The following is a 68269-nucleotide window of genomic DNA, read 5'->3' as shown; positions in this document are numbered from 1 at the left end:
TGTACTTTTCTCGCCGTTCCTCATACCTCGCCCAGACTGCAGCCTGCAAAGGACTGGTAGGCAGAGAGGAGGTCTTTCTGCCTGGATTAATTCAGGATTTGGTGAAAGATCAAAGGGTCGATTTTAAGTGCATAAACTATAGTGTTTTATCTTATGTATTGGGGGACGGCTACGAGGGGTTGAACTCGGGGGCACTAGACCACTGAGCCACATTCCCAGGCCTATTTTGTATTTTATTTCGAGATAGGGTCTCACTGAGTTGCTTACTGCCTTGGCATTGTTGAGACTGGCTTTGAACTCGCGGTCCTCCTGCCACACCGCGCCTGGCAACTATAGTGTTTTTAGACAATGCTTTCTTGTTGTCAATGTCCTTACTTCTTCAGTCATGAGAAATTTTCAGGGGTTTGATGCAATGCCACTGAAATGTGGTCACTTCTATGGGAAAGGTTTAGTCTCTAGGATCATCCTCTCTGCTGAGAATAGAGCCTTTGCTGGTCACTTAATGAGCAACAAAAGGAGGAAGAAAAACTGTACCTTCTCAGGAAAGCTACAGTCCAAAATTCTAAGAGAAGGGGCAGAAGCCACATTTCTGATGGGGACCCTTTGGGGATTAATCCAGGAAAGCTTCCTGGAGGATTTGAGCGAACTCATTGGGAGCATTGTGCCCATGGGTGTGCCCAGCACTTCATGCTGTGCTGTGATAGAATATGGAGGAAATGGCAGTGAAGGGACTTCAAAAATCAAAAACAAAAAACTTGCATAGCATAGAAATGCATGTCTGTAATCCCAGCTACTTGTGCGGCTGAGGCAGGAGAATCAAAAGCTTGAACCAACCTGGGAAATGGAAAAAAAAAAAAAAAAGGACTGGGATGCTGGGGTGTAGCTCCAGGGTTAGAACACCCTTAGGTTCAATCTCCAGTACTGAAAAATTAAACTAGTAAAATTAAATTAAAGGTTGTCTAAATATTATTTGAAAGTGAAAACCCATTTGATCTGCAGCACATGCAGAAAGAAATCCTATGTTAATTTCCCTTATCTAAATAAAGCACCTGTCACAAACCCTCTATGGAGGGAGCGTCTCTCTCAAGGAGTTTTTCTCCTTGTACATTCTTAAAAAATTCTGTCAACAGCCTCATAAGAACCTCCCATCCTTTGAAGCCCTAAAACACCCCCTTCCCTATAAAGCTGGTATGTAAGCCTTTATCCCCAGCTGTTTGGGGAGTTACTTACTATATGCATATGATGTTGTCAGCATTTGAACCTAGGTTGGTAACCTAAGCTCCTCCGAGCCAAAGAAACTGCCCCTTTACCTGCTTATTTGCAAGAGCAGGAGGCTATAGGTAAAGGTGTAGCTTAGCCCCATGGATACCAGAAGTCTGTGACAAGAAGCTTACATGGAGTGTAAATGAACAGAAAAGTGAACAGAGAAGTGGAGTGAACAGAGAAGCCCAAGGTGGAATCAGCAGCCCATCTGCTGCTCCCAGAAACCTCTCTGCCACATAGTCCTCTTCCCTCTACCCTGCAGGTGGCCCAAGCTGTACTGCCCCTCCCCCTCTCCAGAGCCCTAAGGGCCCAGGTGACCACCATCAACTGGTCCCCCAGCAGATGCTTCCCTAAGACAAACAGTCCTAACTCTGTTCCCCTCCCCCACCCCACCTTTTTCTCTCCCCAGTGTCCTACCAATCTGCTCCACCAGGCTGACGCTTCGGTTTCTTGTCCCTCAGGAGTGATATTGTGATGGAAATGAGGGAGAGGATGCAGAAGGGAGCAGCAAAGATTTACAGCTTCCAGAGGGTTTCCATTAAAATCCCTGACAACTGGTTATTTATGAGAGACGGTTGGCTGCAGCGGGAGCTAATAGGCCAGATCCTGGCACCGCTGTCCTTTCAGGGGTAATGACAGGAGCCAACAGGGTAAATGGTAGAGCGGCCCCAATATGTAGGCCAAAGCAGGCTTCCACGGTCAGGCACACTCTCCAGGGCCAGAATGAAGCCAGGAAATCAAAGAACATCAGTGATTTGTACCAGGCAGACCCAAATCAGAAAACCCCACGTGGCAAACACTGAGGGACTTTCTGGACTGGGCATGAAAGGTGGAAGGTCTTCCCAGATGTCAAAGAGTGTTGACTGCGGGGAGGGTCTTCCCAGATGTCAAAGAGTGTTGACTGCGGGGTTGTGGCTCCGTGGTACAGCACTTAATACCTCGCAGGTATGATGCACTGGGCTTGAGCCTCAGCACCACATAAAAAATAAATTAATAAACAAAGATATTGTGTGTCCATTTACAACTAAAAAAAATTTTTTTAAACAAAAGTGTTGACTGCATCCCCTTCTCTGAATTCCAACTCAGAGAAAAGCAAGGTGGGATTGGGGGGTGGGGGGAGTAAAAACAAGCCTGAGATGTTATTTTCACTGTTTTGTCCCTAAAGCACCCAAGTGACTTGATAAATAAAGGGTAAAACAATAATGAAACCCTCAGAAGATTGTTTGCTCTACAGTTGACACACAGAATTTTCTCAGCATGGGATTCTTCTTTCATGAAATTAATTACAGAGAGATCCTGCCTCCCGCTTCCTGAACCCAGGTCCCTCCTGAAAGCCTTTTCTTCCAGTGCCAGTCCTGCGGAAGGAAAGTCTAGATATATGTTCCAGGGATGGGTTAAGGATAGGGAGTGGGAATGAGGCAAGGACGGTAAGGTGAACTTTTGCATACCCCAGATTTTTTTTTTTCTTCAAGTCTACAGTGCATGAGGGAATGGGTAGAAATATGTACACAACACTTACAGACCCCTCCTCCCCTCCAGCATTTCTCTTTCTTTCGGATAAAGAAACCAAGGCCTAGAGAAGTGAGTTGGCCTGTCCAAGGCCTTGTAGTGGGTTCATAGAGCCCACTGTTCCCTTCTCTACACTCTTACTAGTGATATTACTGACATAAAAATAGAAATTACAAGCTAGTCACAGTATAGCACATCTGTAATCCCAGCTACTCCAGAGACAAAGGCAGAAGAGTTGCAAGTTCAAGGCCAGCTTGGGCAATTTAGTGAGATCTTGTTTCAAAAGAAAAAATAAAAAGGGGACGAGGGATGTAGGTCAGTATTAGAGTGCCACTATATTCAATTCCCAGTGTATGTATGTATGTGTGTGTATATATATATATATATACACACACAGCCAGTGGAGCAGGCTTGTAATCCCAGGAATTTGGGAAGCTAAAGCAGGAAGATCACAAGTTTGAGTCCAGCCTTGGCAATTTAGCAAGATCCTATCTCAAGATAAAAAATAAAAAAAAAAGCTGTGATGTAGCTCAGTGGTAGTGCACCCCTGGGGTTAATCCCCAGTACCAAAAGAAGAAAAAGAAAAAAAGAAGAGAAATAGAAATTGCTGCCCAACACTGTTTTTGAGCTCTCCACACTTTGATGCATAGCTGTATCTGATGGGAAATAGGGCTAGAAATAGGACTGTCTCTGGAAATAGGGCTGTTCAGCCATAAGCATGGAAATTTCAGATTTCTGTCTTTCTCTTGCCTGTCTTCTTCTTCTTCTTCCTCCTTCACCTTCTAGGGAAACAGCTTTTCCTAAGAGTAGGTAGCTGTTTATGGCTATTTTAATGCATCCTTTTCTTGGTATGGGGGCACCTAGGAACAAATGCCAGAGAAGTGCCTCCACTGCAAGGGGAATAACAAGCACATTCCTTAAGACTGTCCTATGTGCTAAAGGAGACACAAACTCAGTACTAACACACTACATGGAAGAAAAGGAAGTGGTGCAGTGGCACACACCTGTAATCCCAGGGACTCAGGAGGCTGAGGCAAGAGGATCAAAAGTTTAAGGTTAACCTTGGCAAATTAGTGAGACCAGGTCTCAAAAAATAAAAAAGGACTGGGGATGTAGCTCAGCATACAATTCTCCTGGGTTCAATTCTCAGTACCACAAAAATAATAAATAATTTAAAAATATATTTTATTAGTTGTTGGTGGACCTTTATTTTTATGTGGTGCTTAGAATTGAACCCATGCTAGACAAATGCTCTACCACTGAGCCACAACCCCCAAATAAACAATTTTTAAAAATAAGCAAAACAGTGGCTCAAGTGGTAATGCACTTGCCTGGCATGTGCGGGGTGCTGGGTTTGATCCTCAGCACCACATAGAAATGGAATAAAGATGTTGTGTCCACGAAAAATGAAAAATAAATATTAAAAATTTCTCTCTTCTCTCTCTCTTTAAAAAAAAATAAACAAAACAAAAGGGCCCTCTGCAAAACCGTCCTTTCATTTTTCTTCAGAGGGCTTGGGACATCCATTTCCCAGTAACACTTATTTTTGGTAGCCACACAATGCACATGCATGTCATGGGTATGTAATATGTAGCATGATACACTGATAACATTTCATCTGATAATACCAGTAATATGTAGTCAAATCCAGACTTACAAAGCAGTTAAGTACCTTCAGAATCTTTACTGTTTAATGATCCTGGGTTCAATCACCAGCATCATCAATAATAGCTATTATTATTATTTTATTGTTGTTTAATGAGCAATTTAATATGTAATGGTTAGAGAATGGTGAAGTAAATCATGGTAGAGTCACTTGTAACAAAATAGAAACCAGTAAAAATTAGGTTTTATGTGAAAAAGTTTTTTAGCTAATAATGTGAAAAAAGGTTACGATTATGTCAAACACAGACTTATATGCAAAAAAAAAAAAAAAAAATAGAAGAAATGCTAAGAGAGAATTTTCCAAAAAGGGGGGTGGATGGGGAGAGAGAGAAAGAGAGAACCACAATTCTCTCATACAGATTTTTAAAAATGAATGTGTGTTAGGGCTGGGGATATGGCTCAAGCGGTAGCGCACTCACCTGGCATGCGTGCGGCCTGGGTTCCATCCTCAGCACCACATACAAACAAAGATGTTGTGACCGCTGAAAACTGAAAAATAAATATTAAAAATTCTCTCTCTTAAAAAAAAATTTAAAAAAATGAATGTGTGTTAGATATTTTATTTGACACATTCAAATGAGGAAAGCATTCAGATGGTTAGATGGTTCCAAAAAGAAGTCAAGAAGCACAAAATTTGAGAAAAAGAATATTGAAAGGAATTGCAAATGGAGGCAAAATGCCGCAGTCTGGCTGGGCACAAAATCAGGAGCCACCACACAGCTTGTAGATTCAAAACGCAACTCTTTATTCCCGAACTCACACCAGCCGTCTACAATCACGTTCTGGGGAAATCCACGTTCTCTGCCCAAATCCACCCCCACTGGGCTTCTCTCCCCAAAAATACTGTCTGAATCCCGTGAGAACTCAAGGGGAACTCAGGCAGCAGGATACGCCCTATTCCCAGCAGGAATAACCTAAAACCTGGAACCACCCTAAACCCGGATAGTCCTAAACCAGGAACGCCCTAAACCCGGATCCGCCCTGGTCCTTGAGCAAGGTCACCTTAGATGCAATGTCACTGCAAAATGTCCTATTTCCACGAGTCCTTCCACTAAGCAACATGGGGTACGCTGGCAAGGAAATTGTCATACCTACTTGGCTAATGGCTCCCAGCAGCAAAATTTTTTGTTTTTTTTTCCCCCAGAAGGGAAAGAAGACAATTAAGTTTCTATCAGACCAGACAGAATTTACTTCTCTGTTAATTATCTCCAATTTACAGAGTTATAAAATGCCGCAGTCCGGCTGGCTGGGCAAAATAACCGAGGGGGGGGGGTGACGAACAACTTGTGTAGATTGATACAGCAGGAGTGGGAGCTGTTTATTGTAGGACAGGAGCGGTATTTATACATTCCACACAGCTTATCTAATTAACATAAACTAGATACATCAGTCAACCAATAAGAAATCTCCACACTTAATGGCTTGCTTTTGTTACTTCTCAAACCGCTCCCTCTGGCATTTTGCCAGGCACCATCCAGACTTGTTTATGAACTCTAACATTCCCCTGGCAAAATGCCAGGTGTTATTTTGACTTGTTTACATACTCTAACAATAAAATAACCCTCATAGAATCAACTAATTCAAGGAAGGCCGTCATATAGACTAATTTTCTCAGTTTTATCAGAAATCTTAACTAATAAAGTCAAGGGACTTAAGATATTGGTGAGATTATGGAGTTTTTTTATACCAGTTTATTATTTGGTATAATTTTTGAAAAAACAAAACAATGCCAATTTGTAAAAGGGACCATTGCAAAGTGCCTTTAAATGTTAGCACTTTGGGCTGGGAAAAGTCTGTAAATATTAGCAATTTCTGAAATGTTTAATAGGTGATTTGGGTTGCCCACATATATTTTTTTTTTAAAGAGAGAGAGTGAGAGAGAGAGAATTTTTTTTTTTTTTTTTAAATTTTTTTTTTAATGTTTATTTTTTAGTTATTGGTGGACACAACATCTTTCTTTGTATGTGGTGCTGAGGATCAAACCCAGGCCACACGCATGCCAGGCAAGCACGCTACCGCTTGAGCCACATCCCCAGCCCGAGAGAGAGAATTTTTAATATTTATTTTTTAGTTATCGGCGGACACAACATCTTCGTTTGTATGTGGTGCTGAGGATCGAACCCGGGCTGCACGCATGCCAGTCAAGCACGCTACCGCCTGAGCCATATCCCCAGCCCTGCCTACATATTTTAGAGACAAGTGGTTAATGTGAGGTACACCTGAACCCTGTTTTTCCTGAAGTTTATAAAACACTATACTTGACCTGCATATAGTAAAAGTTCTGTCATATCTCAGCCTAGTAGTCCTCTTCTTTCTCAAATTTAGGCACTGAAACAATCTGCACTTTGGAAGGATTAGGTGGTTACAGAGACAACAAGATTCAAGAAGGAAATCCCTTTCACCCTCTTTTACATGCAATTGAAAGTTCAAATGCCAATGTCATTGCCCCTCCACAGGGCTGGGCAGGGCTCATGCTGCAAGTAAAGGTGCAAGTAGAAGTTGCTGCTTGGGCACTTTCTTCTCCACTTGCTTCCTGCTCTTTCTCCTTCCCAGGATCCATGCCTGTGTCACCAGATACTGCAGAGGACACTAGTCCACAGCTATTTCAATTTGTTCTATGAAAATTCAGTTCCTCAGTCTCATTAGCCACATTTCAAATGCTCAATAGCCACATATGAATAGTGGCTACTGGATCTGGTAGTGCAGATATCAAACATTTCCATTGCAGCAGAGAATTCTCCCAGACAGCACTGCTGTGCATAACCACTCATTCCCTTTGTCTTTAATTTTCTCTCATCCATCCCTTTTTCTGCTTGCCAAGCTTCTTCTTCAAGTAAATCCATTGTCAAATCTTCTAACGAAGACTCTCTCTTCCATCAAGTTTTAGCTAGGCTCCTCTAAGCCCTCTTTGCAATTTGGCCTTGACTGTTTTTCTTGTTTTTTTTTTTTTTTTAAATATTTTTTAGGTCTAGATGGACACAACACAATGCCTTTATTTTTATGTGGTGCTGAGGATCGAACCCCGTCCCGCCCATGCTAGGCGAGTGCTCTACCTCTAAGCCACAATCCCAGCCCCTCCTCCTTGTCTGTTCTTGGGAGTTCAGTTTTAGCAGGAATCTTAAGGTAGTTAAAGAGAACCCCTTACACTTGATATCTGATTATTCTCAATATCTGATGAAATTCTTCCTCTTCTACTCTCAATATCATTCTCTGGCCTGGCCTCCCTTCAGCAAGAATCCTATTGTTAGTTTAGTAAGAATTTCCCTATTCTTTCTGTTTGTTTGTTATATTGGGGATTGAACCCAGGGGTGCTTTACCACCAAGCTACATCCCAAGCCCTTTTCATTTTTTTATTTTGAGACAAGGTTTGGCTAAATTGCTAAAGCTGGCCTTGAACTTGCAATCCTCTTGCTTCAGCTTCTCAAATTGCTGGGATTACAGAGTGCACACCACAGCTTCCCTACTCTTGATATCTCCCCTTGGTAATTTTGTGAGTGTGTGTGTGCTGGGATGGAACCCAGGGCCTCACATATTCTAGGCTAGTGTTGGTCACTGATCTACACTCCCAACCTCTTTAGTACTTTTCTGTACACTGACTCCTATCATCACTTTGTTCCTATTGCAATACTCCTAAATAAAGTTTTCCTTTTTTTTTTTTTACCAAACTGGGGATTGAATACAATAAAGATAAGTGGGAATTTATAGTCAACAAGCAGAGTGAGGGGGCAATGGGTGCAAAATTTCTAAGAGGCAACATCATGGTAGGGAGATTCTTGCTAAACCCAAGTTAACAAGATTCCAGTTGAAGAAAGGCCAGGGAGATCACATTTCAAGGATGATATTCATGCTCACATAAGGAGCTTATTGCTGAGTTTATTTATTATGGTACTGGGGAACTGAACACAGGGCCTCATGCATACTAAGCAAGGGGGCTACCACTGAGCTACATCCTCAGTCCTGCTAAGTTTGTTCTTAATTAAAGAAAGAGCACTACCTTAAAGAATTATCTCTAAAGAATAATTTGTTCATAGAAAGGAATGATAAAACACAAAGAGGGGCTGGGCTTGTAACTCAGTTGGTAGAGTACTTGCTTTGCATGCACAAGGCCCTGGGTTCCATCCCCAGCACCACATGATTTAAAAAAAAAAACACAAAGAGACTCGGGAATATTGCATGATAAACGCCAGAGTCTCATCTATAGGACTCTTAGTATTCTGTGGCAAGAGGAAAAAGGAAAATGAAAACGACTCTCAATGAACCTCTAAAGGCATGGAGATTTCTCAGTCAAAATTGAAAAAAAAAAAAGTTAAAAAATACATATATAAAAAACATATGTGTAAAATAGTTCCTTCGAGGGGATAAAATAGATCCCTTGTCACTACTCCTGACCAGGAAAACCTGAGGGGCATTCCTAACAACTACAACTCCCAGCCAGCCGTGCGGCGGGGCGGGGCTTGCTGACCGTTATGACGCCGCGGGCGGGGCCGGGCTGGATCGGTGATCCCTGGGGCTTTTAGTCCCGCCCCTGCCCCTTTCCCTGCTCTGTTGCTGTTGCGCGGCTGCCGGCTGCTGCCCTGGTGAGTCCCTGAAGTGAAAGGGGGCCGCTGGGCCCTCAGGTTCCCCAGACTCAGACTTCCAGCGCCGAGAAAGGACTTGGACGGTAGAGGTGCGGCCTATTTCAGCTTTCACCTCACGGCCACCTCCTAAGGTGATCTTCAGTGGGAGTTAGACCCCGGAGGCCCCGGCGCTCCTTCCGAGGCCTTGGAGGGTTCAGGGACAGTTTTCTCCTGAGGAGGGCCGGGGCGCAGTGCTTTTGGTCGCTGACCGGGGAGAGGGTCGTGACGCAGCAGCCTCCCTACGTGTCCTTGGCGTCATGCCCCCTCCCACCGCCACCTGGGGATTCGTAATCCGCCTCGCCTGGACGTCGCGCGGACTGCTGCCCCGCGTGGGCGGGGCCGCGTCACTCCGGAGAAGTTACTTTTCCTTAGGCCTCAGTTTCCCGCTCTGCGAGTAGGCTTCATACCTGAAGCCCCCTCCCATTTTATTCAGTGCAGCCTAGAAGAAAAAGGCTTAGTGCCGACCTACTTCACCGTTGCTTTTCCCTTGCCCCTCCCCACTGGCATTAGCCCGATTTAGTTTGGGGGCTAATGTTCCCATTCACATTTGATTTCAGCCCCACCCGGACAGGTTAACTTTTTTCCTGTCGCTTGGATTCTTTGCTGCAGATGCCGGCCAACAAGTGGCCATGGTTGGAGTCGAGTAGAATAATATGGAAGATATATTATAACTCATCTCTTAGGGTTTGCCCAATCCATATGAAACAATGGAACGTGATGCAGTAGGTCTTTGTCGCTTGTGTCGAACCACATGATTTACGAATAACTGGATGGCTCATTTGCCCAGATAATTTCAGGGGGCTTTGAAACTCTACCCTTTGGCAGACTTGACAGCTGTGGAGTGGAAAGAACCTTTAAAAGGGTAGTCAGTAATCCTGAGTTAATTGGAACTAACAAGTTGTATGGTTCAAATCACATTGTACATTTAGGCTCTGTGAAAAATGTGCCTGTACTTGCTGACACAGTGTCATGCTCCTGATTTTCTTAGAAAAGAAAGTTAAAATGAACACTTTCACTTTCTTTTTCTTTCACTTAGGATTATCATTGTAGCCGTAAATGTCCTTAGAGATTTTCTAACATGATCCATGCATTTTACTGATGAGGTAACAGAAACCTAAATGTAGATAGTGTGACTTGGCCAAGATCTCCGGCTAGTTTGTATAAGAACTAAGACAGAAACCCATGTCCCTTGACTGGTGCCTACTCCCCTTTCCAATACTCTTCAAACACTGCATCTGCGCATATCACTATGACATGACATAGGAAAGTCATCCATTTCAAGAAAAAAGTGTGGGTAGACCAAGATTTTCACAGAGTTTCTGGTTGCTTGCGTCCCAGAACTGTTTTCCTATGCTTTCCCTAGTACTGCTGGCACTATGGTTGATGTGATATGTGGAATAAGGGCTTGCTTAGAATAAGCTGAGCAGCCAGTTCAAACAGTTGTCAATGAGTAGTCTTAAAGCCTTTGGGATTATAAAAGTCTTCTAAGGCACTCTAAAACATTTTAGGTAAGGAACTTGAATGAACTTGGGAAATTTGGATAGAGCAAGTGGCTCAGTAATCTGAGCAGCCATGATTTCTGGTTTTGATTTTCCTACCTGTCTCAGGGACACATATTACCAGTGTTCAGTAAGGTTAGTTATATGTATGCATCTACCAGGGTCAGGGAGAAATGGGATTCAAATCAGTTCATTCATTTTGCTAATTGCTATTAGCTTTAGAAAGTAAGCATAAGTATGAAGCAATTAGATTTAATGTAGATTTGACTTTTACTAATGTTTGTTTTTACTATTCCCAAATGAAGAATAGATTTGCGTGTGTTGGCTATATAAATGTTGATATCCTTTTGTGAATTAATCCAGAGAAGCTACCTGTGTAGCTATGTCTCTTGAAACATGCTCCCACTCATATAAAAGAATAATTAATGTTGGGCTGGGCACCATGGTGCACGCCTGTAATCCCAGTGACTCAGGAGTCTGAGGCAGGAGGATGGCAAGTTTGAAGCCACCCTTGGCAATTTAGTGAAATCCTGTCTCAAAAAATATAAAGGGCTGGAGATATGGTGCCCTTGGGTTCAATCTCAGTAACACACACACACACACACAAAAGTGTTGGGCATTTAAAATTATTTTTTCTGGGCTGTGGATGTGGCTCAAGCGGTAGCGCGCTCGCCTGGCATGCATGCGGCCCAGGTTCGATCCTTAGCACCACATACAAACAAGGATGTTGTGTCTGTCAATAACTAAAATATTCTCTCTCTCTCTCTCTCTTAAAAAAATAAAATAAAATAATTTTTTCTGCTAAAAAGCATATCACTGTAGTTTGCAGATTCACTCAAAACAGAAGTAGAACTGGCTATTGTTGCCTTTTAGGATAAAAGGATCTGTGCCCTTCATGGAACAGTCCTGGGAGTAGTATATTAAGCTTAAAAAGCTCATTAGGTGAAAATATGTCATGTTTTCTTAGGAGTCAGTTCAGGGGACTTGTTTTAAAATACACTCCTATTATTTGCCAGCTCCCCTGAGGGCCCTAATCCTTTTGGAAACCAAGCTGGAGAGGAGGGGTGGGGAAGGAAGGTCAAGTAAAGTGCCTATGGTAGTTTGTGGCATCTCTGTATTATGCTTGATTTTTTTTTTTTTTTTTTAAATCCTTATTTATTTTTCTTGGTCATTTCTTATGAGGCCAGCCTAATTTGGGGGTAGAAATTAAGGAATTAGGTAGAATACCATTCCACAATTTCTAGGGGACCTAAAATATCTACTGCTTTTTCATGTTTAGGTAACTCTCAGGGCTTCTAAATTTAACTGTTTTGCTCTTCATATGTTTCTTTTCCTTTGCCTCTATGATTTATTGCCAGAATTACAAGTGGATGGTAGAAAGGTCCTACAGTGAGAAGAATGGTTAAAGGAGGGGAAGTTAATGTGTAAATCATTCAAATTTTCCTTCCATATCCTTTCTTTAGTACCTTCTCCACAAACACTCATCTCTAAACTGCTTTGTCAGAAAGGTAATTTCCCAAGCCATTGTTGGAGCCCATTTGTCCCAAGGGATTTTATCACAGGGAGGAAGGAAAGATTTTATATGGATCACTGATCTTAAAAATCAGCAGATGCCTTCCTTCCAGGAAAAGTAGGAGTCCTTCCTCACTGACATAATTCAGATTGGTATAGTTATGCTTGAGGTTTGCTTGGTGCTGTCCTAAACTTTGGTAAAGGAGAGAAGAAAAGCCAGTCTTCGGAGAGGAGAGTTTTAATCTTTATTAGAAGAATGGTTGAAATCTAAACTGGGTACGGTGGTTTGTGCCTGTAATCTCAGCTACTGGGCAGGTGGAGAGCATTACAAGTTAAAGGCCAACCTGAGCAACTTAGCAAGACCCTTTCTCAAAATAAAAATTAAAAACGTTAAAAGAATCATTGACTTCTGAATACCCTGAGTCCTGCTGAGAATAGTATGAGATCCTGAAATGAGAAACTTCATGGAGTCTTACATTTTTTAAAAAAATATTTTTTAGTTATAGTTGAATACAATAACTTTATTTAATTTATTTTTTATGTGGTGCTGAGGATCAAACCCAGGGCCTTGCACATGCTAGGTGAGTACTCTACTGCTGAGCCACAACCCCATTTTTGATAAGCACAGAACCAAAGCTGTAGACTTCCAGACAGATTGATTAGGTTTTAAAATGAACGAGACAGTTTTTCCTCCAAATGAGCACTCAAACCTCAAAACATGAGCTCTATAAGGTATTTTGTGTGTATACCTGTGTGCATGCCCTGTCCTTTCTTCAGAGTTCTGCTCATGAGCTACTTTTTTTTGGGGGGAGGGGGGATGTCCCAAGGATTGAACCCAGGGGTGCATAACCACTGAGCTACATCACCAGCCCTTTTTATTTTAAGATAGGGTCTTGCTGTGTTGCTTAAGGCCTCACTAAGTTACTGAGGCTGGCTTTGAATTTGTGATCCTCCTGCTCAGCCTCCTAAACCACTGGGATTACAGACATGCACCACCATGCCTGGCTCATGAGTTACTTTGGTGGTTTTTTTGGTAAGAAGACAGGCTGTAAAAAGCCATCCCAACCTGGTTTTACTTTTTAGAGTAGCATCCATTTGTATAACAGCTTGCAAGAATTTGAGTGTGTGGAAGGTGGGTAATGGAGTGTGAATTGGATGGGTTCTTTTCTTTTTAAATATTTTTTAGTTGTAGATGGACACAATACCTTTAATTATTTTATTTATTTACTTTTATGTAATGCCAGGGATCAAACTCAGTGCCTCATGCATGCTAGGCAAGCACTTTATTATTAAGCCACAACCCCAGCCTCTTGAATGGGTTCTTAAGGAAATCATATCAGTGCCTTTTTTGGCACCATGCTGCTTGAACCAGCCATGCCAGCTGAACCAGCCACAGCAAGAATTGACATTACATCTGGATATTATATCCTCACCTGATTATAGACAGAAGAAAGCTGAAAAATATCAACTTCCCCACGGGTATTCCATAAATTAAGAGTAGAGTTTAAAAAAAAAAAAAAGACTTAGCCCCACCATCACCTCCATATCGTCGTCATCATCATCATCATCATCATCATTATTATTAATTACTTATTATATTTTTTGCAATGCTAGGGATGGAACCCATGACTTTGCAAATGCTGTCTACTAGAGCTATGTCTATCCCCAGTCTACCCTTAACATTATTTACCTGCAAAATTCCTTCTCTTTTTACTGTTTGATATGCATATCAATATGCATATCTTGTTCATTCATTTGTTCAACAAATACCCAATTATTGATTATTTTGCATTAGGCATTGTGTTGCTAGTCATAGGAAAAGAACTAGAAGTGAGATACTTAGGTTAATTGAGGGGCAGGCTCTGGAAATCACTCTTACCTGAATGTTCTTCATGATCCATAGGCAAAGGACAAATTAAATCATTTTGTATTCTTAGATAAATTGGTGCTTCTGGCTTAGGACAGAGAGAAGGAAATTTGCTGACCTCAGAATGATTGGAGACTCCTGGGGAGAAAGAGTCTGCAAGCTGATAAACCTCCCTGCCTATCTTCCCATACCATCCAAAAGAAACCCTCATCACAGACAATAGCTTATTATGGGGGAAATAATAGACCAGAATGGGACCCCACCCCCTCCACTTTGAAAAAATGTTCTAAGGTTTGAGGTTGAGGATGTGTCTAGACTATGTCAAAAACCAGAAAGCCAGTGATTTCTTAGTTCTTTAGCTTAATCTCAAGAATAGTTCAGTGCCCCCACAGTCCCCTTGCCTTCTCTCTGAAAAAAAAAAAAAAAGACAAGGGGACTTTGTTTTCATAAGGAATTGCATCCCTTCTTTTGAATACCAGAGTATTTTGCACTTCTTTTTCATTCATTTGGCAGTTACTTATATACTCATTTAGCCTCTCTATGGGACTAGGACCCTTTTGAGGGCAAGGTCAATGCCAGGAAAAAATAAAAATCCCTCCACAAACATACTAGTAATCACTAGCATCTGTTAAACCCTTTCTTTTTGCAGACTGTTAAATTCTACCAACAACTATCTGAAAGCAGAGAACTAGAGTACTAGGGATATAGCTCAGTTGGCAGAGTGCTTGCCTTACATGCACAAAGCCCTGGGTTCAATCCCCAGCACTGCCAAAGGAAAAAAAAAAAAAAAACAAAACAGATTTCTGGGAATTTGGAAGAAGAGGTCTGGTTGCATATATTTCAAAATAAAACCAGGAAATAGGTAAGGTAGGGCAGAGTTGAAAGAGCAATAGTGTTTTGTTTTGTTTTAATATATTTTTAGTTGTGGTTGGGCATAATATCTTTATTTTGTTTATTTATTTTTATATGTTGCTGAGGATCGAACCCAGCATGTGCTAGGTGAGCACACTACCATTGAGCCCTAGCCCCAGCCCCAGCCCCTGCCCCCAATAGTGACTTTTTGTTTTTGTTTTTGTTTTCTTGGTACTGGGGATGGAACTGAGAACCCTGTGTATATCAGGCAAGCACTCTACTACTGAGCTATATCCCCAGTCCTAGTGATTTGTTTTTTAGTTATTGTCCTTACTTATTTGAATTGTGTGTGTGCCTGTATGTGTGTATTATTTTCCAACATGTCCCAACAGCTGTGCTTGTAAGGTATCATTTAGTATTTGCATATAACAGCTGCAATATTTTTTTCCATTTCCTAGTAAAACAGTAGGTTGAGAATCATAGACTCACTAATGTTAGAATCATTTAAAAGACAGTGCATATGACTTGTTTGAGGAACAGGAAGTATGAGGTCAACAATTCAGAGTACTGGCTTCTTTTAATCACATTTTATCTGTATACTGTCATCTAAAATGGTGAAAATCCATTTTATAAAAAGGGGTTCAAAGTCCCTTGCTTCTTCTAGACCTGGACTGCATTTTCCTGCTTCTTTGCTGTTACAAAGATTTCTTTGCTGTTTCCTTCCCTTGGAATGCCATTCATGACACACCCACTTGACAAATCCAAATCTTCCTTGAGGGGTTATGTAAGATTCTAGTAACTTCCTGAAACTTTTCTTTGTTTTCCTAAGGAATTGCATCCCTTCTTTTGAATACCAGAGTATTTTGCACTTCTTTTTCATTCATTTGGCAGTTACTTATATACTCATTTAGCCTCTCTATGGGACTAGGACCCTTTTGAGGGCAAGGTTAATGCCAGGAAAAAATAAAAATACCTCCACAAACATACTAGTAATCACTAGCATCTGTTAAACCCTTTCTTTTTGCAGACTGTTAAATTCTTTATTCTGTCAGTCAGCATGAGTCTACCTTGAAGTGTCTTGCTTAGTGGCAGGCTGATTTAATGGCTGGACACTTTTTATTATTACACTTAAGCCTCACAAAACAACAGCAGTTGGGGTAGATGTTGTTATAGGCCCCATTTTACAGATGAAGAAATAATCACAGAGCCTAACTAATTAAGTAAATTGCCCAAATGTTATCCCTTTATAAGAAGGGGAAAGTGTGATTTGAATATTACTATTCTGACTTCAAAACCCATGTTTCCCACCACCTCATGTCACATAGTCTCTTATTTCTATCTTTGTTCTAATCTCAGCCTAGCTTAGGGTCTTTTGTGTATGTGGTACTGCAAATTGAACTCAGGGGCCTTATACAACTGAGCTACATCCCAGCCCTTTTTTTATTTTTTTATTTTGTGACAAATTCTCACAAAGTTGCCCAGTCTGACCTCAAACTTGTGATCCTCCTGCTTTAACTTCCCAAAACATACTGTCTTTTATATGGAAGGGCCCAATAATTATAAATGGAATTTGATGAAGACACTGAACTCTAGAGAGATTAACTTAGGAAAGTCATAGGGCTTATTAGGGTGAAAAATCTAAAATCTAGGTCTTCCATATTCCCTAGGCTGTTTTCTCTAGGTTGTCTTGTTTATTAAAGGGAAATAGAATCAGCAGGATACTGTGGCACAACCCTGTAATCCTAGTGACTCAGGAGGCTGAAGCAGGAGGATCATAAATTCCAATTCAGCCTCAGTAATTTAGTGAGGTCCTAAGCAACTTAGCGAGACCCTGTCTCAGAATAAAAAAATGAAAGGAGAGAGGGATGTAACTCAGTGGTAGAGTACCCCTGAGTTGAATCCCCAGTACCAAAAAAAAAAAAAAGGAAACAACTACCACCAACTACCTGTAAGCAGAGAACTAGAATACACCTGTAATCTCAGTGACTTGGAAGGCTGAGACAAGAGGATCCCATGTTCGAGGCCAGCCTCAGCAGTTTAGTGAGGGCCTAAGCAACTTTATGAGACCCTTTTTCAAAATTTAAAAGGGGCTAGAGATGTACCTCATTGGTAAAATGCCCCTGGAAACCCATTCCCCACACACAAAAAGAAAAAGTATACGAGGGTTTGGGTTGTGTATACCTGAAATCTCAGCTACTCTAGAAGCTGAGGCAGGAAGATCAGAAGTTGAAGGCCACTTTAAGCAAGACCCTGCATCAAAACATAAAAAGGGCTGGAGGTGTAGCTCAGTTGTAAAGTGTGTCTCTGGGATCTATCCCAGACATCAAAAGAGAGAGAATGTGAGTGTGGTGATGCTTATGGTAAAGAGGTCAAAGATATATTCTCTGAAAATTCTTAAAAGTATGGGAAGTTATGGATGAGAAATGGTACAAAGTGAAACAGAAAGCGAATTGTGTGGTCTCACTACTTGTCAGAATTTTGCTTTTTCTGATTGCCTTGAACAGAATGTTCTTGGGTGAGAGCCCAGAAATCTCTGGCATTTCAGAAAACCTTTCTGAGCCTTACTCTATTCCGTATCTCATAACAGGACACCCATCATGGAAAAAACAATAGAAGATCCCCCCACATCAGCTGTCTTGCTCGATCGTTGTCATTTCTCTCAGGTCATCTTTAATAGTGTGGAGAAGTTCTATGTCCCTGGAGGGGACATCACATGCTATTATACCTTCGCCGAGCATTTCATCCCCCGTCGAAAGGACTGGATTGGCATCTTTAGAGTAAGTGTTTAATTTAGTACCAAGTAATTGGGAACTAGAGGTGAATCTTTGTTACTGAGGGTGTGACTCTCGTATGTATCATGTCTGGCTAATTTTAAAATCCTAAATTAAATTCCTTATCATTTCCCTTATCACATACCAATGTGTGCTGTGGAACTCAAACTTTAATTTTAATTTCAAATTAAAATAACATAGGAGCTGGGCTGGGGTTGTAGCTCAACGATAGCATGCTTGCCTAGCACACATGGGGCACTGGGTTCGATCCTCAGTACCACATAAAAAGATTGTGTGTCCACCTATAACTAAAAAATAAATATAAATAAAATAAAAATAACATGGGAGCCAGGCGTGATGGTGCATGCCTGTAATCCCAGCAACTCAGGAGGCTGAGACAAGAGGATTGCAAGTTCAAAGCCATCCTCAGCGACTTGGTGAGGCCCTAAGCCACTCAGTGAGACCTTTCTTAAAATAAAAAATAAAAAGACCTGGGGATGTGGCTCAGTGATTAAATACACCTGGGTTCAATCCCTGGTACCAAAAAAATAAAAATAACAGGAAACCCGACAATCCTTAAGTTTTATTATGCTTTCAAAGACCAAATATAAATGCTTTTTAGATGATCCAATTTTGAAATATTCATCTATGATTTGATTGATTTGGGTGACCCCTTATATAATTTTTGTGACTTTAAATATTACTTTATCCATCCCTTATTTGGTACAGTGTTTAATTTGTTTTAATATGAATATTAAAAATATGAAAAGGTTGAGAAATTACCTGATTTGAAATCCTGCATCCAAAAAGTTTGTTCCTGGGGCTGGGAATGTGGCTCAAGTGGTAACACGCTCGCCTAGCATGCATAAGGCACTGGGTTCGATTCTCAGCACCACGTAAAAATAAAAAAAGATATTGTGTCCACCTAAAACTAAAAATGAATATTTAAAAAAAAATTTGTTTCTGAATTAATGTGTCTTATTTCTTCCAAGGACAAAAATTTATGAGCTCCTTCAGTGACCTCTTCCAGTGTCTAATCATCCTGTCAGTTCAAGTATAGAAATTTTAAAGATTTTAATAAACTTAGTCTTTATATATCACCTTCCCCTGCTTTCTCTATCTCTTATGTCTGTATGTGTGTGTCTCTCATACACACGTACACATACATATATATGTATATTCCCCATAATAATAAATCTTCCAATTTCCAGAGATAGGAGATAAAAGTCAAATTTAAGTAATTTACATTACTAACTCCCAACATCAGTGACTTTTGATTTGACATTTTACTATGTGCCTGTTTGCCGATGCTGTTCATCTTGAAATCAAACACCATTTTTTACTGTAGTGTGAAGGAACTATGGCTTATTTACATCCCTCAGTGAATTCCTTTTTCTTAATTGTTTGAAAGACCAAGACAAGACTGATGTTTGGAGATAGAGATAGTAAACAACCAACAGGACATTGTCATCAGACTAAGAGGTATTCCAACACAGAAAATGGACACTCTATAGTGTTTTTTGTCTTGGAAAGAAGGTAGTAGCTATTGTTTTTCTTTTCCATATATAACAAAGCATACAGAGCAGTGTTATCTAATAGAACTTTCTGCAGTATCTTTGTTATTCATTACAGTAGCTGCTAGCCACATGTGGCTATTAAGCATTTAAAATGTGGCTAGTGTGGGGCTGGGGATGTGGCTCAAGTGGTAGCGCGCTCGCCTGGCATGCGTGCGGCCCGGGTTCGATCCTCAGCACCACATACAAACAAAGATGTTGTGTCCACCGAAAAATAAATAAATAAATATTTAAAAAAAAAAAAATGTGGCTAGTGTGACTAATTGGATTTTAACTTTTTAAATTTTAATTAATGTAAATTAATTAAATTTAAACATCCTTTTGTCATTAGTAGTTGTTATGGGATGGTGCAGGTATAGATAATTTAAAAAAAAGAATGATTTAATTATTAGCCTTGTTAATGTAACATACAATTTCTTTTTTGTTGTTGTTGCAACATGGTTATATTTCTTAGGCTGATTTCATTCCCCAAGCATTCAGCAACTGCCAATGAGGACTTTATAATAAACCAAATGAAAATCTTACGCTGTTTAAATTTATTTATTTTCAGTGTTGGGGATTGAACCCAGGGGCACACTACCACTGAGCCATATCCCTATCCCTTTTTATTTTATTTTGAAGCAGGATCTCTCTAAGTTACCTAGAGCCTTGCTAAGTTGCTGAGGCTGGCTTTGAACTTGCAGTCCTTCTGCCTCAGCCTCAATGGGAATACAGGTGTGCACCATGCCCAGCTCTCTGGTTCTCCTTAAGGCAGGCCAGGTCTAAATAATTCACAGGTTATGGGTTTTTTTTTTTTTTTTTTTTTTATTGTTGTTGTTGTTGTTCTTTTTCCTGGTGCTTTGAATTGAACCCAGGGCCTTGTGCATGCTAGGAAAGTACTTTTATCGTTGAGCCACCTCCCCATCCCTTCTAATGCTTTTTAAAACCAGATGTTTAAAAGCATTTTTAAAAAACACATCTATATTTGGGATGTTTTGTGCACTTCATATGTGTTACCCTACCTCAATAAAGAAGTAATGGTTGCCAGGCAAGGTTGTGTAGGTTTGTAATCCCAGCTAGGAGGCTGAGGTAGAAGGATCACAATTTCAAGGCCAACCTGGGCCACTTATTAAGACCCTGTCTCAAAATAAATAAAAAGGACTAGGGACTTAGTACAGTGGTAAAGTGCCTCTGGATTCAGTCCCTAGTACCAGAAGAAAAACAGTAGTAATGGTTAATCCAAAGAAGGGATTCTAATATTTATTGTCCATAAAGCTATTGACTTGAGCACCATCCTGAGGACACACTTATGAACTAGACCTTTGTGTATGCTTTAATTTGATCCTTACAACACAGGAGCCTTCTTGAGGTGAGTGGTCTTTAATGCACAGATGAGTAAAATGAATATCCTTGAGAGATGGTGACTTTCTCCAGGTCTCAAAGTAACAAAGTGGTAAAGCAAGTTATTTTGACTCCCAAGCCTCTGCTTTTTCTCCTCTATTCTGCTAAATTCCTTTGAATAACAGGCGATGAATTAAAGAATCAAAGAGTTTCTTTTAAATTTTTGACCCTGATATCTCACTTCTAAAGCTCTCCTAGTGTTCCTTCACTATAGCTTTAATCAGACTGTCACCCCTAATATTGGTAGTTCATGGCACCAAGTAGGCACGCAATAAATTTTTTTTGATGCATGCAGTGTGTTACTTCTTCTAATTATAGTCACAGCTACCACCAGTGATAGAGCCTGAAGGAGGTAGGAGTTAGCTCTCCTTCCTTTAAGAAACAATGGCAGAGGGGATATAATCATCCTGTGCAAGTAGAAGAGCCAAAGATAGGAATTGTAGGTAGATAGAAATTGTTTCCTTGTTCCAAGGCAGCCATAATTCTTAGGCCTGCCTGATGATATTTCGGTCACAGTGCATTAAGAAACTCCAGGATGTGAATGAGGATTCTATAAAATTCCTGCTTCCTGTACCACCACAGGCTGCAGTGGCTCTGAGATGTTTACAGCAACGGGGTATATTAGCAAGACTCTAAAAGATGCCCTAGTATTTTCTGGTGAGCTTTGGGTATAGCCTTTTCAACCTTGTTCCAGTTCCTTGATATATAAAAATGGAGTTTATTTTTAGTTATTTCTTTTCCCACTGGGCACAGGCAGGATCAAAATATGACAATAAAAGTGATTTTGCTTCTCATTTGTTGAGTGTTCTCCCTTTAAAAATACAATTGCTCTCTTTCTATTCTCGAGTGTCCTTTTATCTTCCAGATAAGTTTTGAGCCATCTTTTACACCTTTTCACGTTTAGTAAGAGTATTTTATATTTAGCCAGCTTTCTGCTCTAAGGCATCTTTTGCTATATCTTTTTTTTTTTTTTTTTAATCATCATTTTCAAGTCACAAGTTGTTTATTCCAAACTCTAGAGAGGAAGAGAAAGAACTGGACTTTTTTCGGCGGACACAACATCTTTGTTTGTATGTGGTGCTGAGGATCGAACCCGGGCCGCACGCATGCCAGGCGAGCGCGCTACCGCTTGAGCCACATCTCCAGCCCAGCTTTTGCTATATCTTTATGTCATACAATTTATTGTATTCAATACCTAGAAGAAGCCATTATTACTACCAGATTTTTATTATCTTTATCACCAAAAAGCTTTCACTGAGCATGCATTAAGAAAAACACTGAAGACAAAGCTTTATAGATCTAGACTGTCTCATCTGGTGTCTCATAATCTAAGAACATTCTTACTCTTGCCCCTCTACCCCCAACACACATATTTTTTTAGCATGCATTTAAAAATAACAGGTTGGTATGTGAAGAGGCTGAATTGAACACAGTAGAGGACAAACAAATGGAGAGGGCAAGTTAGCAAGTTAGAAATGCTTTCTGATTTAGAAGTGTTTTCTTTGTTGTTGTTGCTTGTTTGTTTGTTTGTTTGTGTGTGTTTGTTTATGTGGTGCTGGGGATTGAACCCAGGTTCTTGTGCATGTTAGGCAAGCATTCTACCAACTGAGCTATATCCCCAGCCCCTGATTTAGAAGTTCTAAGAGCACCTTTGCAAGAAGATAGTGGGATCTAGGTTCATAGACCCAGAACCATTTTACCCCATCATTCTCAGCTTTGTGTCTGACTTGGAGATAGAATTTGGAGCTCATGTCCTGGGTGTTCATTGACGAGCCAGTTTTTAATCCTTCTAAACTGGTATTTTGAACTCTGTGTATGCATCTCAATTTTTAGTTTTATTAAACATTATTCCATATAAAGTTGTCATAGTCAAAAAAAACGTGAATCTTGTCATAACAAACTTATTCTATTTTATTTTTAACATATACAAGTAAAATATAAGTGCATTTTAAGATGACATAGCCCAGGTAAGACTTTTCCTCCAAGCCCTGTCAGGTGTCAAATGAGACTCTCTTTGTCATTGCAGGTGGGATGGAAGACAACCCGTGAATATTATACCTTCATGTGGGTTGCTTTGCCTAGTGACATAAACAACAAATCAGCCAAACAGCAGGAAGTCCAATTTAAAGGTGAGAAAAATACTAGATCAAAGTGTTGAAAACAGGAGCCAAGACTAATTAATTCCCTTGAATTGAGCTTGCCAGGGCAAATAAAATTACTTCTAGATTTAAACATTTGGAATAGACCTTATTTTGGATTGCTGTGTTTTCAGCTTATTACCTGCCTAAGGATGATGAGTATTACCAGTTCTGTTATGTGGATCAGGATGGTGTGGTCCGGGGAGCAAGTATCCCTTTCCAGTTCCGTCCAGAAAGTGAGGAGGACATCCTGGTTGTTACTACTAAGGTCTGTAATCATCTCAAACCCTTTCTGATATAGAGTAATAGTTGAAATAGGGTAGAATTTGAGTCAGGAAGGCCTTATCTTTTTTTAATCCAGACCAGGGATTGAACCCAAGGGTGCTTAACCACTGAGCCACATCCCTAGCCGCCTTCTTTTTTTTTTTTTTTGTAGATGGACACAATGCCTTTATTTTATTTCTTTATATTTATGTGGTGCTGAGGATCAAACCCAGTGCCTCACATGTGCGAGGCAAGCCCTCTACAATTGAGCCACAACCCCAGCCCCACCACCCAGCCCTTTTTTATTTTGAGAAAGGAGCTTTCTAAGTTGCTTAGAGCTCCGCTAAGTTACTGAGGCTGCCTTTGAACTTGCGATCCCCCGGCCTTAGCCTCCTGAGCCACTGGGAGTATAGGTATATGCCACTACACCCGGCAAATCAATAGGCTTTATAGAATTATGGAGGGCGGGTATGGGGCATTGAACCCAGGGAAGCTTAACCACTAAACCACATACCCAGCCTTTTTTAATTTTTTTTTTTATATTTTGTAGTTGTGGATGGGCATAATGCCTTTATTTTATTTGTTAATTTTTATGTGGTGCTGAGGATCAAACCCATTGCCTCATGCGTGCTAGGCAAGCGCTTTGCCACAGAGCTACGGCCTCAGCCCATCAGCCCTTTTTTAATATTTTGTTTAGAGACAGGGTCTCACTGTGTTGCTAGGCTGGCTTTGAATTTGTGATCCTCCTGCCTCAGCCTCCCAACACTGGTGGGATTATAGGCATGCACCACTGCACCCTGAAAGGCTTTATAGAATATTTAACAGATACTGTTGGGAAAAACCTATATAGTACCCACTTTAACCCACCAAGGAATATTAAAAAGAATCATAATAATAAGTGAATTCTCCCATCTCTAGAAGTTTTTGTAACTTAGTTGGCATTCAGTTATTCCCTTAACTTTTCTAGGTACTTAATTTTTGTCATCTGAGCGTACTACGACAACTATAAATGTACAGGCTCCACTGAGGAGAGAAGCACCAAGTAGTCTTCTTTGTATCTCTCAATTCTGACCCAGTGCCTATCATACATGATTATTAGATTCATTAACTTACTCACCTGTCAGGACACTTATTTTTCATCTAGCACTATGGTAGACAGTAGGGAGGCTATGAAAAACCAGTTAAAATACTAACTGCTGGGTGCTGCGGAGCACACCTGTAATCCCAGTGGCTCGGGAGGCTGAAACTGGAGGATCTCAAGTTCAAAACTAGACCCAGCAATTTAACAAAGCCAAAAGCAACTTAATGAGATTCTATATCAAAATAAAATATAAAAAAGTGCTGGGGATGTGGCTCAGTGGTTAAGTGTCCATGAGTTCAATACCTAGTACCGAAGGACAAAAAAAAAGACTAGCTGGGTCAGGCGTGGTGGCACACGCCTGTAATCCCAGCAGCTCGGGAGGCTAAGACAGGAAGATCGCTAGTTCGGCCAGCCTCAGCAATGGTGAGGCCCTAAACAACTCAGTGAGACCCTGTCTCTAAATAAAATACAAAACATAGGGCTGGGCATGTGGCTCAGTGGTCAAGTGCCCCTGAATTCAATATCTGGTACTCCCCGCCTCCCCCCCCAAAAAAAAAACTATACCAGCTGGGCATTGTGATTCACATATGTAATCCCAGTGGTTAAGAAGACCGAGGCAGGAGGACGGCAGGTTTGAAGCCAGCTTCAGCTCAAGGTCCTAAGCAACCTAGTGAGACTTTGTCTCAAAATAGAAAGGGGTGGGAAAGGATGTGGCTCAGTGGTTAAGCACCCTTTGAGTTCAATCCCTGGCACTAAATAAATAAATAAATAAATACTCACTGTACCTGGCCTCAAGTCCTTTAAGAAAGACAAATAATACTATGTATCTACAAGAAGAATCTGCATATACCTTTGCTTGCATACATACTGAGGAGCTGCTGCCATTGGGGTACATAAATGTCATTCCAGTGAGTGGAAATCATACCTTCACCGTCCCAACATATGGGGATTTTTTTACTAGAATATAGTTTGTGGAATGTTCTTTTGTAGGGAAAGGTAGAAGAGATTGAACAGCACAACGAGGAGCTTTGCAAAGAAAACCAGGAACTGAAGGACAGCTGTGCCAGCCTCCAGAAGCAGAACTCAAGCATGCAGGCTGAGCTCCAAAGGAAGCAGGTGTGGCTGCTAGTTAAAGGTGAACTTGGAACATGGAGATCAGAATTGGATAGTATCTCTTGCCTAGCACTGTTTTCTGTCTTGCTTGTGAATCCCTTATTCCAATATCTTTGAATAGGCACTGTTAAAAGTTTTATATGGATTATTTTGTTTATAATAAAAATGAAAATTAACTTTCCTCAACCTGAGGATTACTCATTATGGAATTGTGGCACTATTATCCCAATTTTATAGATGCATAATCTGAGATTTAGGAGGGGTAAATAATCAGTGATGGAACCCAGATTCAAACTCAGTCTTTTTCTGCCTTTTGCATATTTATAATTTGAAATGTTTTCTTTGATTGACTACAATGTAAAAATCAAGAGGGAGAAGAGTTAGTATACAGGTGAAGTTATAGATTGTTTAAACTCTTTGCTATTTCTCCTCCTCTGAATCATCCTCCAAATCAGCAGGCAAGGGATGACAGTTGATAATGCTAGAAGCTAAGCAAAAGAAAATTTTCTCTAAAGGCTATAAGCAATAACTTTGGAGCTAAAAGTAGGAAGTTAATGTTGATGTATGGGATTGACTTCGGTGCAAAAGGAAACTAGGAAAGAAAAAACAAATGTCTAGGACCAGTATGGTGGTAGCTAGCCACATTTGACCGTTAAACACTTGAAATTCAGCTGCATTGAGAAGTGTTGTGATCATAACATATACACCAAATTGCAAAGATTTTGTATGAAAAAATAGAAAATATCTCCTTTTTATTGTCAACAAAATTTTATTATGTTGGGCTTAATATATTATTAAAATTAGTTTCATCTATTTCTTTTTAATTTTTTTAATTGTTGATGTACCTTTATTTTATTTGCTTATTTATATGTGGTGCTGGGAATCGAACACAGTGCCTCAGACGTATAAGGCAAGCGCTGTACCGCTGAGCTACAACTCCAGCCCTCTTTTTAATTTTTTTAGTGACTATTAAAATTTATTAATTATATATGTGGCTCTCATTAATTTATAGGATAGCACCATTTTAGAAGAAAAGCAACTTTACCTATTTTGCCCACTGCAGAACAGTTTATAGTGTGTAACTGACACTTAATAAATATTTGTCTAATGAATTAATGGATAAATATAAGCTCCTGTGGATGTAAAATTAAGGTTTTTTGTTTTGTTTTGTTTTGTTTGTTTTTTAGTTGTAGTTGGGACACAATACCTTTATTTTATTTATTTATTTTTATGTGGTTCTGAGGATCAAACCCAAGGCCTCACACATGCTAGGCGAGCACTCTACCACTGAGCTACAACCCCAGCCCTTAAGGTGGTTTTTGTTTTGTTTTGTTTTAGTACCTAGATTAAACCCAGGACACTTTATCACTGAGCTGTACCCACAACCCTTTTTATTTTTTAGAGCAAGTTCTGGCTAAGTTGCCCAAGCAGGCCTAGAATTTATAATCCTCCTGCCTCAGCCTCCTCAGTAGCTGGGATTACAGGCATGTGCCATCACATCCAGCTAGATGCATTTTTAAGCTGGAAAGAACAGAACTGAGGATGTAGCTCAGTGGTAGATCACTTGCTTAACATGTGTGAGGCCCTAAGTTTGATCTTCAGCACCACACACACAAAAAAATTAAAATGTACAAATCTACATATACACACACATACATAATTATAGGGAGAGAGAGAGATAGAAAAAACATAACTAAAAATATTTTCATCATGGGTGAAGTAGCACACTCCTATAATCCCAGCAGCTTGGGAGGCTGAGATAGGAAGTTCATGAATTCAAGAGCAACTCGACAAAAGCCTGTCTCTAAAAAAAATAAATAAATAAAAAATAAAAGCTGGGGAGGTGACTCAGTGGTTAAGCGTCCCTGGGTTCAATCCCAGTACCAAAAAAAAAAAATTTTTTTTTCATATGGAAATGTCTTTTTTTTAAAAAAAAAAATTTATTTATGTATCTTTAGTTTTTTTAGGTGGACACATTTTTTTTTTTTTTTTATGTGGTGCTGAGGATTGAACCCAGTGCCTCATGCATGCCAGGCGAACACTCTATCACTGAGCCAAACCCCAACCCCACATATGGAAATGTCTTTACTTGGATATTTCTTTACTGCTGTATCATGCTATGCTTAATATAAGTAAGTTCTCAATAAATATTTGTTGGCTGCCTAAGATAATGAAGTGTCTTAGAAATTATCTGTTCCTTTGATGATGTTTCAATTTATAGGAGGAGCTGGAGACTCTACAGAGTATCAATAAGAAATTGGAACAGAAAGTGAAAGAGCAGAAAACCTGTTGGGAAACTGAGCTGCTTCAGTGAGTGTGTCTTACAATTCTTAGATAGGAGGAACTGCTGTGTTAATAGGCACCCTTATGCAGAGTCAGATCATATTTCTAGAATTTATTATAGAACATGTCTGTTGACAATGATAGATGTGATCAACTGCAGGCTTAGAGCCAAGCTAGGTTTAAATCATTTAAACCCAGAAGGAGCCAACCTAGAAACAGTGAATATTTTAATTTGTTATCTTCATCTCCACAGACTGAAAGAACATAACCAGAAAGTGTCCTCAGAAAATGAGAAGATGGGAATCAGAGTGGATCAGCTTCAGGTAGGTAATGTCACAATTTTGCCAAAGGATGTTTCCTTAGCTTTGCCACCACCCTAATCTGGTGGCCTGGGAAGATGCATTTCATCATAGTAAGTGCCAAATGGCATACCTTTCAAAGCATCAGACTAAAGTTTCAGGTTATGTATTTTCCATTCTTTTTTTTTTTTTTTTTTAAATATACAGTTTTGACCGCTTTTCATCTCTTCATATCTTTTTTTTTTAAGAGAGAGAGAATTTTTTAATATTTATTTTTTAGTTTTTGGCAGACATAACAACATCTTTGTATGTGGTGCTGAGGATCGAACCTGGGCCGCACTCATGCCAGGCGAGCGCACTCCCGTTTGAGCCACATCCCCAGCCCCTGTATTTTCCATTCTTGAACCAGGTGACTCACACACACACACACACACACACACATACATATATTTTTAAAATAGTTATAGCCCACAAGTAATTGAGTAGCTCATTCAATTTTTTTGTATCATAAACTCTTAAGATGGATGACGGTCATCTATACCATGGTTTTCAAACCCTTTTATTTTAGCTATAAAATCTTTTTTTTTTTTTCCTTTTTTAAAATTTATTTCTTACATACATGACAATAGTGGAGTGCATTACATTCATAATTATCCATTCACAGCACAATTTTTGTAACTCTGTATATAAAGTATGTTCACACCAAATCATGCCATTATACATGAGCTCTCTTATTATTTTTTTGCATACAATTCTTAATACACCTTTATACCACCATTTATCATATCTCTGTTTGTATATAAGGTATGTTGACACCAAATTCACATTTTCATACATGTATATTATATAATGATGGGGGTCTCTTTCCACCATCCATGCCATAAAATCTTTTCAGGCAAAATCTTACTCAAAAGCTTGTAATGTAAAGCAGATAGCAGAACTGCTGTCATTTTTAGGAATCTGTGCCTTAAAGAAGGGCTTTAATGTAAAGAGTGGTTCATTTTATTTCACTTAGGTGAGTCTTAGATTCTTAGGAATTAAGGTATAGCTGAAAAGTAAGAGTTCTAAGGGATTTTTTGGCAGTTGAGAGTTACTAGGGAAACATATTCCTTTGTTTTTACATATTAAAGTTTTGGCATTGTTCCTGGTTAGTTTTCCTTTTATATCTTGATGTTGTATTCACTGTTTTTGCTTTAGGCCCAGCTGTCAACTCAAGAGAAGGAAATGGAAAAGCTTGTTCAGGGAGATCAAGATAAAGCAGAACAGTTGGAACATCTGAAAAAGGAAAATGACCAACTCTTTTTCAGTTTGACTGAACAGGTAGAATCATGGAAGAAAATAGCATTTTTAGGCATTTATAAGAAAATATTCATTGTTCTTTCTTTATCACATACATAAATATCTCTGATTATGAGAAATGTCTCAGAAGAAGCCATCTTATGCAAGCTTATCTCATGACTTTATAGACAACTAAGAGATAGCTTTCCCTCTGTATTCTGCTTGTTCATGAGTTTAGCAGGCACGTCCCCAGTATGTGGGGGTGTATGTGTGTGTATTTTTTTTCTTGTCAGTAATATCAAAATCTGTTTTTTTGTGCAGAGGGAGCAACAGAAGAAGCTCCAGCAGATAGTGGAGGATATGAAGCAGAAAGAAACTACTGCAGCGAAGAAACAACAGGAGTTAATGGCATGTCTGTCTTTGCATGACTATGTGGGAGGGAGTCTGAAGAAAGAAGAATGAGGGTCTATTTTCAGATATTGAAGAGGATAAATAAGACAGATTAGAATGGCATTCACTTTTGGTTACTTGCTACCAAAAGGATAGAGAATCTGACATTTACAAAATGTTTAGGAGAGGTGGGCATGTATAACATGTGATGAATGATAAAGGATATTGAGAATTAGACATCCTGACAAGTTACTACTATAGATAGATCCTGGGGCTAGGAATCATACAAAATAACTCCTATTTCCTCCTGTAGGGTTATTGTGGGGCAGACAAATTAATGGTTATAAATAGCTCTATAACAGATAACTCCAACAATTAAAAGTGAATTTTGTTATAATTAATATATAGCAGTTATTATAATTATAAGTCATTCTGGGTTATAGCAATATAATAGTGAAAATCTGACTGATTAATAATTTCTTATAACTAACTAATAATTTCCTGTAATATATTGTTGGAAAAGAAGCCTCATGATGCCGACAGGTACCTGGAAGCTGTATTTATGAATTGCTATAAGGTAGTGAGAAGTCGTACTTGAGGGACAACTATTGCAATGTAACCCACATCATATATACATCATTTATAAGTCAAGTATATTCAGTCAGTTTTTGAGTACCTACTATACATAAGATACAGTAGGCTGAGGAGGGAGGATCACTTGAGCCCAGAAGTTCAAGACCAGCCTGAGCAACAAAGCAAGATCCTATCTTAAAAAACAGATAAAGTAAAAAGAAAGGAAAATGCTTTATTTGGCTTAGGTGGTACCTTTTTAGAAATTGAATTAGTTACCAGAATTGGAAGATAATCTGAGAATTTTTCTCATAAAAAATTACATTTTACCAGGTGAATGTCTATAATTCCAGCAACTTGGAAGGCTGAGGCAGGAGGATTGTAAGTCAAAGCTAGCCTCAGCAATTTAGTAAGGCCCTAAACAACTTAAAAAAAAATTCTTTTTTAAATAAAAAGGACTGGCAAGGGGCTGGGGTTGTGGCTCAGAGGTAGAGTGCTTGCCTGGCATGTGAGAGACACTGGGTTTGATCCTTAGCACCACATAAAATAAAGGTATTGTGTCCACCTATAACTAAAAAATAAATATATTTTTTAAAAAGGGCTGGGGATATGGCTCAGTGGTTAAACTCCTGAGTTCAATCCCCAGTACCCCCTCACACACACAAAAAAAAAATTGTTTCTAGCTTCTTTTGAAAAATTTAGAGTATCAAAACTGAGTCCATGTTCCTTTACAGCAGTGCTGTAACATCTGGTGCTGAGGAGCTACACTCACTTTAGATAGGTTGTGTGTACTCCATTTGACTATAGTCTTCACTGGGTTTTTTTTGTTGTTGTTGTTGTTTGTTTGTTTTTTTTTTTTTACAGTACTGGAAATTGAACCCATGGCCTGGCATATGCTAAGCAAGTGTTCCACCACTGGGCTACATCCTCAGCCCTTTTTAAATTTTGAGACAGGGACTCAGTAAGTTGGAGTGGCTAGCCTCAAACTTGTGATTGTCCTGCTTCATCCATCCTAGTAGCTGGAATAACACACCCAGCTTCACTATTTTTTTATTTGTTTGCTTGTTTGGTGCTGGATATTGAACCCAGTATCTTGTGTATGCTAAGCATGTGTTCTACCACTGAGATACACCCCAGCTCAGTCTTCACTGATAGGTTGCATTCATTTATTTAATTAATTTCCCCACTTGCCTGGTCCCTTAAGCACATTTGAGTTAGTGATGTCTGATTTGGCAAAGAAGTTATTATTATTTTTTTTGATGTTGTTAGCACGTATTAATTGTACAAATTAATGAGTATCACTGTGTTGTTTCTACACATGCATATATTATGTTTATCTTACCTTCTACCCTCTGATTCTCCCTCTCTCTTACTTCCTCCAGACCCCCTTCCCCAGTTCCTAATAGTCTCTAAAGAAATTAGTTTTAATCAATAGTCATTCAAAAGTTGGAAGCTCCCTATGACAGGTCTGGGTTTCTTTGTGGTGTTTGTTTGTTTGTTTAATATTTTTTGGTTGTCACTGGACCTTTATTTTATTTATTTATATGCAGTGCTGAGAATCGAACCCAGTGCCTCACACATGCTAAGCAAGCGCTGTACCCCAAGCCACAACCCCAAACCCCTTCCTTGATTTTTATGGAATATTTTTCAAGACCCAAGTATTCTCCACCTGTTCATTTGCAATTCTTTATTTCTCATGCATCCAGAAAGGCCTCTAACTGTGAGGACTATGTGTCTTATACTTCAGGAGCCTAGGAACAAGAAAACAACAGTGGAGGAGCAGTTAGTACAAGAGGTGGAACGCCTAAAGGCAAAGGTAGAGGCCGGGAAAGCCTGTTTCTTAGAGAAGTACAAAGAGTGCCAACGACTCCACAAACAGATCAGGCAACTCAGGGCTGCTGCACTGGTAGGTGACAGAGATAAGGGGCCCAGGAAAGCAAGGGGTCTGAAGGTTTGTGATTCTTAGACCAAGTCCCCAAAATGTACACCCTTGATAAGGAGAAAATTTTCCTACTAGAAAGGGAGGGATGGAGTGTGAGACCAGAAGCCAGTCTGGGGTATCCCTGGAAATATAGGCCTTAGCTTAGCCATGGGTTTCAGGGAAATTTTTTAACCATTGAGCCGGTTTTGTGCAGACTCAGTCCTTTCTTATTTTTGCCTTTTGAGGAAGTGAAGCAGGACCAGAAGAGCCAGCAGGAGCCAGTGGGGATGGGGAGCAAGGAGCCTGCAGTCAGCACTGTCATCGGGTAGCCCCCTCTCGCATTACTACCTCAGGGTCGGCTAGAAGCGCACAGCAGTTTGGGCACCAGCATTCAAATAAAAAATCTTGGAACAAAAACCACAACTAGTAGGATTAGCTTAAGTGTGTTTGCGAGGTACACGCATGTAGGAGATGGAAAATACTGAAGTATGAACCTAGTTAGGTCAACCAGTCATTCTGGGAAGCTCAAGACCCCAGTCTGGGTTCCTTGCAACCTGGGACAAGTGCCTTCCAGTATTCCTCCTTCTCAGTGGAACTTGAGCCCAGATACCTTTCCTCACCCTGGGAGGGGAATCACACCAACCTAAACCTGAGTGCTACAGGTTTCATGGAGTGAGATACTTACTTATTCAAAATAAACAGGATTGTTTCATGGTTGGGTGGGATTAAACAAGCCCCATTTTAACCCTAATTCTGATATATCAGTCTTAAGGTTTTTCCCCAAGCTTACTTTTTCTCTTTAGTTGCTTACTTACAGCTATACCAAATAAACCCTGGCAATCCTAATGCCAGTTTAGGCCTTCCAGCATTTGGTTAAGTGACTTCTGTAAGTCAATACCCTGTTCATAGTACCACACCTTTCTCTGCAGTCCCTTCTTCTCCACCTCAGTCCCATGCCCTTTGGAAGGTCAGATCCTCTACAGTCTCCCACCAGGGACCCAAGTTGCAATATGTGATCCTAACTCTAATTTTTAAATTATTGGCAGGATGAGAATTTTGACCTGTCAAGAAGACTGAGTGAGAACAAGATTATATGTGATGTTCTGCAGAGAGAGAAAGAGAGAATGGAAAGAGAAAATGATGTAAGTATTTGGAAAAAGGTAGGAAAATCCAGAGTTTTAAGGGGAAAGAGAACAGTGGCTGAAAGATGCAGAAAGTTGAATAAACAGTGGGTGAAACTGTCCCAGATCTAGTTTTCTTATCTACCAGAAAACATCTCTTTGTTCTAAAGGTGAAATTTTTTTGGCATGGCAATAGTCATCTTGAAAGAAGCAGCCATGTTGAAGACCTAACTTACTGCTTTTAACTTCATCATTGTTATAAGTATTGTCTTTGGTGGGGAGGGTGTGATATCCTACATCAAATTTATATTAGTGAGGGGACCCTTTTCCTTAAGCATGACTTTTTCCTTTTTCTCTGTTACCAAACCAGGAGAAGTGGTTGTCTGTGCCAGTGCAGGTCCCATGGTAGGCCCCTACAGATGCTGTGCATTTATTTACTTATCAGTTCATAAACTGATCCAACCAATATTGATTATCTTCTGTGTGTTAAACACTGTTGTTAATATTATTGATTGATTTGATTCACTGATTGCAGTGACAGCAAATACAGTGATGATACTTGAAATCATTCCCATGCCCAGTATCAAAGACCTGTGTATTCTCACTGTTATTATTAGATCCACAGTTCCAGCAGTCCTATATCTTTTTTGAGGGGAGGAGATTGAAGCAAGAAGCCCTGTGCCACTGAGCCACACCCCCAGGTTTATTTTGAGATAGGGTCTTACTAGATTGCTGAGGCTAATCTTGAACTTGCTATCCTCTGAGTCCCTGGGAATACAGGCATGTGCCCCATGTCTACCTCCTACATCTCTATACTTTTGTAACCCTTTCGAGCTATGCCTCAAAGTGACTACTTTTACTTTTTTTTCTTTTCTTTTTAAAATTGTGGCTAAAAAACTATATAACATAAAATGTACTGTTGTAATAATTTCAGTGTGCTATTTTAAGTATGTTCATACTGTATCACATATCTCTAGAACTTTTCATCTTGTAACACTGAAACTCCATAAACACTAATTCCTCCTTCATAATTTCAAGTTTTGATTATATTACTTATGCCAATGTGTTTAATGATAGTAGATGAGCTTTGGGGTCTATTTCTGGTCTTGTCATTTTCATTCTCTTGATTTAGATAATTATTCTTTGAATTTGAAATCCTGTTTTTGTGGTTTGTCTGATGGTTAGGGGTCAGATTATATACTGACCAATCCAGAAGAAGAGGAAGATCTGGTATTTGGAAGCTTTGTACAGAACCGTAGTAAAACCCTCTTAAGATTTTAAGGGAGGGGAGGGGGGATAGTAGAGGATAGGAAAGGCAGCAGAATACAACAGACACTAGTATGGCAATATGTAAATCAATGGATGTGTAACTGATGTGATTCTGCAATTTGTATACGGGGTAAAAATGGGAGTTCATAACCCACTTGAATCAAAGTGTGAAATATGATATATCAAGAACTATGTAATGTTTTGAACAACCAACAATAAAAAAATTTAAAAAGATTTTAAGGGAAATTTATTAATTTTCTTTTTTCTAAAAACTACATGCTATCTGTGCCACTTGTATCTTGTTCTCTCCTCTCTCATTCTTGGCCTTTCTCATTACCTTTCTCCCACCTTCCCTTCTTTCCTTTCATTCTCTCTGGTGGTCCATCCATATGATGGGATAAAATATGAAAAAGGGAAAATTATATCAGATGAATTTTACATTTTGTAAATAAATTGTTCTAAAAAGGAAATTGAAAGAAACATTCTGCTCCCAATAAAATATAACAGTTTCAATCTTAATATATAGCTCTTGCTACCCTCATATGTCCAAAGACTTTTTTTGCACCTTCTCTTTTAGTTTTGGGATACATTAGAGATTTAAAATTCTTTTGGTATTAATATAAATGAAATTTAGTAAATATATTTAAATTCATATATAAAAAGTTTAGATCTTTGGACTGTTGAGGCTATTTGTTCCCTTTCTGAAAAATTTTGGATTATTAGTTATTTGGCTTCATAATTCCACATTATTAATTGAGAACTACTTTAATGGATGTATCCTAGCTGGTTCCTGCTAACCATTCTTTGTTGTTGTCTTTCAATATGTTTTAAATCCTCTATCATTAGCTCTTAAAGAAAGAGAACAGCAGATTGCTGAGTTACATGGGTCTGGATTTTGACTCTTTGCCATGTCAAGTGCCTACTTCAGATCAAGGAGGTGCTGGACAAAATCCAGGTCTTGTCTATGGAAACCCATATTCTGGTAAGACAGTTTTGCCATTCTAACTGGAAAATCCTTGCCTGCATCCCCATCACTAATTTTTTTTTTTTTTTCGCCTGAGATGCTAATTAAGACCAATCTCATTGTTAAGACTTGCTGGGCAGAAACTGAGGACCCAATAGAAAGATTGCCAGAAAAGAAGTGTTAATTGAGAAATAAATCTGAATTGAGAAGACGCAAATCAGATCATTCGCCTAGAGGCAGCAGACACAAATTGAGTCCCGCGGCTATATTCCAAATGTATAAATCAGAGAAATGTCTTTGTGTAGAAGATATACACGTACAAAGTAGAGGATGCTAATTAAGGTTTGGAAAAGCAGGTTATGCTGCCCAGAAACTGGCAGTTATGACAGCTCATTGATGTTCCAACCAAGGGAAGCAGGAGTATGCTCCACTGAGACTCCTGAATAGTAGGACAGGAAATAGGGGTGAAAACCAGTAGTTATTCAAGAACTTAGGGTAATATACTGCTGCCAAACAGGGAGCTTTTCTCCTTTGTTTCCAAAAGCAATGCAAGACTTTGTTGTACAGTTTAAAGCAGTAATGTTATCTTAAGAGTCACAACCAAATCTTTGCAATAGACAGAGAACAGGTTTATTTTTTGTTTAAAGATATTTTTAAGCATCTTTGCATTATCTCTCCTTCCCCCAATATGGCAACCTCAGCAAAAAAGAAATGAAAGGCTATTTCCCTAATAGACTTTCTGGCTGGGGATGAGGGGACTAGTAAAGGAAGCACCTGTATCTCCAAACCAGTCAGCTGGGCTAATGAGACAGATGGCTTGGCAAGAGATGTTTCCACTGGTTGGCATAGTAATGATGATGATGATGTGTATAAGGCCCCTTAAGTTGAGTGCTCTATCCTTCCCAATGTTCCATTGGCTGCTTGGGAATCCAATATCTACTAGAGCTGTCTTCCTAAATCAGCACCTAACACTATGATGTGATAGAAGATTCCATCAAGGAATCTTTTTGTTTTTTCAGTGCTGGGGATTGAACCCTCAAGGGTTGTATACCACTGAGCTATATCCCCAACCCTTTTTATTTTTAATTCTGAGACAGGGTTTCATTAAGTTGCAGAGACTGGCCTGGAACTTGAGTTCCTCCCACCTTAGCCTGCTGAGTTGCTCGGATTATAGGTGTGCACTACTATGTCCAGCCCCTTAAAGGAATCTTTAGAGGATTAAATATCCATGCAGTTTGTTTACTCCGTGAACCCAGCAATCCAGAGAGGTTAAAGGTTTTGGTTATGTTGGATTTGAGGCCCTGGATTCTCTGCTCAGTGCCTTGAATCTCAATGAAAAGTCTCTAGGTAAAGCAGTAGAATTCAAGTGGGTGTTGCTGTCAAGCACAGAATAAAGATAGGGCATCATTCTATTGGCTGAGGTAGAAATCAGGATTCTGACAAAACAGAGATTGATGGTTCCATCTTGCCACAAGAAGTTTTTAATGAATACTTGCCTACAAGAGGTGATAATAGCCTATGAAATTAGTTTCTTGTGTGCTCTATAGATGATCACATTAGCAAATAGAGGAAAGAAGGGTGAATCCCTAATACCAAAAAAAAAAGAGATGTCATTTTTCTCACTCTGAAAATAGGTTTATTGTTTTTTCTGATTATATAACATAAGTTATATAACATAGTTATGAACATATTATTAAAAATAGTTATTGAAAATGCCATTATTTTATTATTTTTTCCTCATATAAATCCCCTCTTTCAGAAGTAAATGGTATATATGAGAAAGAAAGAATCAGAGGCAGTGAGGAGAAAAGAAACAGGGTTTTTACAGAAAATGACTAGTAGGACACAGCTGAGAATCAAGGGATGATTTTTATTTTATTGAAGGAAATTTTTTTATTCTCCTCAGGTATTCAAGAAAGTTCTGCCCCTAGCCTGGTAAGTATTTGAGATGTCCATGTCCATACATGAAATGTCCATATCAAATCCTTAAGAAAATGTCCCTTCCTGGGCTGGGGATGTGGCTCAAGCAGTGGCGCGCTCGCCTGGCATGCGTGCAGACCGTGTTCGATTCTCAGGCACCACATACAAACAAAAGATGTTGTGTCTGCCGAAAACTAAAAAAAGCTAAATATTTAAAAAAAAACTTCTCTCTCTCTCTCTCAAAAAAAAAAAAAAAAAAGAAGGAAAAGAAAATGTCCCTTCCTGCTCCAATTCATGGAAGAACCATTGGGAGAGTGGTTCATTTTGATAATTCCAGAGGTCAAACTCCAAAGGTCAGTAGGATCAGTATGTTCTAAGGCAGCCTGTGGAGGCAGGGAAAAGAAAGCACATTTCATCCATCAGTATTCTGTTCATGATCTCTTCCTGTGAGTTAAGTTTGATAGTGTGACTAGGAAGATGTGAACTAAGCAGCTAGCCAAATAAGGCACATATAGTGCACCTTCTTGTCTGGAGCTATGTTGATTGCTTTAGCAGTATTAGGTCCTTCCTTCCTTCCTTCCTTCCTTCCTTCCTTCCTTCCTTCCTTCCTTCCTTCCTTCCTTCCTCCCTCCCTCTTTCTTTCTGTTGTAGATGAACACAATACCTTTATTTTACTTTATCTTTTTATGTGGTGCTAAAGATTGAACCCCCAGAGCTTCACACATGCTAGGCAAGCGCTCTACCACTGAGCCCCAGCCCCAGCTCTGTATTAGGTCTTTTAAATTCTAGGATTAGAGAAAGCCCCAGGGAGTAACTCCAAATTTGAATCTGTTCATGCATTCACTATTTCTTGAACCCCTATCTTTACTAATCATTATGCAAGGCACTGAGGATACATGGAAAACAAGATGGAACTGTCTCTGCCACACAGAACCCAACATTTTTGCTAACCTCTTTGTACTTCCTCCCAGCTCTCCATCAAGAAATGCTTCACCTGCAAATCAGACTTTGCTGATGAAATCTGTGATCACACCTTGGAGCAGCAGCAAATGCAGACCCTTTGTTTGAATTGTCCAATTTGTGACAAGACCTTCCCAGCAAGAGAGAAGCAGATCTTTGAAGACCATGTGTTCTGCCACTCTCTTTAAGCATCCAAGCCTTTTGGATCTATGCTGTACATAGTTTAGTAGAACATACAGCTTCTACTATGAGTTAAATGAGTCAAGATCCTTCCTAACCTGAAATCATTAGGGATTTACTTAGCTCTGCTGCCTGTAAAGGTGGAGCCATGTCCATTATCTACAAGATGATGTTAAGAGCTTCTGCCTCCATTCTTGTGAGTGACTACCTAAGTCACATAGCTCTAGCTGTATCAGCCTCTCACTTATGTGCCCATTCTTCCTTGGGACCTCAGTACAAGGGCGCCAGGATAGAGTTGACCTGCCTGAGTTGATCTGCCAGAGTTGTTACTAAGTGATTGTCTTCCAAGTTTTCCCATTGCTATTCAAGGTTAGGCCTCAAGTATATTTGTACTCAGTCTTTAGTTCTAACTCTGAGGGCCTCCTCCTCAGGCCTCTTTCTCCAACTGATTGCATTAAACTAACCCAAAATTCAGATGTCCAATTGAATGCTAGAGATTTTTTTAACTCCCAAAAGAAACATTTTGTTCCTGAAACATGGACAGGAAATACTACTTCAGTCTCAGAAAGACTTCTATCTATATAACTGATCGACATTCCTGCTCTTTAATCTTCCTGTGCACATAACTTTTATTGTTGCCCTTTTTTCTCTTTCTTTTAGGTACTGGAATTGAATGCAGGGGTGCTCTACCACTGAGCTAAGCCCCCAGCCCTTTTTATTTTGAAACAGTTTCTTGCTGAGTTGCCCACGCTGGCCTTGAACTTGAATTCTTCTGCCTCGTTCTCCTGAGTCACTGGGATTACAGGCATGCACCACCATACCTGCTTTATTATTGTCTTTCTTTAGTTAGGAGTTGTTGGAAACTGTAGGTTTACAACTTTCTGAACAGTTGAGTTTGGAATATGAATGTCAAAATAATGAGGCTACTATTGTTAATCCCCTCAATACTAAGGGATTTAGGTAATTTAAAATAAACCTTTAGTTTACAGTCTTATTTTTAAGTTTTTGAGTTAAACAAAAGGATAATGGAAAACCCCACAAATGATTTCTCTTCACCTGTTTTAACTGTTCAGTGAGAGTGTCCTGGCAGCTATGTTGCCGTGGGGAGGGATGTGATAAGCATCAGTTTGAGAAATCCGGGGCTCTGCCTTTTTGCTGTAACTTTCCATGTGTTTTTTGAAAAGCATTGTGGATTTTGGCACCCTTTGTGGACTAAGCTCAATGCCCTCCATCCAGATTTGCCTAATTGAACTATAAGAAAGCAATTCCATTTTCTCTCCCCTCGGGAACTGAACAAATGGAAATGACTCCCAGGCAGTCAACCAGCTGGTCACCATAGAGACTTTTACAAAAACTTTTGAATGATGTGAAACATGATGTAATGCATAAGGTTGAGCCAACTCTACCTCTGCATTCCTACTGGGGTTTTCCTGATATGATTGGAGTTGTGCCCTAGACAAACTATTGTCCTAATCACAGCTACTTGCTTTTATTTCTCCTTGATAAAATGAAAGTGAAGCTATGCCACTTCCCTTGTATCATCATTTCAGCAAGAAGTCTATTGCACTCATAAGCCTTTTGTCTCCTTAAGAATCAGATGTGATGTGAACCCAGCCCCAGCTCCACAATAAAAATATAATGGGGAGATGGAAATTAAGGAGTTTTACTGGAGCATACCCTTCCTCCCTGCAAAATTTCTGATGCTCCCCAGATAGTTCCTGTGAAGAATTGCAGTTTCATTTATTTTGTACTAGTCAGCTCTTAATTAAGCACATGAATGGAGAGGAGCAGTGGTGCACATAATCCAAATCAGTGAATTATCATTTTCTGGTGAATTACCCACCCTTTGCCCCTGCTACCCTGAGGGTTACCATGATTATCAATAGCAGCAGGAGCCCTTCCACAGGCTTGGTGAAAAAAAAAAAAAAATGGTTGAGGTGATAATGATCCTTTTTGCTGGGTGTAAAACAAAGCATCTTTAACCACTGTTCATTATCCCCAGCTGCTCTTACCAAGGCTGTGAAGGGAAATTATGCTTCAGGCAGCTAGTAGTGGTAAAGGAAACAATCATTCTTACATAATCCACTGCCCATCCCAGCCTTCCCGCTTTCCTCTGCTGTCCTCCCTCCCCCCCACATTTTATAGTTGTGGAATACCTGTAAAAACAGCAAGAGGGTATGAGAGCAAATAGTATTTATACCTAAACTTAATTTTTAAAAAAAAAATCTTTCTAGTTATTATGGCAACAGGTTTTCCTTCCAAATTCATTGTTCCCCAGTCTATTATAATATTTTTGCATTCCCTCATCATACTTACTTGATGAACAGTGGAAAGTCACCTTGACACATGTGAGTGTGAAAGAGTGGTAAAAGAAAGCTAGCCTAGATCAGAAAGAGTTGGCAACATATTTAGTAAACCTAGGCCTAAAGAACACCTACAGCTTTTAACCCCTTTTCTCTGGTCTTGCTAAAAACTGGGATGAAATGTGACTGCCACAATGTCACATTTCAAATATGATTTGATTTTCTGCCATGGCAGTGAGTTACACTAAGCTAAGCATTATCTAACCTGGTCTCCTAGCAACAAGTATAGATGAAATAGGTTAGGGTAAAGAGGTGCAGCTCATTTCCTAGGAAAGTAGCAAAGTGGACCCTATTGGAGATGAAACCCAAAGAGATACTCACCTAGTTGCCCTAAGTAAACCAAGAATATCCCATAAACTCAGGAAAGTTATACTGACCCCCATGCCCTCCTCAGCTGATTTTATAACTATTCATGTCTTTACATTCATATAATTTATAGTTGACAATGTATTTCATATATTCCCTGTGTACCTCTCATAATCTTCCTAGCCGTGCAGCTATTAATTTTCATTTTTATTGATTAATAAATTGAAATATGGAGAAATAATTTGCCAAAATTGGAAACAAGCCAGGCGTTGTGGTGCATACCTATAGTCCCAATGACAGCGTAGGCTGAGGCAAGAGGATAACAAGTTGAAGGTGAACCTAGCAAGGCCCTCAGCAGTTTAGTAAGACCCTATCTCAGAAAGGCCTGGGGATGTACTTCAGTGGTAGAGCAACCCTAGGTTTAGTTCCCAGTATCAAAAGACAAACTCAAATATCCATTGGCTGATAAAATGATGAATAGAATATGGTGTATTTAAACAATGGAATATTCTTTAGCAATAAAAAGAAATGAAATACAGATATACACTACAACATGAATGAACCTTGAAAACAAGCTAAGCAAAAAATGCCAGTCATGTAAGATTTCATATTGTATAATTTATATGAAATGTCCAGAATAGGCAAATCTATAGAAACAAAATAGATTAATGGTATCTTGGGGTTAGGGGGAAATGGGGAGTGATTACTACTAATGGGTATGGAGTTTTCTTTGGGAATAAAGGAAATGTAAAATTGACAACTCTGAGTATACCAAAAAACATTGAATTGTACATTTTAAATAGATGTATTTTATGTTATGTGGATTATATCTCAAGTTGTTGGTGTGTGTGTGTGTGTGTGTGTGTGTGTGTGGAGTGGTGGGGGTCAAACCCAGAGCCTCATGCATGCCAGGCAAGTACTCCTCTGGCAACATCTCCAGCCCATCAAGTTGTTATATTTCTAAATTTTAAAAAATAACTTACTGGGCTGGGGATATGGCTCTGTGGTAGAGTGTCTGCCTGGCATGCATGAAGCCCTGGGTTCGATCCCTAGCACTGCAAATACAGATACACAACAAAGCTTCCTGTTTAAGTGGCTGGGGCTGGGGCTCAGTGGTAGTGCATTTGCCTGGCGTGTGTGAGGCACTGGGTTCAATTCTTGGCACCATGTATAAATAAGGTCTATCAACAACTAAAAAATTTTTTAAAAATAAATAATAACTTACTAAGAGCTGGCATGCGCCTGTAATCCCAGCAGCTCAGAAGCCTGAGGCAAGAGGATTGTGAGTTCAAAGCCAGCCTCATCAAAATCTAGGCACTAAACAATTCAGTGAGACCCTATCTCTAAATAAAATACAAAATAGGGCTGGGGAATGTGACTCAGTGGTTGAGTGCTCTGAGTTCAGTCCCTGGTACCCACCTGAAAAAAAAAAAAAACCCTAAGGTTATACATGCACAGCAACACGTTGAACTTGGGCTTATTACTCTTAGTTCAGGATAACCACTGCCACAACCATCTTGGGTCCTCCCCTATTTTGGGCTGGCAGCAGGCTTCAGTTTCAGTTGCAGAGGAATCAAGATTAACAGGACCAGGGCAATCAGTGATAGCCTACCATTTGGCCAGCAGCATTAGTGGTTTCTGTTTAGGAATATCTATTCTGTGGAGATGGATGTACCCAATAAAGTTAGGGGAAGGAATCATCAGCCCACAAATCCCAGGTAATCACATTAAGAGATCCAGCCTGCTCTGCCTAATGTTATTACTTTCTCCCTGTGGAAAGAAAGAATATGACAATACATGGGGCTAAGTTTATTGTTTACTCAGTCAATCAACATTTATTGAGCACCCACAGTGTGCAGAGCTAGTATCAGACCAGGATTTAAAAAAAAAAAAAAAAAAAAAAAAGTTCTTCCCTTGAGAGATCTATAAGATTAATGAAGACGTTCTCTCTGCCCTTAGGGAACTCTACAACTGCTGAGGGAATCTGAGGTTTCAGGGGTCTCCTAATGGGAAAAGGAGATAACCACCATTGAAGTAATTTAAGAATCTAAAAATAAGGGAAGTCATTCTCCAACTGAGGACACAAGGGCTGTGGGACCTCAATTTTATATAGGTTTACCCTAAGTTAATAATACCTTCTTACAGAAGTATGCTTTGGAAGAAGTGCAGGGACAGAGGTGGCAGACAGGGTAAGAATACTCTGATGGTCTCTGCAAAGGGAGAGGGAAAAAAGGAAGCAGACCCAGAATACAAAGGACTTTTAAGGGCTAGAATATTTTAAATACTCCATTTCTGTCCTAAATGAGACTCTTTGTCTAAGTGAGTCATATCTAAGAAGCTCAGGTGAACAAGGGACAGATTGGGGGAGGATGGTGGTGGTGATATAAAGGAATGTACAGAATCCCAGCTTGCAAGATTCCCAGCTTTAGGGGGCTGGAGCACTAGGTAACACACCCTTTCATCTCTCATCCTGCCTCTAGGCCTCTTGATTCCTTTTGTTTTACAGTAAGCCAACTTTCTCTTTCTCCTGGACCACATAAAGTAAATGATTGCTGCCAGTTTCTGGATTTTTAAGTTAACCCTATCTGTTGTCCAAAGTGCCAGATTTTGAAAGAATGATAATCTCTCAATCCAATTCCAGATTCCCTGAGGAAGGGACTCATTGGCCCAACTAGAGTGGACCAATGCTCAGTGATTCAGTCAGCTGTGGCTAGGAGGTATACACCGGCCCCCTCTTAGGTCAAGAAAATTGAAGAGAACAGTGTAAAAAGGTACAGGATGGAATACTACTCAGCAATAAAAAGAAACTATTGAGCCAGGCATGGTGGTGCACACCTGTAATTCCAGTGACTTGGGAGGCTGAAGCAGGAGAATCAGGAGCTCAAAGCCAGACTCAGCAACTTAGTGAGGCCCTAAGCAATTTAGGGAGACCCTGTATCAAAATAAAAAGAGGCCGGGGATGTAGCTTTGTGGTTAAGTGCCCTGGATTCAATCCCTAGTACCAGTAAAAAAAAAAAAAAAAAAAAAAGGAACTATTGATACATGCTAGAGCTTGGTTGAAATTTCCAGAGAATTATGCTTTAACAAGCATTAAGAATTGCATACCACATATTCCACTTATGTAATACTTTTGAAATTTCAGGACTCTAGAAATAAAGCATTTACTTTTTATTTCCAACAGTAAGTATGAGCCAAGAAGAGAGGTTATAGGAGGCCTGTGCAAGGGATCCTTGTGGAAATGGCACTGTTCTGTATCTGCATTACACAAACCTATATGTGTGATTAAATTGCACAGAACTAAACACATGAATAAGAACAAGTAAAACTGGAGAAATCTGAGTAAGAGTTATGAATTGTATCCATGTTGACCTCTTGGTTTTGATATCATAGGCAAGTTTTTGAAGATGTTACCATTGGGGAAAACTGTAAAGGATACATGAGATCTGTATACCATTTTTTACAATTTCATGTGAATCTACTATTATCTCAAAATTGAAATTTTAAAAATTTTATTTAAAAATATGCTATTCAGGGACTGGGGTTATAGCTCAGCGGTAGAGCACTTGCCTCACATGTGAGACACTGGGTATGATCCTTAGCACCACATATAAATAAGTAAAATAAAGATATTATGTCCATCTTTAAAAAAATCTTTAAAAAAAAAAAAAGCGTGCTCTTCAAACTGCTTCAAAGAGCATGTTGAGATGAGGGAGTTGTGACTGTGAGATCAGAGTATGGTATTCCTAGTGGGGGACAGTGAAAGAAAGGCTTCCTATTCAGGACAACCTGTTCTTTTGGTGGCTTTGGTATTCCCTAATTTGTGACATCATACAAAATTTACTTCTGTGGTCAGAATGTTACCACCTCCTCTTGGTGTGTGCTTCCTTCTTTTTGTGTGTCTCTCTTTAAAAAAATTGTTTTGTGGTGTTTTTTTTTTAATACCTTTATTTTTATATGGTGCTGAGGATCGAACCCAGTGCCTCACACATGGCAGGCAAGCACTCTGCCACTGAGCTACAACCAAAGACACCTACTTGGGTCTCTCTTAAAAGGACACTTGTCACTGACTGTAATAATCATGTGGGTAATCCAGGATTAGTGCTTTTCTTCAAGATCCTGAGTGTGGTGGTGCATGCCTGTAAGCCCAGCTACTTGGAAACCTGAGGAAGAAGGATGGCAAGTTTGAGACCAAATTTAGCAAGAACCAGTTTCAAACTAAAAAATAAAAAGGGCTGGGGATATAGCTCAGTGGTAGAGTGCCCCTTGGGCTCAATTCCAGTATGGGGATGGCAGATGTATGGGGATGTATACTCTTCCCTGTCACCCCCAGTAGTGGGGATTGAACCCAGAAGCACTCTACCACTGAGCTATATCCCCAGCCCTTTTTATTTTTTGTTTTGAGATGGAGTCACTAGGTTGCCCAGGATGTCTTCTAATTTATGATCCTCCTGTCTCAGCCTTTCCAATTGCTGAGATTACAGGCTTGCACCACCATGCCTGGCTTGACATGTACTCTTAGATAATACTCTTTAGCCACATAAGGTAATGATTACAGGTTCTGAAGATTAAGACTGGGATATCACTTTTTGGGGACCACCATTCAGCCCACTACAGAGAGGTAGGGAAGAATAGATGATTACTAACTGGGCATGGTGGCATGCACCTGTAATCACAGCTCTCAGGAAGCTCAGGAAGCTTATGCAAGAGGATCAGTTGGGCCTAAGAGTTTGAGACTACCTGGTCAACTCAGCAAGAATCCCACTCAAAAAAAAAAAAAAAGAAAGAAAAAGAAAAGAAAAAAAAGATAAGACTAGGATTCTGACTAAGGCAACCAAGGTAGACACAATGGGAAGAGATTTTAGAAGTTTGCAGCATGTCGAATTTGAGGGAATTGCAGGGATGGGATAGTAGGCAACTGGATAAATGTTTCAGCAAAGGGCTGGTCTGGAGCTGCAAGTTTCATTGACAAAGTGGAATAGCTGAAGCCATGGGGCAGGGGAAAACAAAGCAAAACAAAAAAATGGGCTGGGGTTATAGCTCAATGGTAGAGCGCTTGCCTCACATGCATGAGGCACACATAAAAATAAATAAACATAAAATTTTTTTTAAAATGGCATTCAGAAAGCCAAGCAAGAAAATAACTTCAGAAAATGAGGTTAGTAGTGTCAAAACTAGCAGGGTAGGGCTACAAAGGAAAAATATCTGGTTTTAGGAAGTTATTGTAGAAAAATTAGTTTATTTTTAAAAACTAATTTATACTCAATAATGAACATTTGAATTACATAAAGTAGAAAAAATTTAGTTATATCAAGGGGGAAAATGACAAAAGAAAAAAAAAATAGGTGAGCTTAAAAAAAAAAAGAATATACAAATCCCCAGCACCCTCAGAGAAAAAACAGAGAGTGAGTGTGAGTGTGTGTGTATGTGCGCGCGCGCGCGCGCGCGCGCGTGCAGGCACACGCCTGCCTTGATTTCCAACACAAACTTTCTTCCCTAAAACCTCCCTGAGGCTCTGTTACCAGTTAGGGAGACGGAGCTGTGGAGAGCAAGCATGTGTGGAGGGCGACCTCTAGACCTAGGGCATGTCCTACGGCACCTCCCTCGGAAGCTGCTGCACCCATTTGGCCTGTGCAAACACCAGGCTCTTTTCACTGGGTCAATATTTCACATCCGTTGTCAGGGTCTGATCCATTTTCCACATCTGCTCCCTGAGATGTGTTCTTTGCCTAAAAAAAAAAAAAAGCTCTGCAGGTTCCCGGCGCTTTTTCTGCCTTGACCCTTCTTGGTGCTTTTCCATTTCTCCTTTTTAAATCCTTTAACCTTTACTTGAGCCAATAAATAATCTCAAGTTACAAGTGGAAGCCCCTTTCCGTTGGAATCCTTCTTCCCTGGCTCCTGAACATACAAGAGCCTGGTAAACCTGGCTGTCTTGCCCTAAATTCAGTGCCCCTGGCCTGGTCTTCAGCCACCACAGTCCTGTTCCTGCCATTCCCTTCTGTGCTTTCATAATGAATGGCCAGTTACTCAGGATCTGCCAGTGGGGTCAGAATGTCCTGCTACCACCCTGTGTTACCCAACTCCTGCTTCCTGCTGTCAGCCTGTGGATCCCTGGGGACACACATTTATTTGCATATCATCTCAACAGACCAGGAAGAGAAAACCAATACAAAAGGATGACAAAATATACCACAAAGGGTAACTGAACATTGTTCCCAAGATTGGTGTTTTTACTCATCACCACTGACTGATCAAGGCAACTAACTGCTTATTTTTTTACTTATTTTTTTGGTACTGAGAGTTGAACCCAGGAGCACTTTACCACTGAGTTACATCCCCAGTCCTTTATTTTTTATTATTTTTGAGACAGAGTCTTGCTAAGCTGCTCCAGGCTGGCCTCCAACTTTCAATTCTCCTGCCTCAGCCTCCCAAATCACTAGAATTACAGGCATGAGCCACCACACCCAGCAGTATTTTATTTCTTTTTATAATGTTTGCCCGTCTTGCTCCTTTAACCATCTCCCAAAAAATAGGAACAGACTTTGTTCTCTGTTTCATCCCCTCAATATAAATCTCTGGCCCTGGAATTATCAATGATTATTTAAACCCAATATAAATAGACAGCTTACTATAAGTAAGTGCTTCTTACAGTATTACCCCCTTTTATAGATGAGGGAGCCACAGCTGAGCAAGCTAAGGACTCAGTGGAGGTTGCACAGCTATTAGAGGCCAGGCAGGGACCAGCATGCAGAGGGTAGCACTGTACCATTTGGGGAAAGGGCAATCCCAGCTGTGGAAGAATGGAAAGGATGGGTGTGGAGCCTGAGGCTAGCTTCCACCCACTCAGCCATTCTGTCCTGAATGCAGTAAAGTTCATAGTCCAGGAAATTCCCTGCAAGCGACAATGACTCTTACACTTCCCTGAAGATAAGAATTGCTTAGCTAGAGCCTCCCTCATCACTTGCCATCTCTTCCATTGATGTTTAGTAACTCTTTCTTTACCAGTGTCCTGGCCTTCCTACCCTCAGGCCAGGACATATTAAAGAGGACCCAAGACCAACCCTCACCACCCAGTCAAGTCATACCTACTGCCACACTCAGCCCCTCCTCTCTTCTTCCTCTTCTTCCTTCTGTCCTTCCAGGGCTTTCTGCAGTTCAGCTCCTGCTCAGCTACAGAAGCAACTGTTTGTGTTAAGCAGTGGGGAGAGTTGAGTCAGGTCCAGGAGATAACTTTTAAAACAAATGTACTCAAGTCTAGGAAACAACTATAAGTGGAGATATTAGAAAGGCAGGCGCTTTTACCTGGCGGTGTTCATCAACTGTCATGATTACAAGAAGGCAGACAGACCACCCTGTGGCCAGGGTGTCTCACCCAGGACCCTCCTCCAGAAATGACCCCCTACCCCAGATGAAAGCCTCTCTTGGGAAGACAGTGAGACGCTTTCACAGTGTGCTCAAGTTTCCATACCCTTTGTGGTTGGGAAATTCTCCCGTAGCCAATTCAGTCTCTTAATTCATCCTGAACAACAGGATTATTTTTGTGGTTATTCCCCAACTACTGCATAAAATCGCCTTCTATTGTATTATTATTTTTCTGAGTTAACTTTTTTTTTATTGTGATAAGAACATTTAACAAGATCTACTGTCTTAAAATTATAAGCTTAACATATTCTTTAATTTGGATAAAATAATAGACATTAAGTGCTTGGGTAGCTAAGTACTTTGGTCATTTTGGTCCTTGTAACAAACATTAATGACTGAATTGTGAGTAACCATTAAAGGCATCATTAATATTTCCATTATATAGGTGGAACACCAAGATTTAGAAGTTCAGTAAATTACTCAATGTCATATAGTTACAGAGTTGTAATTCAATTTCACACAGTTCAGTTTCAAAGTTCATGTGCTTAGATATAAATGTGTCCCCTTACAGGTTTCCTTTCTCCAAAAGGGCTAATTCTACTTCCACAATCCTGTCCTAGGCTGGTCTGAAAGACCCTAAATTCTTTTAGGAACCAGAGCCATAGAAGGTGACCTTTTCATCACTTAATCTAAATTCTGACCAAGTCTACACTGGACCTCAACCTTGTCTTGCTCATATATTTCTCAACAAAGTGGTTACAAATCCTAACTGGAGGACTGAACAGTCTAGCAGACCAGTGGTGCTGGTCACAGAAAAAAAGGAGGTACTATTATTTGCAAAAACACTTTGACAAAATATCTTCTAAGTTGGCTAGAGTGTCATTCAGTGGTGGCACACTTGCCTAGCATGCAGGAAGCCCTGGGTTCAATCCCTGACACAGACCAAAAAAAAAAAAAAAAAATTTTTTTTAAGTGTTCTATTATGCTTTCAGTAATATTGGTAGGGACTCAACATTGAATTTCTACTAAGGAAACATCAGAGGAAATACTATGAACCTCGGTTAGGTTTTCTTCCATGTTCTATCTTGTCTTTTCCATAGAGTAGACAGGCTAGTAATAAGTTATCCTGGTCAAGATCCCAAAGCCTAGAACTAGACTATCTGATGTTAACCATAGATAAGCTTCTCTTGACCTTGGCTTCCCTCTTTATAAAATCGCAGTGATCATTATAGTCCCCACTTCAGCCAGATGAGTTAAAATATATAAAGCATTTAGAACAATGCCTAACCCTTGGCCACTTAACAACGCTGTGAAATTGGGCAGGCCATTTTCAAAGAGGGTATGATGTTGTAATTAGGAGCACTGAGTTCAAAGTCAGACCGCCTTGCCCTTGAATCCTGACTCTCATTCAATAACTTGCCTAACCTCTCTGAACCTCAGTCTCCTTGTCTGTAAAATGAGCCTAATAACATTGACTGCTGATTAAGGTTACTAAGAGGATGAAATGAGACAATACACATAAAGGGCTTAGCACAATGTCTGGCCCCATGTGGGCACTCAGTTAGTGGCCCTTGATGTTATTATGATCAATTCTCTGAACATAAACAGGAGACAGTAATACCCCAGGAATTCTGTAAGGCTGGAAGCACATGCCACCTACTTTCTTTTTCCTTTTTTCCTACTCTTTTAGGATGCGCCACCTATTCTGCCCCCTATGCCACACCAACTCAGTTCACAAGGCTCCCTCAAAATGCTGACTCTTCCCAGGAGTCTCCCTGGGTGTCAGGGACTCTAATGTGTCCCTGACGGGTTGTGATTGAATTCAGACTTCACTGAGTCTGCTATCATCTCCTCTCCATCCCATCCCCTGAACCAGGAGTTCTAGAAGACATTCAGTGTCTCTCCAGCATAGGAGCTTTAATGAATGAAATACCTCTCCCCTCCCATCTTACCTTGAGATCAAGGAAGACAGCAGCAAGGGCAGCCTCCTGGACCCCGTCAGGAAGAGAGGGATGACAGCCCTAGACTCACGTGCTTGAGCTAATCCAGAGCGGTGCCTTGAGCCCTCTGGTGGGGAATCTGCGGTTCAACTTAATACTCCATTCTTTTCACTCCCTCTCGAGCCTTTTCAAGGCTTTAGGGGTACCCTCATCATGTCGAAAAATATTAAAATGCACTCACATCCCACATGAAATGTAATTTATACTTAAGCTGTATACAAGTTGAGTTGTAGTTGACTGGATGATATTTTGTTCTGTGGTTATTTATTTTAATATTTATATAATTCCATATTGCAATTTTCTTTTTTTTGAAACAAATAACATTTCTACAGGTTTTCACCATTATCCCTAGGTCCTGAAGCTCTGTGTCTAAGAGCTGGGCCAGCAGTGTGCCTCTAACGCTTAAGGCATCTTTGGTAGATGCCACAGTTCCAGAGCTTGCCAACTCCAGAGCCCAACGGGACTGTGCCCACTGTCTGTCCATGCTACTGTCTGTCCATCCATCCAACTTTCCATCCTTCCATCCTTTCATCCATCCAACTAACCGTCCTCCATCCATCCATCCATCCATCCAACCAACCAAACTGCTTGGGTAGAAAAAAAGCAAGTTGGGTGGAGGCTAGAGGAGCCAAGCATGGGGTGAGACTGCCCTCTAGAGATTGCTCTGTGAACGTGCAGGCAGGAGGAGGCCCTCTCTCAGGCTAAGATCAACGCCCTACTACTCACCCACATTTCCTTTTTTTTTTCTTTTGTTCTTTCTTTTTTTGTACCAGAGACTGAACAACACACTGCTGGCCCAGCTCTTAGACACAGAGCTTCAGGACCTAGGGATTATGGTGAAAACCAGGAGTGCTTAACCACTGAACCAAATCCCCAGTCCTTTTTATATTTTGAGACAGGGTCTCACTAAATTGCTTAGAGCCTCGATAAATTGCTGAAGCTGGCTTTGAATTTGTGATCCTCCTGCCTCAGCCTCCCAAGCCATTAGGATTACAGGTGTGTGCCACTGCACCCAGCTCACTCACATTTCTTGAACATCTACCTATTCTCAGAACCACAAACATGCTCTGGGAACAACAGGTAAATACCTCTAGGAGGTCATCATTTGAGAGAAGCAACAATGACACTTAAGTATTTGATTACAGCTCAGTTCAATGACCTCTGAAATAGATGTGTGCACCAAGACCTACAGGATCACTGGGGAAAAGAGATTGAATTTGGGAGAATAGGGGAAGCCTCACGGGAAAGTGACATTCAAGCTGGGCTGTGAAGGCTGTGTATGCGTTTTCCAGGCAGTGTTGGAGAGGAAAGGCATTCTGAGGGGGTGGGGGGGTGGCAGCACTGTAGAAGGGCAGGCTTGTGGAGAGGAGTGGGCAGTATGGTAAATCTGGAGAAGTCATAGTACCCCACAATCAAGACTCATCTAGGGGGCTGGTGGGTCCAGCTGGTGAAAAAAACTTCCAAGTCAAAGGTTCCCCGTGCCCAAGAATAAAGTTAGAGTATTGATCAGAAAGCTGTAAGATCTTAGCTGGTGGAATGAGTTATTGATTCATTCATTCAACAGATATTTACTGAGCAAGCACCCACGTGCCAGGAACTCTTTTAAGCACAGAGAACAAAACAGAAAAGATCCCTCAAGGAATGTATATTGTAGAAGGTATAAAAAGGATAAACAAGAAACATAACAAATACTTATATTTGTTAGTTATAGTGGAATAGAACACTATGCTAAAAAGTGCTAAGTACAGTGCTCTGGAGGAAAACTACAGCAGGGTAAGAAGTTTAGGGAGAGTAGGGAAGTGGTGATTGCAGTTTTAAATATGAGAGGTTGGACGGGCCTTATTGAAAGGGCAAGATTGGATCAAGATGTGAAAGCAACCAGGCAGTGAGCCACACAGATATGAAAAGGAAGAGCAAGAACAGGCCTGGGGTGTTCCATTCACAGTTAACAGGTGAGGGGGGCAGGAGCAGAGTATCCAGTGGAAAGTTGAAGGAGAGGAGGTCAAGAGGCAATGGGGAGCAAGAAGGATTTTGACTTTTACTCCTAGAGAAATGGGAGGCCATTGCAGGATTTTAAGCACAAGAGTGATATGTATATTTATATCTTAAAGGGAGCTCTCTGCTCTGAGAATGGATGAGAAGGAAATAAGTAAAAGTAATGAAGGCCATGGAAGGTTTCTGCAGTAAGCCAGGTGAGAAAATGAAGGGGCAGCAGGCAGGAGCCATAGGGTTGGAGGTGTGGAAAGGTGGTCAGATCCTGCATGTATTTTGAAAGCAGAACTTGAATGATTTCCTGGGAGTAAAAGTAATGTGTAAGTGGACTGGGGTTCTGGCTCAGTGGTAGAGTGCTTGTCTAGCACATGTGAGGCACTGGGTTCGACCCTCAGGACAGGATAAAAAAAATAAATAAAGGGGTTGTGTCCATCTACAACTAAAAGAACAAAAATTTAAGTAATGTGTTGGGCTGGGATGTGGCTCAGAGGTTAAGTACCCCTAGGTTTGATCCCCAGTACAAAACAAACAAAAAGCAATGTGTAAGGGAAGTGACTTTTTAAAAAACCAAATAACCAAATATCAAGCCAAGTGTGGTAGGGTGTCTCTGAGGATCCCAAGTTCAAGGCCAGACTGGGCAATTTATCAAGACCCTGTTTCAAAATGAAAACGGCTGGGGTTGAAGCTCAGTGCTAGAGTGCTCTGGATTCAATCCCCAGTACTATGATCAAAAAGAAAAAAGAACCAACAAAACAACTGACCTCTGATCTCTTATCTCCCATTGATCGCCCCCTTCTGGACAAACGTGCAATTGCTTCCCCTTTTAAAAGAATCTACCAAAACTTGCAGAATGCAGCAAGGGTGTAGAGTTAACCTTCTAAAACAGCTTAGAGAAGTGAGGTTCCCATTAAATAACTACACCTTCATTATTTGTTATCCACATTCTGAGGCTAAGGCCCTCAGTGGGAGAGAAATTGGTATGAATGAGCAGAAACCCCTATGCAAGCTCAGCTCTGAATTTTTCCAGGCCTAAGAATTAACAAAGAAAATATTCCTAGTTTGGACTTTTTTGGGGATTGGGGGGTTCTCAAGGGCACTCAACCACTGAGCCACATCCCCAGCCCTACTCTGAATTTTATTTATAGACAGGGTCTTACTGAGTTGCTTAGTGCCTCACTTCTGCTGAGGTCGGCTTTGAACTTGCAATCTTCATAGGCTAAGGCCTCTGAGCCGCTGGGGTTCTGGGCCTGCGCTACAGTGCCCAGCTAGTTTGGACTTTTTAGCTCAGCCTGTCAAGATCTTTTAGGGATTACAATACCAGAAAAATAAATAAATAATGCTGGCAAACAGAGACCTGAGATTTTCTTGAGCCAATGCTGCAGGATCACTCACTCCCAAACTCACATACAAAAAATACAAGCAAGGATGAGGATATAGCTCAGTTGTTAGAGGGCTTTCCTAGCATTCCAAGGCCCTGGGTTCAATCCCCAGTACCACACACACACACACACACAAAGATACCAGCAATAGTAGGAAGTACGTGGCTTACCTGAACAATTCCCTTACCCACTGCTCTCTGTGGAGTTCTGAAGGATGCTTTTTATACAAAGAAAGTGCACCAAGCAGGTAGATCAGGGGACCATGGAGTTCATTGTCCAGGAAGTAAATTACACAGTGATGCCAATGAGATTTGCTGGTGTATTGGTGGCTGGGGATGTGGCTCAAGCGGTAGCGCGCCCGCCTGGCATGCCTGTGGCCCAGGTTCGATCCTCAGCATCACATACAAACAAAGATGTTGTGTCCAAACGAAAACTAAAAAATAAATATTAAAATTATCTCTCTCTCTCTCTTAAAAAAAAAAAAAAGATTTGCTGGTGTGGTCATTTACCTGTGTAGATTTGTTCAGCAAGATACAGCACAGGTCCTGGACCAAGGGCCAAGTAGGTTGCTTTCCTAGAAGTAACATCCATTTTCTTAATGGTAAACATTGTAACTGTCTTTTTGTTTTTCCTTCCCACTATTGTATTTGAATAGTGATTAGTGGTAGGTATTGCTAATCAATTAAAATTGGAAAATTATTATAGTTAGTAAATATACAAGGAAATGTATTTTACAATTGATGCTATCCATATGCATAGGTATTTAGGAACATTTGATGTTAGAAAAAAAAGTTCTTCATTGCAGACAGAATGAAATGCAATGAACATAGATGCTTGAAAAAGAATGGGCCCCGCCCCTGCATAAAAACACCAGTGTTCACAATTCTGAATCTGTCCTGATCCTTCCACAATTTGAGTCTTTGCCTCATGGGAGGAAGCCCAAACATGCACAAGATAGCAGCAGCTGGCAGTTATATGTATTATTTGGTCCATTGATGACAAAAACCGAAATAAGATTGAGCCTAAACTAGAAAACTATGCATCTTTGGGAGATCTTGTACTTGGAGAATAGCTGTGTCATGATGTTGCCTCTGGATACTAGCTGGACATGACATGTTGTATGCACTCGGGAGACTGAGACAGGAAGATCACAAGTTCTAGGCTGGGCTGGGCAATTTAGACACTGTTTGCACCCGGTGCAATGGCACATGCCTGTAATCCCAGAGGCTTGGCAGGCTGAGGCAGAAGGATTGTGAGTTCAAAGCCAGCCTCAGCAACTTATCAAGGCCCTAGGCAACTCAGAGAGACCCGGTCTCTAAATAAAATACAAAATAGGGCTGGAGATGAGGCTCAGTGTTTGAGTGCCCCTCAGTTCAATCCAAGTACCAAAAAAAAAAAAAAAAAAGGAGCATTCACTTGACCCCTCATCCTCTTATAGTTTTGGCCTTATTCTTTTCTCCTTTACTACAAAATTCCTCAAAAGAATAATATTCAGGGCTGGGGCTATAGCTTAGTGGTAGAGAGCTTGCCTAGCATGTATGAGGCACTGGGTTCGATCCTTAGCACCACATAAAAATAAACAAATAAAATGAAGGCATTCTGTCCATCTACATGATGGACAACTACAAAAAAATTTTTTTAAAGAATAATATTCAGGGCTGGGGATGTGGCTCAAGTGGTAGCACGCTCGCCTGGCATGCATGCAGCCAGGGTTCGATCCTCAGCACCACATACAAAACAAAGATGTTGTGTCCGCCGATAACTAAAAAATAAATATTAAAATTCTCTCTCTCTCTCTCTCTCTCCCCCCCTCTCCCTCTCCCTCTCTCTTAAAAAAAAAGTTTTTTTTAAAAAAAAGAATAATATTCAGGGGGCTGTGGTGGCTCAGTGGTAGAGCGCTTGCCTCACACAGGTGAGGCACTGGGTTCAATCCTCAACACCACATAAAAATAAAGAAATAAATAAAGATATATTTTTTATAAAAAAGAATAATATTCAGTCCTCTGCTCTCATTCTCTGATTTTTCTCTTTCTCAAGTTTTTACTTATGATTTTATATTATATTTTAAAATAACCTGTTATTTTTTCACAAGCACTGTAGAAAATTAGATGAGCAAAAATAATAAAATGAAAGTATCAAATCCTCACCATACTGAGACTATCAATGTTAATAACAATACTTCAGGAATAACTGGACCATTTAAATATTGGTGTTTTTAAATGGATAGGATTTGGCAGGGGGTGCTGCTAGAGATCAAACTCAGGGCCTCACACCTGCTAGGTGAGCACTCGACCACTGAGCTACAGCCCCAAGCATGCATGGGATTTTTAAAGTCAACCTAAGATTATATTATAATAACACTTTATAACCTCTTTTTATCATATAGTCATCTCCCCATTTTCAAATTAAAAATTTTTCATGTGATATAAGATCTAACACTTATACCATATTCAGTTTTTCCCAATGATCCCAGAAATTAGTATTCAACCTATGGTATATATATATATATGTGTGTGTGTGTGTGTATGTATGCATGTATGTATGTATGTATATGTATGAATGTATGTGTGTGTGTGTGTCTATATATATATATATATATTTACTCCCTCATCCCTTAAACACTTTGTGCATTTGTCATTCAAGTCACCACCTTGTCTCCTTCACTAGGTACTCCTTCTCAGATCCCCTACTAGTTCTCATTTATTCCCTTTTTAAAAATATGCCAGGCAAAAGTGCTCCTCCACTGAGCCACAACTCCAGCCCTCATTTCCCTGACTTCTTAATTTGGGGATGCCTGGGCTGAGGATGTAGCTCCATGGTAGAGTGCTTGCTTAACATGTGCAAGGTCCTAGGTTCAAATCCCAATGCCAATACAAATTTAAATATATATATTTAAATTTATATACACACACATATATATACATAGTATATATGTATATATTTACACACACAAACACAAAGATTGCCCAAGTCTCCCACTTTCTTGGAAAAAAAAATTGGCACTACTGGGGATTGAACCTAGAGGCACTGTATCACTGAGTTAGTGACACCCCTAGTCCTTTTTAAAATTTCGAGGCAGGGTATCATTAAGTTGCCCAGATGGCCTTAAATTTGCAATCTTCCTCCCTCTGCCTCCAGAGTCATGGGCATTACAAACATATGCCACCACATGCAGCAATCTTTCCTTGGACCTTTCTATTACATTGATTCCTCTCCCCATCCTTAAACTTGAACCAAGAGATATGCCTTTATGGTAACTGTATGTTTAATTCTTCAAAGTAAATGAAACATGTATTCACTGCATATCATTCAGAAAATGCACAAAGGATAAAAATCATTTCTTACCTTAATCCAAAAACTCAGAGGAAAACCATTCTCAGATATATTTTTAAGATTTTTGGTTCCTCTTTCTGCCTTCCATTAGAAAGTATTTATGTATTTATTATTTTTAATATGTTTTCTTCCATATTATAGTGAAATATATATATTGCACACATATACACATATATAAAATTGTGGTAAAATATAACTAACAAATTTACCATTTTAACCATTTTTTGTAAACAATTTTTATACTTATTTTTAGTTGTAGTTGGACACAATACCTTTATTTTATTTATTTTTTTATGTGGTACTGAGAATCGAACCCAGGGCCTCACACATGCAAGTCAAGTGCACTACTGCTGAGCCACAGTCCCAGCCCCATTTTAACCATTTTTAAGTGTACAGTTCAATGGCATTAAGTACATTCATATTGTTTTATAACTGAAGATACATACTTTTAAATCTTTTTAAAATACTGAATAATTCACCACACAATTTATACATTGATGTGTTCAATAAAAGTTTTTAGTATATTTACAGAGTTGTGCACTCATCACCACAACTGGTTTAGAACATTTTACTATCCCCCAAAGAAACCCCATCCTCTTTAACATTCCCTCCCGGCCTTTGGCAACAATTAACTGACTTTCTGTCTACAGACCTGCCTATTCGGGACATTTCCTACAAATAGAATCATACCATATGTGACCTTTTGTGTCTGGCATCTATTACTAAGCATGTTTTCAAGGTTCATCTGGGTTGCAGCATCTATCAGTATTTCCTTCCCTTTTATGACCAAATAATATTCCATTATATGAATCTGGCATATTTCATTGATCTATTTTTCAGTTGATGAAAATTTGGGTTGTTTCTCCCTAGGGCTATTATAGAATAATGTTGCTATGAAATTTGTACACAAGTTTTTTCATAACATGTTTTTATTTCTCTTACATTTTTAGTCTACATATGTATATTATGGTGGTTTTGTGTTGAATTTTGAGAAATGCTATATTCTTTTCTCAACAGTCAGGATCATTTAACACGCCTACCATAAATGCTTAAGGGTTCTGATATCTCTACATCCTCAGCAACATTTATTACTGTCTTTAAAAAATTTTTTTTTATATTTGTTGGTACCGGGGATTGAACCCACAGGTGCTTTATCACTGAGATACATCCCCAGCCCTTTTTAAAATGATTTTATTTATTTACTAATTTTGCATTACAATAGCCCCAGCCCTTTTTATGATACTTTTTAATATTGTTTTAGACATCAATGGGCCTTTATTTTGTTCATTTATTTATAGGTGCTGAGAATCAAACCCAGTGCCTCACACATGCTAGGCAAGTGCTCTACCACTGAGCCACAACCCCAGCTCCTTTACGATGTTTTTATTTTGGGACAAGGTCTTGCGAAGCTACTTACGGCCTTGCTAAATTAGCCTCAAACTTGCATTCCTCCAGCCTTAGCCTCTTGAGTTGCTGGGACTGCAGACATGTGCCACCAAGCTGACTTAACTGTCTTTTTAAGTACAGTCACCCTAGTGAGTGTGAAGTGGTATCTTATTGAAATTTTGGTTGCATTTCCCAGAAGGCTGACTTTGAATATCTTTTCCTGTGCCTATCTATGCAGATTTTTTGCTTTTTATTTTTCAGTTTTGTCAGCAGTGGGGACAGAACATATGCTATGCCAGGCAAATTGTCTACCACTGAGCTACACCCCTAGCCCTTTATCCATTTCTAAAATTTTATTATATGTTTTTTAGTATATTATTGAGTTATGGTGGTTCTTCACATAATCAAGATAAAACTCCCTGTTCAGATACACAATTTGCAAAATATTTCTCATTCTGTTCTCTCTCTCTCTCTCTCTCTCTCTCTCTCTCAGATCTTTATGGACACAGTAGTTAGGGTCATCCCGACAAACTCAAGACATGCATGCAAATCGATTTCAGTTCATGATTGCCCCTTTTCCCTCTCACCCCACCCTTCCTGTACTCTACTTGGCTTTCTTTTGCTTTGTCTTTTTACTTTCTCAGTGATTTTTTTTCTTTGTTGCAGTACTGGGGACTGAACCCAGAGTTTTGCACACACTACATCTCAGCCCTAATACTTCTGAGATAGGTCTCCCTAAATTGCCCAAGTCGGCCTCAAACTTGTGATCCTCCTGTCTCAGCCTCCTGAGAGCTGGAATAACAGGTGTGCACCATAGCTCCCAACACAAAAGTCTGTAATGTTGATGATGGCCATTTTTCTCTTTTCTTTCTCTTTTTGCTTGTGCTTTGGTGTTATATTTAAGAAAACATAGTCTAGAAGTGATGGGAGGGGAGGGGAAGCGGGGAATAGGAAGGACAGCAGAATAAAATAGACACTAGAATTGCTGAATGTATATATATGTCTGTATAACCTATGTGATTCTGCTACCTGTACACTTGGAAAAATGAGAAATTATAACCCATTTGATTAAAATGTAAAAAAAAAGAATGTTATGTCTCTTCTTTATATACAACCAGAGATATGAAAAATTGTGCTGTATATGTATAATATGAATCACAATGCATTCTGCTGTCATATATAACAAATTAAATAAAATATACAAAAAAAGAAAGCATAGTCTAGTCCAAGGTCACAAAAATATATACATTTATATTTTCTTCTAAGAGTATTATATAGTTTTGGCTCATATTTAGTCTGTGACTCATTTTGAGTTAGTTTTTGTATATGGTCTGAGGTCAGGGTCTAACCCCATCTTTTTGTATCACTTATTGAAGTGACAAAGTGACTATTACCCTATTGAGTTTGTCTTGGAACCCTTGAAGAGTTGGGGGATATAGTTGAGTGGTAGAGTGCTTGTCTAGCATGTGCAGAGTCCTGGGTTGAATCCCTAGTATGGAAGTAAGGAAGAAAGATGACTTGACTGTAAACATGAGAGTTAGTTTCTGGACTCCCACATCTATGACCTATGTATGTATCTATGCGTATGCCAATATCACACTTCTGTCTTCATTACTACAGTTTGTAATAAGTTTTGAAATTGGGAGTGTGAATCTTTCAACTCTGTTCTTCTATCTTTCAAGATTATTTTCTGTATTCTGGATCCCTTAAATTTTCATATGAATTTTCGTTATCAGCTCTTTAATTTCTGCAAAGAATCCAGCTGGGATCTCATGATGGAGATTGCATTAAATTTATAGATCAAATTGGGGAATACTGTCATCCTAACAATATTAAGTCTTCTAATTCATAACCATGGGATAAAGTTGCATTTATTTAGGTTTTTTTTTTTTTGTGTGTGTGTGTATGTGTGTGTGTGGTACTGGGGATTAAGCCCAGGAGTGTTCTACTACTGAATTACATCCTCAGCCCTTTTTGTGTGATTTTTGAGACAGGGTTTCAACTAAATTGCCAAAGCTGCTCTCAAACTTGACATTCTTCTGTCTGAATCTCCTGAGCATCTGGGATTATAGGCCTGCACCATCATCCCTGGATTGTAGTTTTCTTTTCTGGTGATGTTAATATCTAGTTTTTGTATCTAGGTAATAAAACATCACAGAATGAATTACAAAGAACACACTCCTACCTTTTTTCTAAGAGTTTGTGAAAAACAGGCACAATGGCGCATGCCTGTAATCCAAGGACTAATGATAATTCTTTGATTTATTTATTTTTTGTATCAGGAATTGAACTCAAGGGCACTTTACCACTGAGCTACATCCCCAGCCCTTTTTGTTTTTTGAGACAGGGTCTCACTCGTTTGCTTAATGCCTTGAATTTGAAATCCTTCTGCCTTAGCCTCCTGAGTCACTGGGATTATAGGCATGTGCTGTCATGCCCAATAATTCTTCTTTTTGGTAGAAAGGTTGAGGTTCCAGTTCAGTAGTAGAGCATCTTGTAGCAAGTGCAAGACCCTGAGTATGATCCCCAGAACCAGGAGGAGGAAAAGTTTAAATGTTTGGTAGAATTTACAACAAGTCATATAGATCTGGACTTTGCTCTGCAAGAAGTTTTTGGATTACTAATTCAGCCTCTTTTCTGCTACAGATCTGTTGAGATTTTCTATTTCTTCAAGTCAATTTTACTAGTTTGTGTCCTTCTAGGAATTTGTCCTTGTCATCCAAGTTGTTTAATTTTTTGGCATACAAATGTTCATAATATTCTCTAATAATTCATTTTCTTTTTTATAAGGTAAGTTGTGATGTTTTCTCTTTCACTCTTATTTTTAGTAATTTGAGTCTTCTGTTTTTCTTGGTTCATCTAGGTAAAAGTTTGCTAATACTGTTAATGATTTCAAAGAAGCCGGGCATGTTGGTATGTACCTGTAATCCCAGTAATTGAGGAGGCTGAGGCAGAAGGATCACAAGTTTGAGGCCCTAAGCAACTGAGTGAGATCTTGTGTCAAAATAAATAAATAAATAAAAGCTGGGGGATGTAGGTTGGTGTAGCATCCCTGGGTTCAATTCCCTATACCAAACAACAAACAAAAAAACATGGGGTACTGAAACCAACTACATCTGGGCATTATAGCTTCTACCTGTAGTCCCAGCTATTCCAGAGGTGAGGCAGGAGAATGGCTTAAGCCTAGAAGTTTGAGGCCAGCCTGGGCAATATAGTGAGAACCCTGTTAGAAAACAAATAAATCAAAAAGAAAGGTGGCACACACCTGTAATCCCAGCAACTTGGGAAGCCGAGGCAGGAGGATCACAAATTTGAGGCCAGCCTCAGTCATTTAGTGAGGCCCCCAGCAACTTGGCAAGACCCTGTCTCAAAATAAAAAGTAAAAGGACAGGAGATGTAGCTCAGTGGTACAGCACCCTCGGTTCCGTCCCCAGTACCAAGAGAAAGAGAGAGAGAGAAGGAAGAGAGGGAGGGAAGCAAGGAAGAAAAGAAAGAAATCAACTACGGATTAAATATATCTAACCTGAAAACCTCCAAAATCCTAAACTCTTTGAGAACTAACAGGATGTCACAATTGAGAATTTCCCCTCCTAACTTCGTGTTCATATTTCATATACACCTTTAATACATAGCCCAAAGGTAACCATCAGTCATAATGCAGGTACGCTAAAAATATTGTACAAGATTACCTTTGGGCAGCTGGGTGAGGTGGTGCATGCCTGTGATCCCAGTGGCTTGGGAGGCTGAGGCAGGAGGATCATGAGTCCAAAGCCAGCCTCAGCAAAAGCAAGACACTAAGTAACTCTTCGAGACCCTGTCTCTAAATAAAATACACACACACACACACACACACACAAAGCTGGGGGTGTGGCTCAGTGGTAGACTGCCCCTGAGTTCAATACCCGGTACCGCCCCGACCCCACCCACCCTCCCCCGCAAAAAATAAGATTAACTTTGGGCTATGTGTAGAGAGTACTGAACCCAATATATAAAGACCTGGATATCACAACTGTCAATCTGGTTATGATAACCTAAACAGCTACTAAGTGACTAACATAGGGAAAGCCTATACTGGACTACCCTATGCTGGACAAAGGGATGATTTACATCCAGGTCAGGACAAGGAAGGACAGCACAAGATTTCATTACCACCTCAGAGTGGCATGCAAATTTAAAACTTATGCATTGTTTATTTCTGGAATTTTCATTTAATACTTTCAGAACAGGTGATCATGCTTATTGAAACCTTACACAGCAAAATCAAGGATTAGGGCGACTACCATAATAGATGAAAGCACACAGCACAGAGCTTCTCATATGGTGAAGTCTCAGCTTCTCATATGGTGAAGAGTAGCTTATCAAAGCAAGAGACACTTGATAATCTGCTCAGAGGTATATACCAGTTATGTGGTGGAGCTCCAATGGGAATTTGAGATGGTGTGATTTCGAAATTCCACTCCTTCCATTATACCACACTAGCAGAATATTTTAAGTCTCTCTGTATATTATTTTTTGCTCTTCACCAATGAGCTCCATTCCCTAATTTTTTTTCTTTCTTTTCTTTTTTCTTTCTTTTTCTTTTTTCTTTTTTTTTCCTTTTTCTTTCTTTTCTTTTCTTTTTTTTTTTTTTGGTACTAGGGATTGAACTCAGGGGCACTCCACCACTGAGTCACATCCTCAGCCCTATTTTGTACTTTATTTAGAGACAGGGTCTCACTGAGTTGCTTAGCACCTAGATTTTGATGAGGCTGGCTTTGAACTCACTATCTTCCTGCCTCAGCTTCCTGAACTGCTGGGATTATTGGTGTGTACCACCATGCCAGCAAACCCTTTTTATTTTGAAATGAAGTCTCACTAAATTGCTGAGGCTGCCCTTGAATTTATCATCCTTCTGCCTCAGCTTCCCACGTTTCTGGGATTACAGGAGTGTGCCACCACGCCCAGCTAGACCAGAGTTCTAACTTTCCAGATCAGTGCAAATTTTAATATTTTTCCTGTTATAAACTTAATAATACAGAAATATAGTCATACTCAGCTGGGAGTGGTGACACACACCTGTAAACCCAGTGGCTCAGGAGGCTGAGGCAGGAGGATCATGAGTTCAAAGCCAGACTTAGCAATTGAGCAATTTGGCGAGGCCCCAAGAAACTCAGTGAGACCCTGTCCCTAATGAAATATTTAAAAAGGGCTGGAGATGTGGCTCAGTTGTTAAGCACGGCTGGGTTCAATCCCTGGTACAAAAATAAATAAATAAATAAATAAATAAAAAATAATAATATAGATTTTGATGAAATATAAATATAAATCAACTTATTATCGTCCAGAATTAACTATTAGCTCTATATATTATCTTTCAGGGTTTTTTTTTTTTTTTTTTGTACTGGGAATTTATTTAATCCAGGGACCCTTTACCACTGAGCTATATGACCAGGTATTTATTTTCATTTTGAGTCAGGGTCACTCTAGACGATTTAGGGAGGTCTGTCTCAAAATAAAAAATAAATAAAAAGGACTGGGAGGGGCCGGGGCTGGGGCTCATCGGTAGCACATTTGCCTGGCATGTGTGAGGCACTGGGTTCGATTCTCAGCATCACATATAAATAAATAAAATAAAGGTCTATCTACAATTAAAAAAAAAAAAAAGATTGGGAATGTGGCTCAGTGGTAAAGCACCTTGGGTTCAATCCACAGCACTCAAGGAGAAACAAAAACAGTTGAACATGGTGGCCACCAACTGGGGAGGCTGAAGCAGTAGGGATCACAAGTTTTAGGTGAGCCTTGGCAACCTAGTGAGACCCTGACTCAAAATGAAAAATAAAAGGATTGGGGATGTAGCCCCATAGTGCGCCCTGAGTTCAACACCAGTACCAAATAAAAAAATTTAAAAAAATAAATTAAGGCATGAATTGTGTTTCTTTCTTTTTTTTGGACTAGAGATTGAACCCAGGGGCACTTTACCACTGAGCTATATCCCCAGTCCTTTCTATGTTTTATTTCCTGAGAGGATGTCGCTAAATTGCCAAGTCCGGCCTTGAACTTCAGATCCTCCTGCCTCAGCCTCTCAGTTGTTGGTATTAGAGGCATGCAACACTTCACTCCGCTGTTTTCATTTTTTATAACCTCTGCAGTGTTCATTCTTTTAATAGAATCTTTGTGCTTCTGATTATTTCTTTCTGCTTCTGATTATATCCTGATATGTTCCTATTAGTGATATTACTGGGTCAAAGAGAATGGAGCGCTTAAAGGCTCTCAATTACTCAAGAAATACTGGGTCAAAGAGGATAGCCCATTCAAAGTTTTTCAAATAAAAATAAACATTGCCAAACTGCTTTCAAGGAAGCATTGCTAATTCATAATTCACCAGCAGTTTGGGAGAGTGCCTGGCTCACAGGAATTTAAAACAAAACAGCTTTTTTCCCATTTTTTTAAAAATTGGCACATTATGAATATTATAGTGGAATTCATTGTTACATATTCGCACATGCTTACAATATAACACTATAATTTGGATATCCCCTTTCAAAATCTGCTCTTTTGATAAATGAGAAATGGTGCGTTTAAACTTCTGTTTCTTTGATTAGTAAGGCTGAACGTTCTTTCCGGCAATATATATTTCTTCTTTAGTGGATTGCCGCTAACTCCTTTGCTCTCATCTTTCTACCGGGGTGATTTTATTCCTAGAAAGCTGGTTTTACAATATAAGCTTCATTTATTTGGGAAAAAAAAAATCTCGGGTTGTTAGTCCATAACTGCAGAGGCGCACAAAGGTGCGTTCACCACCGGGGAACTTTGCAGACTGCCTTCAATTCCCAAGGCGGAAACAGAGGTTTCCACAAATCGTTAGAGTGGGAATTGCTGCAAAGGCGTCGGCTCTCGGGAGCAACATCTCGCGGGATTTCAGTACTCCTCGGGGGTCTCCGGCCTGACTACAAGTCTCGATATAAAACGACGTGAGGCCCGAGTGACCAAATGAAGGCTCGGAACCAAGGTCACGTGTTCTCTGCGTCAGGCGTCCGGTCATCTCTCCCACGCCTTTTTCTTCAGCTTCCATCTTGGTCGCCATTTTGTGTGAGAGGTTCTGGAAACTCCGAGTCCCGCCGACTCTATGGTCGAGCGTTTCGGGGATCGACCAATCGTAACCCAGATCTAAAGGGAAGGCCCCGCCTTTACCCGCATAGAGGCGGGAATTGCCACGAAGCTCCTGTGGAGAGAGAGGAAGAAGCTGCAGAAAACCAATAAGAAAGGAGGAGTCGATGACGTCAACCAATGGGAATACGGGGGATTGCGACCAATGAAAGCGGAGGGACCCCGGGACACGTGGGTGGGGGAGCTGAGCGCTGAGACCAAGGGCTAAAGCAGAGAGGTGAGTCAGTCACCTTGAGCAGGGAGAGCGCTGTGGGCCAAGCAGAGGCCGTAGGGCAGTGGGAGTGCAGGTGACTTGGGGCCGGGAGTCAAGTGATCTGTAGGGTTGTAGGCCGGACCCTAAGGAGGGATATTTGTCCCCAGGGCTGGGAGAGACGATGGGGAAATCTATAGCTTTGTCAATTAATGTTAATTACCAACGGTAATGAGCGATAAACGGCCACTGGTGGGGTGAGTAGACATCTGTGTAACATGGGCAAGCAGGACCTTGTTCGGCATCTGCCCAGTTTCCGCCTCCAGTCTTCCCGGGAGACAGTCCCCTTTTGCAACATTTCTCTCTTGGGGCCTGATCTTTTATTTTTTTCGGTGCTCCCTCACTTTCTCTCTGCAAAGCCGCTGTGCAGAAAGTGGTGGACCCGGAATCCGCCTTCTGACCTCTAATGCCCTCAGCTGGGGCACGGTGCATGGAAGAGAGGGTACGGAGAAGACAAGTTGGGAGGTGAAGGAGACGGCAAGAAGGCCGCCGCTATATCCAAACAACCTGGCTCTCAATTTTTCTTTCTTTTTTTTTTTTTTTAAATCTATGCAGACTGAAAAAATGCAGACCACCGGGGCACTGCTCATTTCTCCGGCTCTGGTAAGCTGCGGCTCCGGGGTGCCCTGTAGTGCCATGTGTGGTGTGGGAGTCATCGGTGTTTAATGAATGGACTGAGAGGAGCGTGGCGTTCTGATGATGTTGGCTCCTTGGGGAGGCTGTAGGATGTGAAACAGGTAACCCCTATTTATTTGGGCCTATAAACCAAGCTATCTTGGCTTTGAAGTGTCCTCTGAGAGTTTAGATCCGACCTTTACCCTCAGTCTGGCTCAGCCATAGCCATAGCCATAGCCAGACAGTCCACTAATTAGTGATTCTTCACTTTGCGCATTAGAATCTCCTGGGGGCTTTTAAAAATATTAATGCCCAGACTGCACCTTAGACCAATTGCACAGACTCTGGGAGGGGGGTAGAAACCCAGGATTTTTTTTTTTTTTTTTTTTAAGAACTTCCAGGTGATTTCAATGTTCAGCCAAGTCTGAGAACCAGTGCACTAAAGAATATTTTTTAAGAAGTGGTGTTACAGAGGGTTCTCCTTAGATGGCTATTCCAGGTGCCACACCATTGGAAGTGGTAGCAATGGGTAGATTTTGATAAATATTCTTCCTCTGATTCCTTTGGTGATCTGGGTACAAACTCTTCTTGGACCTGGTTTGATATAAGTGTGCATTCTTATTATATTCTGGGAAACTGAGGTTGTACATATAGAAGTGAACTTTGGCACATGTATTATATTGTTTTGGTTTGAGTTTTAGTGCTGGGGATGGGACCCAGAACCCTGTACATGCTAACCATGTGTCATACAACTGAGCTGCACCTTAGCCTAGTACATGGTTCCAAATTGTGATGGTTGCCACTGCCAACTACACCAGGCTCTGGGGCAGCTCTGGTGTGGGCTTGCCTGGTAGAAACAGGAATAAATTACTTGACCTTGAAGTACATTGGATTTTATCTGTTTATGACTTTGTAGTCATGTTTAGAGAAGCTCATCAATGAGGATTTTTTTTTTTCTTGCCTGATTTGGAGACATATGTCTTTCTGATTTTTCAGATCCGCTGTAGTAGGGGTCTGATCAGGCCTGTGTCTGCCTCCTTCCTGAGTAGACTAGAGGACTCATCTAAACAGGTAAGGAAATAAGGCCCCTTTTAGAGATCTCCCCAGGCAGAGATCTTTCAGTTTGGTTTGCTTTTAGGCCTAAGGAGAACAATTAAAGGACTATGATGCTCTTAATAGTTCTGTTACACCAAAAATGAGCATTGTAGGTTAGAAACTTGGAACAATGGGGTGTGCTTAACCACAAAACTTCACTGGCCCTATCTGAATACAGACCCTAAGACTAATTCCCAGTGTACTTTCTGCATTCAGGATTTTGTACTTGTCAGTTTGCCAGCAGTTTCAGAGCTCAGGTGGGTGGGGTGTGGAGTAGAATCAGCCATCTGTCCCAATGCCATACTTTCCTTTCTTTCTCCTCCTTCTAGACTTCCTACAGCAGCAGCTCCCCACTCCAGGTGGCCAGACGGGAGTTCCAGACCAGTGTTGTCGCCCGGGACATTGACACAGCAGCCAAGTTCATTGGTGCTGGGGCTGCCACAGTTGGTGTAGCCGGATCAGGGGCTGGCATTGGAACTGTGTTTGGCAGCTTGATCATTGGCTATGCCAGGTAAGTTTGAGGTGGCCCAAAGCATCTCCCACTGTAAGTTTCACCCTGTTTAGGCAAATCTTCAGTAAGAGGTGCTCCCTACTGGAGCCCTCAGTTTGATTTCATCTACCTCCCACTTTTTCCACTGACCTCTAAACCAGAATCTAAATATGTGTCCAGCCAGGTTGACTTGGACTCTCCAAATTGTTGCTTTATTTGCCTACCAAATTCCTGAGATCCCTGCAGGCTAGGCCCTCCCAGTCATAGCACACTCTTCACCTCACCCTTCTGTGCCC

At 40.2% G+C, this 68269-nt stretch overlaps 2 protein-coding genes across 17 annotated transcripts in view; both read left to right on the top strand.

Annotated features, from left to right (window-relative positions):
• Nucleotides 1-8911: 8911 nt before the first annotated feature.
• On the top strand, nt 8912-41746 carry Calcoco2 (calcium binding and coiled-coil domain 2). 14 transcript variants are annotated; one of them, XM_058571537.1, is made up of 15 exons: nt 8912-9014; nt 17371-17560; nt 22535-22637; nt 22781-22914; nt 24982-25107; nt 27326-27414; nt 27641-27710; nt 28884-29006; nt 29286-29372; nt 31672-31830; nt 32892-32987; nt 35082-35217; nt 37106-37134; nt 37377-37472; nt 38091-41746. In XM_058571537.1, exons 2-15 carry the CDS (start codon nt 17381-17383, stop codon nt 38265-38267), a joined length of 1605 nt encoding a protein of 534 aa, XP_058427520.1. In that variant the 5' UTR covers nt 8912-9014; nt 17371-17380; the 3' UTR covers nt 38268-41746. The 14 variants fall into 14 exon arrangements, 12 of the variants coding, with proteins under 12 accessions (XP_058427520.1, XP_058427521.1, XP_058427518.1 ...); XM_058571538.1 differs by having other exon boundaries at nt 8981-9103; nt 37380-37472; XM_058571535.1 differs by having other exon boundaries at nt 8981-9103.
• Nucleotides 41747-65648: 23902 nt separating this feature from the next.
• Atp5mc1 (ATP synthase membrane subunit c locus 1) overlaps nt 65649-68269 on the top strand; it is a 2898-nt gene continuing 277 nt past the window's right edge. The window contains exons 1-4 of one of the 3 annotated variants that reach the window (XM_046420440.2): nt 65649-65740; nt 66329-66376; nt 67385-67459; nt 67813-67994. In XM_046420440.2, the coding sequence (XP_046276396.1) occupies nt 66338-66376; nt 67385-67459; nt 67813-67994 (296 nt within the window). In that variant the 5' untranslated portion in view covers nt 65649-65740; nt 66329-66337. Of the gene's footprint in view, nt 65811-65945; nt 65971-66328; nt 66377-67384; nt 67460-67812; nt 67995-68269 lie in introns of those variants that run through there. The other 2 variants (XM_046420439.2, XM_046420441.2) reach the window with 2 other exon arrangements.

Source organism: Marmota monax, unplaced genomic scaffold (assembly GCF_021218885.2).
Source record: "Marmota monax isolate L192 unplaced genomic scaffold, Marmota_monax_Labrador192_F-V1.1 WCK01_AAM20220418_F8-fsc00064, whole genome shotgun sequence".
In the NCBI taxonomy this organism is placed as follows: domain Eukaryota; kingdom Metazoa; phylum Chordata; class Mammalia; order Rodentia; family Sciuridae; genus Marmota; species Marmota monax.
Note: the sequence above shows the minus strand (reverse complement) of the source record. Positions and strands in the feature narration are given on the sequence as shown.

What these genes read in the sequence shown, in the direction of transcription:
- Calcoco2 (XM_058571537.1), top strand. Translation starts at nt 17,381, where the DNA reads ATGGAAAAAACAATAGAAGATCCCCCCACATCAGCTGTCTTGCTCGAT. An exon ending in TTTTCAGTTTGACTGAACAG is followed by an intron (nt 29,007 to 29,285) that starts GTAGAATCATGG and finishes TTTTTTGTGCAG; the next exon opens with AGGGAGCAACAGAAGAAGCT. An exon ending in AAAGTTCTGCCCCTAGCCTG is followed by an intron (nt 37,135 to 37,376) that starts GTAAGTATTTGA and finishes AAAAAAAAAAAA; the next exon opens with AAGAAGGAAAAGAAAATGTC.